General features: G+C 38.2%; 6 protein-coding genes across 8 annotated transcripts; 2 read left to right on the top strand and 4 right to left on the bottom strand.

The window, feature by feature from the left end:
• Positions 1–2204: 2204 nt before the first annotated feature.
• cers1 (ceramide synthase 1) lies at positions 2205–22502 on the bottom strand. Its single transcript, XM_073844355.1, has 7 exons — positions 21476–22502; positions 11672–11831; positions 10985–11165; positions 10661–10822; positions 9732–9879; positions 4464–4588; positions 2205–3917 (listed from the first exon to the last, which is right to left on the bottom strand). Exons 1-7 carry the CDS (start codon positions 21734–21736, stop codon positions 3875–3877), a joined length of 1080 nt encoding a protein of 359 aa, XP_073700456.1. The 5' UTR covers positions 21737–22502; the 3' UTR covers positions 2205–3874.
• Positions 22503–25264: 2762 nt separating this feature from the next.
• Positions 25265–34177, top strand: tnfaip8l1 (tumor necrosis factor, alpha-induced protein 8-like 1). Its single transcript, XM_073844229.1, has 2 exons — positions 25265–25501; positions 32027–34177. The coding sequence occupies exon 2, from the start codon at positions 32032–32034 to the stop codon at positions 32590–32592; it is 561 nt and encodes a 186-aa protein (XP_073700330.1). The 5' UTR covers positions 25265–25501; positions 32027–32031; the 3' UTR covers positions 32593–34177.
• Positions 34178–38672: 4495 nt separating this feature from the next.
• On the top strand, positions 38673–44357 carry LOC141338491 (uncharacterized). 2 transcript variants are annotated; one of them, XM_073844060.1, is made up of 4 exons: positions 38673–41199; positions 41764–42217; positions 43592–43671; positions 44223–44357. In XM_073844060.1, the coding sequence occupies exons 1-2, from the start codon at positions 40297–40299 to the stop codon at positions 42139–42141; spliced, it is 1281 nt and encodes a 426-aa protein (XP_073700161.1). In that variant the 5' UTR covers positions 38673–40296; the 3' UTR covers positions 42142–42217; positions 43592–43671; positions 44223–44357. The 2 variants fall into 2 exon arrangements, with proteins under 2 accessions (XP_073700161.1, XP_073700160.1); XM_073844059.1 differs by lacking the exon at positions 44223–44357 and having other exon boundaries at positions 43592–43693.
• Positions 42997–48112, bottom strand: mydgf (myeloid-derived growth factor). Its single transcript, XM_073844061.1, has 6 exons — positions 47881–48112; positions 46921–46971; positions 45130–45191; positions 44866–44947; positions 44264–44336; positions 42997–44145 (listed from the first exon to the last, which is right to left on the bottom strand). Exons 1-6 carry the CDS (start codon positions 48028–48030, stop codon positions 44066–44068), a joined length of 498 nt encoding a protein of 165 aa, XP_073700162.1. The 5' UTR covers positions 48031–48112; the 3' UTR covers positions 42997–44065.
• Positions 48113–49957: 1845 nt separating this feature from the next.
• Positions 49958–54219, bottom strand: loxl5a (lysyl oxidase-like 5a). Its single transcript, XM_073844765.1, has 6 exons — positions 53406–54219; positions 52524–52632; positions 52293–52430; positions 50341–50497; positions 50162–50257; positions 49958–50077 (listed from the first exon to the last, which is right to left on the bottom strand). The coding sequence occupies exons 1-6, from the start codon at positions 54217–54219 to the stop codon at positions 49958–49960; spliced, it is 1434 nt and encodes a 477-aa protein (XP_073700866.1).
• Positions 54220–55900: 1681 nt separating this feature from the next.
• mibp (muscle-specific beta 1 integrin binding protein) lies at positions 55901–58929 on the bottom strand. 2 transcript variants are annotated; one of them, XM_073844266.1, is made up of 8 exons: positions 58794–58929; positions 57947–58037; positions 57413–57461; positions 57049–57223; positions 56667–56738; positions 56481–56587; positions 56310–56395; positions 55901–56220 (listed from the first exon to the last, which is right to left on the bottom strand). In XM_073844266.1, exons 1-7 carry the CDS (start codon positions 58817–58819, stop codon positions 56310–56312), a joined length of 606 nt encoding a protein of 201 aa, XP_073700367.1. In that variant the 5' UTR covers positions 58820–58929; the 3' UTR covers positions 55901–56220. The 2 variants fall into 2 exon arrangements, with proteins under 2 accessions (XP_073700367.1, XP_073700368.1); XM_073844267.1 differs by lacking the exon at positions 57413–57461 and having other exon boundaries at positions 58794–58838.
• Positions 58930–61367: the final 2438 nt, after the last annotated feature.

The following is a 61367-nucleotide window of genomic DNA, read 5'->3' on the forward strand; positions in this document are numbered from 1 at the left end:
GAGAATTCATTCGTAGCAATTATGTGATAATTTTTTTAAGTCGAAATATTTCAAGAATAAAGTCAAAATATTTTGTGAATAAAGTCGAAAGACTATAAGAATATGTCAATGTTTTGAGAATAAAGTCGAAATGTTTCGAGAATAAAGTCGAAATTATGAGAATTAATTTGTAGCAATTATTTGATTTTAAATTGAAATATTTCGAGAATAAAGTCGAAATGTTTTGAGAAGTTGAAATGATCAGAATAAAGTTGAAATTTTTAGAGAAAAAGGTGGAAATGTTTTAAGAATAAAGTCAAAATGTTTCAAGAATGAAGTCAAAATTATGAGAATTAATTTGTAGCAATTGTGATTTGTAAGTCAAAATATTTTGAAAATAAAGTCGAAATGTTTTGAGAATGGAGTCAAAATTATGACAATCAATTCGTAGCAATTATGTGATTTTTTTTTTTTTTTTTATCTATTTTTTTTTTAGTCAAAATATTTAAAGGACAAAGTCACTATTTCAAGAATAAAGCCGAAATGCTATGATAATTAAGTCAAAATGTTACGAGGGTGAAGTCGAAATTGTAAGAATTAATTTGTAGCAATTGTGATTTTTTTTTTAAGTCGAAATATTTCAAGAATAAAGTCAGAATATTTTGAGAATAAAGTTGAAAAACTGAGAATAAAGTCGAAATGTTTCGAGGTTGAAGTCGAAATTATGAGAATTTATTCGTAGCAATTGTGTGATTTTAAGTTGAAATATTTCAAGAATAAATTCAAAATATTTCATGAATAAACTCGAAATACTATGAGAATTAATTTGTAGCAATTATATGATTAAGTCTAAATATTTTGAGAATAAAGTCCAAATTATGAGAATTAATTTGTAGCAATTATGTGATTTTTTTTTTTAGTTGAAATATTTCAAGAATAATGTAAAAATATTTTGAGAATAAAGTTGAAATACAATGAGAATGAAGTCGAAATTAAGAGAATTAATTCGTAGCAATTATGTGATAATTTTTTTAAGTCAAAATATTTTGTGAATAAAGTCGAAAGACTATAAGAATATGTCAATGTTTCGAGAATAAAGTCGAAATGTTTAGAAAAGTTGAAATTACGACAATAAAGTCGAAATGTTTTGAGAATTAAGTCGTAGCAATTGCGAGACTTTATTCTCTGAATATTTTGACTATTCTCAAGAATATTTCAACTATTTTCTTGGAATACTTTGACTTTATTCTCTGAATATTTCAACTATTTTCTTGGAATATTTTGACTTTATTCTCTGAATATTTCAACTATTTTCTTGGAATATTTTGACTTTATTCTCTGAATATTTCAACTATTTTCTTGGAATATTTTGACTTTATTCTCTGAATATTTTGACTATTCTCAAGAATATTTCAACTATTTTCTTGGAATATTTTGACTTTATTCTCCGAATATTTTGACTATTTTCTTGGAATATTTTGACTTTATTCTCTGAATATTTTGACTATTTTCTTGGAATATTTTGACTTTATTCTCTGAATATTTCAACTATTTTCTTGGAATATTTTGACTTTATTCTCTGAATATTTCAACTATTTTCTTGGAATATTTTGACTTTATTCTCTGAATATTTTGACTATTCTCAAGAATATTTCAACTATTTTCTTGGAATATTTTGACTTTATTCTCCGAATATTTTGACTATTTTCTTGGAATATTTTGACTTTATTCTCTGAATATTTCAACTATTTTCTTGGAATATTTTGACTTTATTCTCAAGAATATTTCAACTATTTTCTTGGAATATTTTGACTATTCTCTGAATATTTCGACTATTTTCTTGGAATATTTTGACTATTCTCTGAATATTTCGACTATTTTCTTGGAATATTTTGACTTTATTCTCTGAATATTTTGACTATTTTCTTGGAATATTTTGACTTTATTCTCTGAATATTTCAACTATTTTCTTGGAATATTTTGACTATTCTCTGAATATTTCGACTATTTTCTTGGAATATTTTGACTTTATTCTCTGAATATTTTGACTATTCTCAAGAATATTTCAACTATTTTCTTGGAATATTTTGACTTTATTCTCTGAATATTTCGACTATTTTCTTGGAATATTTTGACTTTATTCTCTGAATATTTCGACTATTTTCTTGGAATATTTTGACTATTCTCTGAATATTTCGACTATTTTCTTGGAATATTTTGACTTTATTCTCTGAATATTTTGACTATTCTCAAGAATATTTCAACTATTTTCTTGGAATATTTTGACTTTATTCTCTGAATATTTCGACTATTTTCTTGGAATATTTTGACTTTATTCTCTGAATATTTTGACTATTCTCAAGAATATTTCAACTATTTTCTCTGAATATTTTGACTTTATTCTCTGAATATTTTCGCTTTATTTTCCTAATTTCGACTTTATTCTCGTAACATTTCAACTTTATTTTCAAAATATTACGACTTTAGTTTCGTAATCTTAGATTTATGTTAACGTGACACTGAAACGCTGTCGTAGAACTGCGTATATACCACACAAAAATCATAAACCGCTAACTCATAGCTCAAGCTAGCATCACGAATGGAAGACGTGACCACAGCGACTTACAGACCGCATCAGCATTTGTGCGCAAAGCTTTTGATACAGTAGGCAAATCAACTATTCAAGTATTGCTATAGTTTTGGAGTGATCAATACGTCACGACAGATAAGTCTTTTGTCGCAAGATTTTCTCATACACGGCATATTCTCAAATATCATGCGTTCCTGAATACATCTGCATAAATACTTCGAGTAGGTAGCGAAAAATCTCGGACTGAATAAGCATCCACGAACTATTGTTGCTATTATAAATTCTCGATCCACATTTATGTGAAATAAACACGATATAGCGTCTGATTGAAAGGTTTTTAACCAATCAGAAGCTAGCTTAGGTTGCTAGCGCGGGGGGGGGGAAATCCACGGGAGGAATGCAAGCAGTATTTTGAACATTCAAACACGGTAATACTGTACAAATGGGTTTTGATTTGTGGTTGTAACCCTGCATAAGGTGCAAGTTAGTAGACAACTTTAACATACTAGTAGTGAACAAGCCAGCTGATGTACTAGTAGAGTGCTTCTCAACTGGTTTTGCTTCAGGATGCTGATTGTATATAGTTTTTTCTTGGTGTTCGGGAGATTTAACTAGCTATTGATAACGAACGCAAATCTTTGGCAAAGTGTGATTGGACGCACAACCAGCCCTTTAATGCCAACAACGAAAGATAAGGTAAGAATTTGCCCTAGCTATATATAGTTAATTGAATTTTACCATTCGCATTGAAATTGTACACTTCTAACATTTCCTTTTCCTGTTTTTCAGATCAGACCTTTGACCATTTGAGAGCCACTCCACTAGTACTCACTACCACAAGTTATGCATGAACCCTTTTTTAATTCAATCACTCCTGGAATGTAAAATAAATACATTAGAAGAACAAAAACAGAGGTCTAAATCTAAAACTAACTGCGGTCCCGGATGACGACCGCAAAACCTGGTTATCACGGTTTCCGCTGTTGTCCAAAATGCATGGATTTGTTTCTCACAGGCAGAGATATCATAGTCACTCCCGCCGGAAGTTCCTGATTAACAATTAATGAGTGGTCACTCATTAAAATAAAAAATTAAGCAATACACAAGACAGAAAACAAATAACATTCACAGTGCTATGATTACAATTATAATAAAAAACAATAGGGCTAAAACGCAGATGATGGTCGATATTGTTTCTTCATATGACTGTCCAAGCACCTTGGCGTTCTGAGGTTAGAATCAAACTAGGTCATAGAAGTACCTTGCAGTCATCATCAAGTGCCTGCAGGTGGCAGCACCTAGACATTATAGATGTTTCTTCTTGTTGATCCCGTTCTGCACGTGTTTCCTAAGAGGAAGGAATAGAAGTGAAAAGCACACTGTCAGGCTTGAAGGAGGTGATCGCAGGATGCATGTGCCATGGTTAGATATCTTTTCACTTTAAGGTCCGAGAGATAAGAGTCACAAATACATGAGACGGCACTTTCATCCAGTCTCCACATTGCACGGATCAGGTCGAAACGCACCATCACACTCAGTGAAACCTTAAGCTACTGCTGTCGTGTGTGGCACGATGCGCTCTTACTGTGTGGTTAAAATATCTAGAGCTAATGGGGCTCAGACTGAGCTGAAATCAAGTGTCTAATGTTTTGGTCTTAGTGTTACATTTTAGTAAAGAAATTGATAATTATGCTTCCTTCTGGTCATGTTAGAATGACTGGACATTGCAGGGAACAGGCGAAAACTTTTTGGTTCACAAGAAATCACTTAAGGTAGTTGATTCTACAGGTCTCTGTTCTGCCTGAGCTGCTAGTTGACCACACGACTTCCTCTTTGTTACGTGCACATGCTGTGAACTTGCACTAACCACCGACTGCTGCATTTCTTTGCTTACCCTTCAGTAGACATCTGATCAGTAGTGTCTTTTTTCTCCTTTTGGTCCTCATCCTCATACTCCCGGACGTCATTTACCTCTTTCATTTGGCCTGTCAAGACCTTCACCACGAATAGTACTATGAACTGTAAAAAGGAACAAAAAATGTTTGACATTTACAGAGACTTTTCAAAGCTAAACATGTGAGAACTGAAATTTGGTCCTGGAGGGCCACTGTCCTGCAGAGTTTAGCTCCAACTTGCCTCAACACACCTGTCTGAAATTTTTTTAGTATGCCTTGATTCGCTGGTTCAGGTGTGTTTAATTGGGGTTGGTGTTAAGCTCTGTGGGATAGTGGCCCTCCAGGAGGAGCATTGGACACCCCTCGGATAAATGGTCAAATGTCAGGGATGGACAACTTCGGTCCTGGAGGATCACTGTCCTGCAGAGTTTAGCTCCAACTTGCCTCAACACACCTGTCTGAATTTTTTTTTAGTATGCCTTGATTCGCTGGTTCAGGTGTGTTTAATTGGGGTTGGTGTTAAGCTCTGTGGGATAGTGGCCCTCCAGGAGGAGCATTGGACACCCCTCGGATAAATGGTCAAATGTCAGGGATGGACAACTTCGGTCCTGGAGGATCACTGTCCTGCAGAGTTTAGCTCCAACTTGCCTCAACACACCTGTCTGAATTTTTTTTTAGTATGCCTTGATTCGCTGGTTCAGGTGTGTTTAATTGGGGTTGGTGTTAAGCTCTGTGGGATAGTGGCCCTCCAGGAGGAGCATTGGACACCCCTCGGATAAATGGTCAAATGTCAGGGATGGACAACTTCGGTCCTGGAGGATCACTGTCCTGCAGAGTTTAGCTCCAACTTGCCTCAACACACCTGTCTGAATTTTTTTTAGTATGCCTTGATTCGCTGGTTCAGGTGTGTTTAATTGGGGTTGGTGTTAAGCTCTGTGGGATAGTGGCCCTCCAGGAGGAGCATTGGACACCCCTCGGATAAATGGTCAAATGTCAGGGATGGACAACTTCGGTCCTGGAGGGCCACTGTCCTGCAGAGTTTAACTCCAACTTGCCTCAACACACCTGTCTGAATTTTTTTTAGTATGCCTTGATTCGCTGGTTCAGGTGTGTTTAATTGGGGTTGGTGTTAAGCTCTGTGGGATAGTGGCCCTCCAGGAGGAGCATTGGACACCCCTCGGATAAATGGTCAAATGTCAGGGATGGACAACTTCGGTCCTGGAGGATCACTGTCCTGCAGAGTTTAGCTCCAACTTGCCTCAACACACCTGTCTGAATTTTTTTTAGTATGCCTTGATTCGCTGGTTCAGGTGTGTTTAATTGGGGTTGGTGTTAAGCTCTGTGGGATAGTGGCCCTCCAGGAGGAGCATTGGACACCCCTCGGATAAATGGTCAAATATCAGGGATGGACAACTTCGGTCCTGGAGGATCACTGTCCTGCAGAGTTTAGCTCCAACTTGCCTCAACACACCTGTCTGAATTTTTTTTTAGTATGCCTTGATTCGCTGGTTCAGGTGTGTTTAATTGGGGTTGGTGTTAAGCTCTGTGGGATAGTGGCCCTCCAGGAGGAGGATTGGACACCCCTCGGATAAATGGTCGAATGTCAGGGATGGACAACTTCGGTCCTGGAGGATCACTGTCCTGCAGAGTTTAGCTCCAACTTGCCTCAACACACCTGTCTGAATTTTTTTTAGTATGCCTTGATTCGCTGGTTCAGGTGTGTTTAATTGGGGTTGGTGTTAAGCTCTGTGGGATAGTGGCCCTCCAGGAGGAGCATTGGACACCCCTCGGATAAATGGTCAAATGTCAGGGATGGACAACTTCGGTCCTGGAGGATCACTATCCTGCAGAGTTTAGCTCCAGCTTGACGGCTTGCCTCCGGCTAGGCCTTGATTAGCTGGTTCAGGTGTGTTTGATTGAGGTTGGAGCCTAAACTCTGCAGGACAGTGGCCCTTCAGGAGCAGGGTTGGACACCCCTGGGGTAAATGGTGATATGTCAGGAATGGGCAACTTTGGTCCTGGAGCTCCAACCTGCCTCAACACAACTGCCTGATGTTTCTAGTATGCCTAGTAAGACCTTGATTAGCTGGTTCAGGTGTATTTATTTGGGGTTGGAGCTAAACTCTACAGGACAACGGCCCTCCAGGAGCAGGATAGGACACCCCTGGGGTAAACGAAGGTATCTCACGGATGGCCAACTTCAGTCCCGCAGAGTTTAGCTCCAACCCTAATCATAAACATCTAAACAAGCTAATCAGTGTTTTCCAGGTCACTAGAAAGCTACAGGCAGGCGTGTTTAATTAGCGTTAGAGCTAGTGACAGTGGCCCTCCAGGACCGAAGTTGTCCATCCCTGTGGTGTGTAGTTGGCTAAAGTTCAAAGTCAGTTATCAAAAGTCAAAATTCAAGCTACCAACCTTTCCACAGATAAACAAACAGTGTTCCAACCAATCAGTGTCAGGGGTTTGGTGTTGTGGACTTTCGCTCCGCCTCCCTCACATCCCAGCACCAGTAGGAAAGTCCACAACACCAAACCCCTGACGCTGATTGGTTGGAACACTGTTTGTTTATCTGTGGAAAGGTTGGTAGTGCCGATTGTTTTTTTGGCATATCTCGGACCCTAGGCTGACCAGAGAGACGCGTTTTTTTCACAGACAATTTATGGGGCAGGCAGCGAGCGGATCGTGAAGAAAGGTCAGCTGAAATTGACACTTTATGTTTTAGGCTAGAAATCGCTGATACAACCTTTAAAGTAATAGTAGCGTGCACTGTTCATGTTGTAAGTGTGCTGCAAGACTAGATAAAGTATCAGCTAGATATCTAGCTAACATGACCTGATATTACTGATTTCTGGCACAGGCCCTCTAGAGCATGATTTCCAAACTATGTTCCTGGACATTTTGCAGGTCTCCTTAATCAATCAGGTGTATTTAATTGGTGATAGAGTTAAACTCTGCTGGACAGTGGCCCTCCAGGAGCAAGATTTGACACCCCTGGGGTATGTGAGGGATGCGTAACTTTGGCTCCAACCCAAATCAAATACACCTGAACAAGCTAAGCAGTGTCTTCCGGGTCACTAGAAAGCTACAGGCAGGTGTGTTTGATCAGGGTTGGCGCTAAACTCTGCATTACACTGGCCCTGCAGGACCAAAGTTGCCCATCCCTGTGGTATGTAAATGGTTGAACTTCTAGATAGTTATCAGTAATTTGTAGGTTAAAATTCAAGCTACAGTTAAAGTAAGAGAAGTGTGCACTGTTCGTGTTGTAAGTGCACTGCAAGACTTTTTAGATAAAGTATCAGCTAGTTATCTAGCTAACATGACCTGATACTACTGATTTCTGGCACAGGTGCTCTAGAACAGTGATTCCCAACCACGTTCCAGTACATTTTGCTCTCCTTAATCAAACATACCTGATTCAGGTCACCAGCTAATCATCTCCCTTGGCCACCACACTAATGAGTAGGGGTGCAACGGTTCAACTTACTCACGGTTTGTATCACGGTTTTAGAGTCACGGTTTCGGTACATTTCGGTACATGTGCTATGTTTAGGGAAAAAATTTTAAAAGTGAAGAAATACGAATAATCTATCTAACTAGAAGCAACAGCACAAATAAATACAATAGAGATACAATAAAATAAACAGATTTTTCGGGGGGTTTTTTTGGTAGGTCTAACATTAGTTTTTAGGTACTGAAACTGTTCCGGGCCCACCTCCTTCTATGCCTGACATTTCCTCTAAAGGTGTTTATTTTTAACCTTTTTTATTAACCAAAACATTTGTTTTGCCTTTTTATTCTTCTAATGCATGTTATAAAAAAAAAACCTCAAACAAACAAACTTTAAATTAAAACTATACTTTTGAATTTTGAACTTTTTAACATGTATAAAGATTTAAATCTCCTGAATTCTTTAATTCAGAGATTCTTTACAACTTCAGAGTGTTTTTTAAGTAAGTGAACCTGCCAAACAGAACAACAGGGAGATGCCAAAAGACCACTCACTAAACCTGTCCTTGTGAACTGGACTGACGGAATATCTTCTGTTTGTATCCATTGTAAAATAAACACACGAATGAAAAATACAGCAAATACATTCTAAATCTGTTGATGCTGGTGCTCATATATGCATAAACACCACTGACCCTTACAAGATCCACCTCTATGGGTGAGCATTCATTATAAAACACTCACAGGACATTCATTTTGACAACTATGAAAATATTTCATGCAAAAATACTATGGATCAGACCCCCGAAAGCGTGAATAGTTTGTGAATCAATAGCGGACGTATGCGTGCCTAGACTGCGATATACAAGAGTGTCATACATTACGCGTGAGTTCGTTACTATTACTCTGATCATACCTTTACATTAGCGCGATCGAGGGTTTGTTTCGTGCAGCCAAGAGATGAAGTAGAGACCTGTTTTCCCGCGGGGGTATAGGTTACTTTTATGCAGGTTTTTGCGGGCGGGAGTGGGGCAAAACATAAACGTCGTGGGCGGGAGCAGGACGAAATAACATATTTCTGCGGGAGAAATATTTGCGCGCGTTCTGAGGCGCGGGTTTGCACTCTTCGGATGAGCGCACACACAGATCTTCTCACTTCTCACTACGCGGATTTGCGTCTTATGGCTCTTAAATGTTGAAACTGGCAAAGCTTAAATGAGTTTAGTTCAAATCCAGATAGCAATGTGTCCTGTTCAGGTCTCACCTGCACACGAGCGCTATCAGCACCCGGGACACGACGGAATAATGACTGCTCATATTACAGCATGCGGCACTCGCATTGAACAAGAATGGTTTGTCCACGTTTTTTATTTAATCGCTGTTGTAAGTATTGATAAGTCAGAATGCGCATCCATCAACAGAAACATGCATTAGCTGAACCCTGTTTGTTTTACTTGTTGTTATTTAAAACATATTACAGATGTGTTGTCAGTTTCAAGTTGAACCGTGGTCCTGGTACGTACCGAACCGTAGGAGGAGAACGGGACGGTTCCGGTTTTTACCGAGAACCGTTGCACCCCTACTAAAGAGTGGATCAGTCAAATCAGGTGTGTTTTATTAGAAGACATCCAAAATATGCACTGTTTGGTTGTGCTCCAGAATCAGGATTGGGAAACACTGCACTAGTGCAACCTGGGGCCTAATTGACTTAATGATAGCTCACGGTGGATACATTGCAAGGCCCAAACCAGCAAACTTCAGGTTACAAAACCTGAGCTACATTACACTGCCGTTGTGTTCTTAAAACTACCCATTCTTACCAGGAACCAGTAGATGTTCATGAGGAGCAGGGCAAAGAGGAGCGTGTTGAAGAAGAAGTAGAAAGGGATGTCGGGAACCGACTGGATGCTGGTGACACAGGAGGCCCACAGCACTTTGAGGGGGAACCAGTACAAACGGAACCAAAACCTGCACAAATAACAAGAACAAGCTTGCTCACATGTAAAAGCAACTCGACATTCTCTGGCCACGGGCAAAAAGCTAATGCCCGCCCAGGACAGAGTTTGGGCAACCCTGCTCTAGTGTGTGCAAAAGAAGATTAAAAATGCCTGTGGTCTTCTACAGTTTTAAAATCAGTCAAGATTTGACAAATTTCTAGTGTGTCCCAAACTCTGCAGGAAAGTGAACTTTGACTGTTAAAGTGGCCCATCTCTGCTATAGATTTTTACATAGATTATTAAACCAAGAAGGGCCTGTTGCTTAATGGACATCTGTTGTTGTTGCATAGCATTCCCATCAACCTTTCCTAACCCTACCCAATCCTGCTTCTACAGATCTACCTTATTCTAAAGCAGGGGTGCCCAAACTCTGTCCTGGAGGGCCGGTGTCCTACAGAGTTTAACTCCAACCCCAATTAGACACACCTAAACCAGCTAATCAAGCTCTTACTAGGCATTTTAGAAACTTCCCAGCAGGTGTGTTGAGGTAAGTTGGAGCTAAACTCGGACCATGTTTGGGCACCCCTGCCCTAGAGGTCCAGAAAGTACTAAAAGTTTTGCCTGCTACATGTGGAGGATTGAGCAAACCAGTCCTTAACTTTAAGGCAGTGATCAGTTGATGGAAATGTTGTTCCAGGACCAACAAAGGATGTGTGCCTCCTTATGCAAATCTCTTTTAGGCTTGTTTAGCCAAGTTTTAACGTTGTGCATCAGTAAGAAAGCTGGTTTCTTGAACAACCGGCAAACCTCACCATGTGATGCTAAAGCTAACGGCTCCCATGTTGGACAGGACATCATTGATGAGGTACTCCTTCCCTCCCCGGGTCTTGAAGTAAACGTTGAGCTTGGTGAACTCCAACTGTATGTCATTGATGTCGTGAAGAAAGAGGACGAGAATGCCAATGTTGTGGTATCTGAGGACAATAATACAAACTCTTCTTAGTGGCATATAATTTGAGTTGATTATTTGTACATTTCATAAGTTCTTACTGTTGTAACTATGCAAACTAGAACTTCAATATCCATTTCGACAGGCTGTAGCATCTGCTTTAACTAAGCCAGTAAATTTGCCTGACCTGAAGGCATAGGAGAATGTGATCAGGGCCAGAGTGATGAAGTGATGCACCACCATGACAAGCGAGTCCTTCCTCCAGGCGTCCATGTAGATGGTGGCATATATGGAATGGCCATAAAAGCTGCCCTGGATAAGGTAAGCTATTGTGATATCAATGGGAACCGACATCCCGCTCTTCCAGTCTAACCCAAGAAAGAGAGAACAAACAAGTGACATCGAGTTCTCTGCGTGAACTCCACAACCATAAAAAGAACAACACTAGATTGCAATGACCTTGACTTTGAAAAAGTCGAACGCTGGCCTCATAAAACAGATAGTTGATACTGATATAGTAAAGATTGAGTTGTTCGTATGTTGCTCTCAAGGGGCAGTCACACCATCAGTGAATTGCAACCACAAAATGCCCTTCCTTTTCAATGACAGGTGGTGGCTTCCGGCAACAACAACAATCTTGGGCGTTGTGATATTCTTTATGCAAATTAGCAATGAGATGATACAGCAACAACCAATAGGAGCGTATATTGTGATCAGTGACCAGCAAAAATAGGGCTTCATTGTGTGGATAAGGATAGCAGATAATAGCAGATAAAGCAATATGTGTACTAAACAACTGAAATTATTCAGGCCTGTCAGGGTTTATAAAATTATTACATACATAAACAGGCCACGTGTTAAGTATGAAGCTTACCGTAAAATACAGATGGAGGGTTTTGAAAGAAGGAATAGCTAGTGAAAAACAAAAGGTAGGTGCTGTATGACCACGACATTGTGTAGAAGACCAGCTTCCACGCACTCTCCGGCATCTTTGAGACATCTTTTGGTAGGATACAACACCATTGTGCAAAAGGCTGTGAAAGACAAGAGAGAGGAATGAAATTACAGTGCTAGCATTTGCATAGCAGGTGCTCAATCGTCAACAAAGACGACATCTAGCAACCAAACTGCAGAGGATAAATCATGCTACACAATGCTACCAGGTAAAATTACCAACAGAAAAGTTAATTTGCCATGCTGTATACATACTTATTACATAGTAACTGACTCATTTATGCATTTAATTTGCTTGAAAGTGAATGTTAACATCGATTGTGTATATCTCCCCAGGTGCCTCAATGTTGGTGGGATGTCATCCAAATGTTTGAAAAACTCCTAAGCATTTCCACAAATTCACACTAAACAAAACAAGAAATAGTAAAACAACTTTGTGATTTCCTAGAGTAGGTTGAGCTATAAAAATGCCACTCTGATTAGCTCATGACATTGGATGACTCACAGCATCGGATGACTAACATGGCCCACTGACGGTAAAAGCCTCAAGCTAAAGTAGTACCTCATCTTTGCTAAACTTGGGTGCTTTGTGCATATGTTCATCTGTGTACTGACACGCCTTCACCTTATCTCTCCTGCGACAGACTATCCTGCATGTGACGGTGACAAAAGCCGAATGTCACCGTAACCGAAGATGCGATTAAAAGCTTGTCTTAATCATTTATCTATTCATGATCGCCACCGTTACCCGATCTGCACTCTACCTTGCGCTCAAGACAATCAGAGAAAGTAAGCCTTTGAAATGAGCCATATACATTGACACTGTGTCCCCACTCTTGTGGACGTAGGTATCACGTTTGCCTCTGATTGGCCATGAGGAAATGTGGCTCACACTGCAGGATTCTGCTCTCCGCCTCCACCCGCTGGGGTTATTTATAGAGGCCAGCTGTCACCGAAATGCCCCACCCCCGTTCGTCTATCGCTGCTTCGAGTCGAGGCCTCGAGGTTCAGGCTGACTGCTGCTGATGCTGGTGGCTGATGACTGCAGCTCACGGTTGTGATAGACAACACACATCCTTTCTCAGCTGAGCAGCCTGACATAACTCTGCGGTCTCATGGCCACAAATGATTCAAAGATGAGTTTAGGCTGGTCCCAAAAGACAACCACAAATGAGATCTTTAATATTCTAGTTGCTTGTACTAGAAGTTCAATAAAGATGCTTCTCAGATTGATCTTTTTTTTTTCTGGTAAAATGCTCAAAAGATGTGAGAAATGTCTCAGTTACCTCTTTTCTACCAGCATGAACCAGGTGCTAATTCAGAGCCAGTGCTATTGCTGGTTCAGGGTAAGAGTATAAAAAAAGCAGAAGCCATAGAAGTTAAAAAGGAATATTAGAAAAAAAAAAATTCAAAGAAGAAAAAGTAGTAGTAGAAAAAAATAGAAGAAGCAGAAGCCATAGAAGAATATTATATTATATCATATAATATTTTGGTAACACTTTACAATAAGGTTCATTAGTTAACATTAGTTAACCACATTAGTTAACATGAACTAATAATGAACTGCACTTATACAGCATTTATTAATCTTTGTTAATGTTAATTTCAACATTTACTAATACATTATTAAAATCGTGTTAACATTAGTTAATGCAGCGTGAACTAACATGAACAAACAATGAACAACTGTATTTCCGTTAACTAACGTTAATGAAGATTAGTAAATACAGTAACTAATGTATTGCTCATGGTTAGTTCATGTTAGTTAATACATTAACTAATGTTTAACTAATGAACCTTATTGTAAAGTGTTACCAATATTTTATATATTATATATTAAAATGTATCTATTCGTATTTTTTTTATTCCAACTTTTGTATTTAATGTTACTTTTTGTATTTAATGTTAGTTGTATGCACCATGGGTCTGAGAATAACGCAATTTTAATTCTCTGTATGTCCTGTACATGTGGCAGAATTGACAAAGTTGACTTGAGAAGTCAAAGAAAAAGTAGAAGTAGAAAAAAATAGAAGCAGAAGCCATAGAAGTCAAAGAAAAAGTCAAAGAAGTAGAAGTAGAAAAAAAATAGAAGCAGAAGCCATAGAAGTCAAAGAAAAAGTCAAAGAAGTAGAAGTAGAAAAAAATAGAACAGAAACCATAGAAGTCGAAGAAGTAGTAGTCGGAAAAAAAAGTCGAAGTAGAAGTCAAGGAAGTTATTAGTCAAAGAAGCAGAAGCCAAATAAGTCAAAGAAAAAATAAATTAAGAATAATTTGAAGAAAAAGAAGAGGAAGCAGAACCCATTGAGGAAGTAGAAGAAATAGAAGTCGAAGACAAAAAATTAAAGAGGTTGAATATAATAAATCTAAGAAGCAGAAGCCAAAGAAGGGGAAGGAGAAGTCGAAGAAAATGGAGAAACCATAGAAGCAAATGTCGAAGAAAAAAAATCAAAAGAAGCTAAACCATAGAAGTCGAAAAAGTAGAAATCGAAGAAGCAGAAGTCATAGAAGTAGAAGTCAAAGAAAATGTCAAAGAAGTAGAAGTAGAAAAAAATAGAAGAACTGAAGCCATAGAAGTCAAAGAAGTAGTAGTCGGGGGAAAAAAAGTCGAAGTAGAAGTCACAGAAGTCAAGGAAGTTATTAGTCAAAGAAGCAGAAGCCAAATAAGTCAAAGAAAAAATAAATTAAGAATAATTTGAAGAAAAAGTAGAGGAAGCAGAACCCATTGAGGAAGTAGAAGAAATAGAAGTCGAAGAAAAAAAATTAAAGAGGTTTAATATAATAAATCTAAGAAGCAGAAGCCAAATAAGGGGAAGGAGAAGTCGAAGAAAAAGGAGAAACCATAGAAGCAAATATTGAAGAAAAATAAATCAGCTAAACCATAGAAGTCGAAAAAGTAGAAATCGAAGAAGCAGAAGTCATAGAAGTAGAAGTCAAAGAAAATGTCAAAGAAGCAGGAAGCTATAAGTCGAAGAAAAATGCGAAAAAGCAGAAGCCATTGAAGTCGAAGAAGCAGGAAGTCATAGCAGTCGAAGAAAAAAAAAATCTAAGCAGAAGCCATATAAGTCTTAGAAGTAGTCATAGAAACAATAAACAAATAGAAAAACAAGGCAGAGGTCATAGAAGAAGTCAAAGTAGAAGTCGAAGAAAAAAACTGAAGAAGCAATAAAGGTCAAAGTCGAAGAAAAAAACTGAAGAAGCAGAAGCTATACAAGAAGTCGAAGAAAAAGTCGAAGAAGTACAATTTGAAGAAAAAGTAGAAGCAGAAGCCATAGAAATCGAAGTTAAAGAAAAAAAATCTGAGAAGTAGAAGGGTATGAAGTATGATCAAAAAGTATGATCTTCTACCGATAACCATTTTATTTATTAAGGATTTTAGCTATGCTGTCCACATCAGTTTCATAGATCCGTCCTGTTTGTCAACCGTGTTTAATTTGAGTCTCTTGTCATTTCTCCTTAGGAATTGATGAAGAAACTTGAACGTAAATGAGTTCCCCAAAAAGTCTCCTAAGCTTTGGAGGACAACCCTGTGAGCAGTAGAAGTTTCCTCTGGGAATGCAGTCTTGTTATGGAAGACACGTTACAACCCATATTAGGCCGCCAACTACTTCTCATTCTCCCAGCACATGAACAGCAAGCAAAAGCGAGGGCTGAACCTGGTGACCGAATGCAACTGAGACACGTTTTGTTTTGGGGTCTCGTGCAAGAGCTGACCTATCGGATAAACATGCAGTTGCCATGGCAACTGTTTGAGGATGGCAGGTGCTTTCGTAAAATAAATACGAGACAAATGACAACAAACGCAGTGGAAAAGAACAAACCCATCTCCCACATATGTAAACGGCTTTCCATCACACAAAGTCATTTCCCTACTGGTTCGATGTTCTCTTTGGATTTGCATTGTGCTAGAAGATCAACTTAGAGATTAAACAAAAGCCGAATGACAACAAACACAATGAAAAAGAACAAGCCCATCTCCCACATATCTAAACAGCTTTCCATTTCTCATTGTCTTAACATTTCCTTCAGCTTGGTGTTTTCTTAGGATCTGCATTACTTTAAAAGAGCATCTTAAAAGGACAGTCCGCCAAATATTCTGTCATTGTTAAAGGGTTAGTTCACCCAAAAATCTAAATTCTGTAATTAATTACTCACCTTTATGTCGTTCCAAACCCGTAAGACCTTGTTTCATCTTTGAAACACAAATTAAGATGTTTTTGATGAAATCAGAGTGTGTTCTGACCCTGCATAGACAGCAAAGCAACTGACATGTTCAAGGCCTAGAAAGGTAGTAAGAACATTATTAAAATAGTCCATGTGATATCAGTGGTTCAACCATGATTTAACAAAGCTATGAGAAAACAAAAATAATGTCTACAATAGACACATGTTAAAGACAGTACTACGAGAGCACCACCAGTGCACGGCATCAGGGTTCAACAAGAAATTGTTAAATAAAGTTGCTATTTTTGTTTTCTTTGTGCACAAAAAGTATTCTCGTAGCTTCCTAAAATTACAGTTGAACCACTCATGTCCCTTGGACTATTGTTACGTCTTCCTACTTTTCTGGGCCTTGAACATGGTAGTTGCATTCCTGTCTATGGAGGGTAAGACAGCACTTGGATTTCATCAAAAATATTTTAAGTTGTGTTCCAAAGATGAACAAAGGTCTTACAGGTCTGGAACGACATGAGGGCGAGTAATTAATGACAGAACTGGTAAACTAACCCTTGAACTCATTTTCATGCCTTTCTTAACCAATATTTTTCCTTGAAGGTGTATCTGAATCTTCATGCAACTTGTCGTTTGGATCACTTTTGTCAAATGTTGCCACTTGTATGTAAGTCAAATGAAGATTCTTCAACTAATGTGTTCCATACAGGTTAGAAAACCACACAAGGGTGAGTAAATCATGACAATTTTCATTTTTTGGTGAAAAGGGACTCTTGCATTATGAGAGTGCTAAAACCATAGACTGTAAAAAATATGGACGTAGTATCCGTGACGTCACCCGTAGGATTCTGAAGCGCTATTTTGAAGCCTGTTGTGGGCGGGATTCGGCCGTCGCCATCTTGGAATCGCGTCACCGCGCGTCACTCCCGGATAATCAAAAATGGGCAAAAAGGCGGGACGTGGGTGGAGCTGGTTGCCAAAACCACGCCCGCCTAGCGCGACAGTGGTGACAGCAGCGGCAATCCCCCTGTCACTCAAGTGGCCACACCCTTAATTATGCTGAACTTTAAGGCTTAATATAACTTAAACGGATGAGTTATAAAACAATTCACCCCCCTCACAGTTGACATGAAGGGCAAAACTAGCTATATAGACCAAAACCATTTTTTGAACCAGGCTGTAAACATACTTTTTTCTGCTGTAAAGTTGGGCATTTTAACATGGGGAGTCAATGGGACTGACTCTCTTTTGCAGCCAGCCTCAAGCGGCCAGTCGATGAATTGCATTTTAAGACACTTCCGTGTTGGTTTCAATAGAGAGAGCGGGAGGTTGCCCCTTGGCTAAAACATAAACATTTCAGATCGTAAAGAGATCCGGTCAATAAAACCCTTTCCCCAATTCTCTGAGGGAACATGTTGTAATAAAAGAGACCAAAGTATCTCAAGAGGGCCAGATGGAGCTGCAGAGCCTCATCTCATACTCATTTACCCCTAAAAGACCCTCCACTTTCCTTCCTGTTGGGGTTAAGTTATATTTCCTTAAGCTTTGATTGTTCTTGGAATGACTAGTTTGTTTTCCGCCATCATCTTGAGTGAAAATGATGTATCTGATCAAGAGATCAGAGTAGACGTATCAGGGTGGTGCAAAGAGGAAGGAAGGATGCGGACGTTTTTAGATGCCCACTGATAATGGCATGCAGTTCACGCTCTTGAGCACCAAACATATTCACAATACATCAATACAAGCATCTGGAAATGTGCAATTTATAATTTCTCTGAAATTAACAAGTCCTTTAATTGTCTTTCAGGGCCGATATATGGGGATGCACATTTAGAAGAACCTTTAGAAGAATCTTCTATCATTGTTTCAAAATGTGGACAATCTTTTAACGTAAGTAAATATAAGGATTAATAGACCTGCTGCTGTCGCAATTATGTTTGTTCAGCACGTGATAAGAATGTAAATCGTTCAAACCCATCTACTATCTAAAAAGCTGATGACCTCTGTCTGTACGAACAACATGATGTTCCTTTGGCAGCTCTTCAGACAGCTGATGTTGTTTGCTTGAACATGATATTGTTCTGTGTTTTGCTTTGAGTGGACTGATTACTGAAAATATCCTCCGGTCCAGTGAATAGTGATCATCCCAGTCTCATCAAAGGTCAAAACAGCATGCGTTCGGCCACCCAGCACGCAGTCAACACCTTGCTTTTTTCACATACACAGTTTACAGTCCTGGCCAGATGGCCTTGTGCTAGTCATCCATCCAGTCTGGGAACGTGAAAGTGCAAGGGAACTTAAAAAATGAATGGGCCTCATTAGAACTAAGAGCTCATGCCATAAATTGTTTATTAGGCAACATGGAGATTCGTCTAAAAAGCAGGCGGAAAGATCATGTTACGTACCGCACGTATGTGTTCGAGAGTGCAGGACATAGTCCACAAAGCACTTCAAAATCTGCAGACTATGGCAGATATTATCTCACAGGACATACAAGATAATCTTGAGGCCAAAGTACAATAGGCTAAAACTGCAGAGTTCAGACAGCCAAAAAGCAGCTTCAAAAGGGCTCAATGTGACTTGTGTACTATGTTTATGGGTTCAAGCGTGTGACGCTGAAACCTTATTGTAATTGTTAGAATGGACACGGATCAGCGATCGCCATATAAAACTGATCGTGCAGATCAAACCGTAGAGTCACTGAGACTTGGAACTTGGGGGGATGGTAGTACTCACACCTCAGACAATGTCTCCAAAGCTTACCCAAAGCAGCCTGAAGGGGGCTCTACAGCGATCAAAAGTACAAAATCACTCATAACTCCTAAACTGGCAGGCTCAAGTGTTTTATGTCATTAAAATTTGGGGGTATTTTGCAAATTAGTCCTAGAGCAGTGCAGAAAGATTCTCTGGAGGACGAATATCAATAATTATATATATAAAAAAGGCAAACTTTCAACTCACCGTCGCAAAGGGATGCCAAAACGTTCAAAAGGGCCGAGGCCTCTTTAAGTAAAATGCCTATAACCCCTTAACGGAATGAGATATCTCCACCAAACACTTGTGTAAAAGCTCAATCTGAGGTTTAGGACAAAAATCGTTGAGCTTGGCCACTTAGTGGTGCTATAAGAAGAAAGAAAAATTACTATTCCTATGCAACCATTTGTCCTATCATACGTCTATAAGGACATTTGTGTATCTCAAAAAAAACATGGCCGCCATTGGCCGATGAAGTTTGAGCACCTATTAGACATGGTTAATGGAGGCCGACTCACGGTTTGACTCACGGCCCCAAAGGTCTGTGAGAAATCTGAAAGAAATCAGCCAATATCACGTTTTCCAAGGTTGTAAAAGATTGTGTATTGCCCGGTTTTTCGCATATACATGTGATATTTGTATCATGTGATAGAACTCCTCATTCCAGACAACTTTGCCTCTAGAACCTGTCAATCAAATAGTTTCTTAAATGATTGAGAAGATGTAAAAAAAAAAACACTTTAGCAAACTAGTCTTAGGTTTTTTGCTCAGTCTGGAAAAAAACACTGCAGTACAATTTTATGGACTCTCTAGGATAATAATTGACCCTTTGGGATGCTATAACAGGGTCATTTAGAAAAGGGGCCTGTCCAAATTTACCCAAAACCCTATAAAGCCTAAAGGAAAACTCAAAACTTCACGAAACCTGGTAAACATATGCCACGGGGGATTCTACACAAGCATGCAAAGTTTTAAGGAGATCTGACCACAGCTGGCGCTACAACAGTTATAAATGTTACAAAACATAATATTTCTATGGTAAATTGCCTGTATTTGCAAAAAAAAGGCTTTAAAACGCTTTAACCCTGGTAATCACTGCTTGCAGCTATATTCTATTATGTCTTCTGAAGACGTGCCATAGCTTTGAGTTAAGAACAGACCCATATTCAAATCATTCATCACTAGAAACCATAACATCTTCCCCAGCAATCTTTGACACATTAAATGAATTAAAAGGATTTGGAGCCAGATTTACTAAACAGGGCAAATTAGCGCTTCCATAAAAGCGCTGATGAGAAAATTCTGCGTGTGATTTATTGACAGTGCGCACATTAAAGAACACAGACGCAGCCAAAACATTTCCATAATGACCAGCGCAATCTACCAAGAGCCGCGCAAATTACTGGCTGTTTTAACGGCTCCACGTATTTTAGGTCAGATCTTTTCAGTGAATCAGTTCATCCAGTTCGTTTACAAAGTTATTTGGTTTTTAGGTTTAACTCGCTGACTCAATCATTCCGGGGTGGAATAATGTGTTCCTCATTTAAACCTAACCTATGACTCCAAGAAGGTTCTACTTTGGTAAACTATTTCCTAAAGAGGCCTTTTGCCACAAGTTTACCAGAATTCCTTCTGGTTCCCTCTGATTGTGAGCAATGGTTTGATCATCTGGCTAAATGTTGACTTTGAAGCCAGGGGACACCCTGCTTCACGGACAGGGATATTATTAGCCAAGAAGCACAAGTTATTCAGGCCTGACACACTGATAAGTGACTAACGGTCTGTAAGCGACCAATGCTTATCTCTTTAGTTTCAAAGCCATGCCTGTTTTTAATCACAAACTACAGTGCTGCAACTCTTTGCCAAGACCTCAGTGTCTCTTACACAAGGGTTACAAACCAGACAAGGTCTTGACACGTCACATATTTCCGCATAAACATCGCGCCAGCTGCCCTGCGCCATCCGTCAGGGTTTCTCAACATGCTGAGAGAAAAGAATTTACAGAAGGGGAACTAAACCGCAGCCCAGAGCAAACATGATCACAGGGGGCCTGTGAATCATGGCGGCATTGATCCCGCTAATTGCAGTACATGTGCTGAGCCAGCGAGAGTCGTAAACGCACTTGAATGTCATGTTTCCGCCCCACACGTTTCAGGGCAGGAAGTGAAACTAGTTGCTACCCCAGCTAGGCCAAAAATAAGCATCGAATGCAAAATGTGGGGATATTATAATCCCAGAAGCGAGGCAATTTGGTAAAGTTCGTGGCTAGGAAACTTGATAGTAATATGACTTGTTTGCATAGCCGTCTTTGCATGTAAAAGTAGTTAAAAGGTAAAATGCAAAGTTAAAAAGTATGCAAAAATAGCTTGTGTGCACATTGCAACTTCATGTGGAGAGTTTCAAATGAATTACGTTGGCCTGCGAACAGCGAGCAAACCCTCTGAGGACTACAGTACACCACAAACACGTTTTACACTCACGTTTTACACTCACAGTGGAAATAACGACTTGTCAACTTCTGCATCAAGTGTCAAGACTCCTGCAGTCCATGAACAACAAGACTTTTGAGTCTACATGAGTGGTATTCTCATGCACAACCAAGTATGGGTAAAAGTACTAGTGGTACTTGACTTAAAAAACACACTTTACTACATCTAGATGCACAAGTGGTGATGCAACGTCTAATGTTTCGAAACCACTTCAAATATTCATTGAGGCGCCAGTGATGCAATATAAATAATCAATATCAGTCTGTCACTTGTTGCATTTGCATTGATAGTGACTCCTTCAGTATATTTACCTCAAAGATGTACACGGTCAGTCCCTTGCGCACCTTGGTCCACATGACCACGCACATGAAGAACATGAAGATCTCCGTCCAGGTTATGTATGCATGATCCAGCAAGGTTCTTCTGGACCGCTCCAGTCCACAGTCTTTACAGTCTCTGAAGGCACTGAACATGACTGAATAAGCTCTGGTGATGAGCTCCATATAGCTAGGCATGATCTCCAGCTCCATGCCAGTGCTGGAGGAACCATCATCCATGTGATTGGTGGCCATTATATTAGAAATACTATAGTTGCTGCTATAAGAGCAATGGAGACGCACAATGCTAAAGCTGCTGTAAACCTTAAGCTGATTAGTGTCTCTGAAGTTCTCCTGTCTTCTAAATTAAGACCAATGCTAATTAACAAATTATGCCAAACAAACAGATTCCGACATGAACCCCTAATTCCAAGAGAAAAGAGATATTATTATTTGATATCCTATACTGCATATATGCCAATGTCAGCCATTGGGGTTTAATGTCTTTAGTGTGTCACCATCATCTGCTTAAATGGCCCGTCTATAATATTCACTATAGCGCTATGGTGACAAAATCCATTGCACAATATATGAATCAGCATGCCTGCATTAGAGTTCCTATATTGTAAATTCAAGCTGATGGCTTACAATTGAAGCATTCTGAGCAATCCTGAAATGAAAGGTTCATAAAACCATTCCGCGCATGTGATGTATGTCCACACGCAAAATTCATGTGCCAAAATAGCGCGTCCTCTTTCCGTCATTCAGTATATATAACATGTCCTCTGGGTTTCATCTCATGTGGAGAGGTTTAAAGCAGAAATTATCCTTCGGTATGTCCATATGTGGGTCGAATATAGAAAACAGGTTAAAAAATAAAAATCGCCAGATGAATTCTAGACTCAAATGAACCTGCGCAGAAAATCGCGCAGCGATATGTGATATATTCACAGACGCAGAAAGACAAAAAACAAAAAAAAACACAGATGTCTATGAAAATGTGTCTACAATCAACCTATAGCCTCCCGTGAGAAACGGCAGACGCGCCGCGCTGTGAAGAAGTTGAGCTTAGTGAACAAAAAAGCAGACGATGTCCCTGTGATCATGTTGGACGGTTCTTTTGAACGACTCGGAGGAGTCGATTCGCAAAGCGAATCACTTGATGAATCACTTCTGTAGCCGTCGCAAGAGGTATGTTTGGGTGTAGAAAATGTACGATTTCTGCCAGAAAAAAATAAAAAAGATTAAGTATCGCAATATATTAGGTTACAATAGTTTAATCGCGCATGGCGATTAAAATGGTGGCATTTGGAAATACCGTCAGCATCTCAAAGCAACAAACTGGGCATCGCAACTAAGTATAGGCTAAAAAAACAAAGATATTAGGCTAGTTTATATAAACTAATCAATTACGTTGATAAAAGTTTAATTTAACTTAATATATCTTTATAGACAACGTAATACTGTTCGAACGAACCGTTCGAACAAACCGAATCGCTAAAATGACTCGGACTTAATAACTCAAGCGGCGGCCCGTTATCTTCAGACAGATTACACGCGCGCGCATGCATGCACACACGCACACACACAAGAACGGGGACTGGTTTAAAGCGACAGTAGCATAATTATCAGGTAGACCAGAGCATCTATTAATATGTGTCTCCGAAAGGGGAAGGAAATTCAGAGGCTTTGTTTATTATCAAGAGGCTAGGTTTCAGAACTGACGTTAATTCAAGTAAACTTCATGATGACTAACAGGACATCTGCTTGATGTTACTTGTAAAATTCACTTTCTGTAATGAATATATGACCACAAAACCTTGTAAGTAGCACTATTTGTAGCAATAGCCAAAAATACGTTGTATTCAAAATGATGGATTTTTCTTTTATAAATGCCAAAAATCATTTGGATTTTAAGATCGTGTTCAATAAAGACAAAAATCACACTGTATATATATATTCAAACTTAATTTTTGTTTGGTAATGTGCATTGCTAAGAACTTCAGTTGGGCAATTTAAAGGCAATTTTCTCAATATTTACTTTTTTTGTTGTTGTTGTTGTTGTTGTTGTTGTTGCGCCCACAGATTCGAGATTTTCAAATAGTTGTATCTCAGCCAAATATTGTCCTATCCTAACAAACCATATATCAATGGAAAGCTTATTTATTCAAAACTCACCCTTATTGACCCTCTGGACTGCCAAAAAGGACCCTTGTGATGGGTTTTGTGGTCCAGGGCCACAAATAATAATCTATACTAATGTCATTATGAATATATCACATTAGTATAGATTGTTTAAAACATTATAGGCCCTCTAGTTAAATTACCAATAATCTAATGAAGATGTTAAGACTATATCGCTGGAGGCTTAGTTTAGTCTTATTATTGTATTTGGCTATTTTAGTCATTTATTATTTGATGACAAACCAAAATGGTTCAACATGACATTCAAATGGGAATTGTGTGCCCTGTGAAATACCCATCCTTGAATGTACTTCTTTTTTTTGTAAATGACCCATAAATGTATTTGTGACCCTGGACCACAAAACCAGTCATAAGGGTCTTTTTTTTTTTTATTGAGATTTATACATAATTTGAAAGCTGAGTAAATAAATAAAGATTTCCAATGATGTATGGTATGTTAGAATAGGACAATATTTGGCTGAGATACAATTATTTGAAAATCTAGAATCTGAGGGTGCAAAAATATCTAAATATTGAGAAAATCGCTTTTAATGTTGTCCGAATGAAGTTCTTAGAATATCAAAAATTAAGTGTTGATATATTTACGGTAGGAAATGTATCTTCATGGAACATGATCTTAATATGCGTATGATTTTTAGCATAAAAGAAAAATAATTTTGACCCATACAATGTATTGTTAGCTATTGCTACAAATACACCCATGCTACTTCTTCTTATGACTGGTTTTGTGGTCCAGGGTCACATTAAGTTGATTCATTAAAAAGCATTTAATAAAAAAAGTATATTAAAATGATATTTTAGAGAATTTGTCCTAAACACAGCAATACAACGTAATAACACTAGGCGGCGCCATCGGGCTGTGTAACATCCCATAATGACGCACTGCTTTTCTTCCATATAAAAACCATTTAGTGAAAGGTCTGATTAGTAATTTTAAAAGTAGTATTCATTTTTCAAATATCATTCCTGTCGATTTTTTATCGTGCTATAGATTATCACCATCTGTGGTCGCAGGTGTTTGGGCTGTTTGTGTTATCAGCCACTGAAGAGGATGTCATATGGTTTAAGACTTTCTGGTGTTTATTTACAGCCACCGGATGTTTCTGAATGTGTTCCATTTATAAACGGAAAAAACAGGTCAAAGACATCCGCTGAGGATTGACTGGATGTTCAAACTGCGTCGTACCTTTCACGGAAAGTTAACAAAGTACAAAAACATATACACATAATAAAACTCTCAGCCACGTTAGCGTCCAAATATTTCTCACGGAAACAACTGGCCTGAATGAAACGTCCACAAGCTCGACGGCCATGTTGTTTACACTAAACAAATCGCTAGTTACGCGAGTCCCCCCTTCATTGTTCAGCAGAATTTCCTCTGGGAAATTTTCAGCCTTGGATTTTCGCAAGGATAATGACGGGAAACCATATGGAAGGCCGTCCGCGCGGGGTTTTCTAGCTTCTGATTGGCCCGTCGGCCTTCCATACTCGAGCGCGATTGGTCAATCAGAACGTCACTCACAGAGCGCCTTGGACCCTCAAGTTTGAAACTTTTCGAAAAGGTGGAGTCAGGTTACAAACTCTGGTGGTAACCAAACGCGAAAAGAGGGAGAAGAAAACGATTGAATTATTTACACCAGCGGCGCAGACCCAACGCGTACCTGTTGGGAGACTTCTTACCGTCTTTGTAAGATATAACAAGCCTTATTTATGTGGCTGTAGGTTGTTTGTTGGCTGTCAGGGGTGTTTAGATGGAGGTTTGAAGAACGAAAGTTGCTCTTTAGACGCCCAGTATCCGGTTCAAATAGGAGAGAGGTGAGTGAGTTTATAACTGCCTTCGATAACACATATTCTGCACATATTAAGACATATTGTCCGTCTGTTTTTGTATGAAATTTTTTTTTTTTTCACAGAACACGTGCTTTTTTATTATTGACTGAGGTGATTTTGTATATTGTTTATTTAGTGATGTAAATTCATAAAGTTATTCTGCACTGAACAAAACAGAAATTGTGCTTCTAACGCCAATTATAACCTTTACATTGTATAAATAACAGAATATTATGAATGTTATGTCAACACTGCATGTAAAGCATATTTGAGATGAAGGCTAATACAATGGAAAGTCTGTAAGAGTAACAGGCCGGTAACTCATTGACAGAGATGGGGGGGGGGACTGCAAAGTTCACGTACATGGAGGCTTTGGTTGTAACCTAGGAAACATTAACCGTCAGTGTGCTTTCAGTTGTCTGGGATGTGTCTTCAGGTAGTCTGAAGCCTCACTGCACTAGTTCTGCACCAGTTTGTGCTTATTATGGGCTTTAGGGCTCTTGCTAACTGGAGTTAATTGCATGCAAATACATTTCCAAACAAAGACCTATCAAGGCTTTGTTGACATGCATACTCTGGAGATGAGAGTCAGGTCGTTGGATAGACAGTGAAGAACATGCAGTTTTTGTTCTTGGAGGCACGTCGATGCTGACTACGCGTTTTTTGTGTCTGGAGACAGTGGATGCAGAAAAAAAAACATCCGTCTTAGGCGGTTTAACTTGTCAAGGTTGCAAGGCAATGCCATGGAGGCCACATTTGACCTTTTTTTTTTGGGAAAAACCTGGAAAACTTTTTTTAAAATGTCATTTGAACAATTTAGTTACTTAATATTTACACAGAAATTGTTTATGTAATAGTTGAATATAATATGTGACCCTGGACCACAAAACCAGTCATAAGGTTAAATTTGACAAAACTGAGATTTATACATCATATGAAAGCTCAATAAATAAGCTTTCTATTGATAAATGGTTTGTTAGGATCTGACAATATTTGACTGAGATACATCTATTTGAAATCAGAAATCTGAGGATGCAAAAAAAATCAAAAAGACAGAGAAAATCACCTTTAAAGTTGTCCAAATTAGGTTCTTAACAATGCATATTACAAATCAAAAATTACATTTTGATATGTTTACAGTAGGAATTTTACAAAAAATCTTCATGGAACATGAACTTTACTGAATTTCTTAATGATTTTTGGCATAAAAGAAAAATCAAAAATTTTGACCCATGCAATGTATTTTTGGCTCTTGCTACAAATATACCCCAGCGACTTAAGACTGGTTTTGTGCTCCAGGGTCACATATATACATGCATACAATGTTATAATTATTTAAATAATATTTTTGTTTTAAGTTTTTCCAAGTTCATTTGAGCAAGAGATGTACACAAAATTGCACAAGATTGACTAAATATTTATTAAAAAAAATAACAGAAATTATTAATTATATAATGATTAAATAAATAAACATGGCATGCAGAATGTAAAATATTATAATAATTTTAATATTTATTATTTAATAAACAATTTACAGCCAAAATGTGTACAAAAGTTGCACAATATTTACTCAAAAATCACAAAAATAGTTTATATATTTATATTATGTATTTATGTGTGTGTTTATATATATATATATATATATATATATATATATATATATATATATATATATAATTTAGTTATTTAATTATTTAAATACAAAATATTTAATAATTTAATGACAGCAAAAAAGTTATTTATTTTTGTTATTTAAGTATCTTAATTGCAAATTATTTATATTTAACAAATAAAAATAATAGTTATTATTATTATTATTATTATTAATTTATTAATGCTAAATTAATAATTATTTAAATATTAAATAAATAAATAAATATAACATAAATATGTACAATATTATAATAATTTAAATGTTTCTATCCACAACATATGTAATTATTTGATAATAATATGTAATCTTAATTGCAAATATTTATTTATTAATTAATTGATTAATAATAATGTCTTAATTGCAAAACATTTTATTTAACAAATAAAAATAATAATAGTTTTTATTAAGTATTATTATTAATAGTAAGTTAATAATTGTTTTTATTATTAAATAAATAAATATAACGTGTATATATATGTATACTATTATAATAATTAAAATTGTGTTTATATTTTGTATTATACGTTTTTCCATTTCATTTGAGCAAAAGAAATGTACACGAAAACATTTACTCAGAAATCACAAAAAATTAATAATTATTTAATAAATAAATATAACGTGTAACATGCATATGTGCAATATTACAATAATTTAAATATTATTTATATCACAGCATAAGTAATTATTGAATAAACAATTTAATTAAAACAAAAAATGCACAATATTTACTAAATTGCTTATTAAAATTATATATGACATTTAGTTATTAAATATTGTTACTTAATTATTTAAGTCGCAAAAATATTGATATTTTTATACAAAAATATTTAATCATTGCAAAAAGTGTATTTTTTTACATTTTTAAAGTTACTTATTTTTGAATACAATATTGCTTAATTGTCTTAATTTCAAAGTATTTTTATTTAACAAATCAAAAATATAAATGGTAGTTATTATTATTTAAATTATGAAGTCATGTAGACTCGTATATGGAGTTTACACGGCTGTCTCTTCAATGCATTTATTTAAACAAACAACAGTTTGGTTTGCTTATCTTGTCGACATCTCGTATCCCCCGATCGCTAATTCTGTCGAAGAGACTCGCTCTCGTAATGAACGTCGCAGGCTTTGATCACCTTTGTGCAAAAACACATTTAGTCGACCCAAACCTTTATTCCTAAATTGGTTCATGCATTATTAAAACGCAGGACTATTTTGTGAAACCGCTGAATAATTCATGCCACCGCAGGCTTCTCTAGATCTGTGTGGCCAGGAAAAAAAAAAAAAAAAGAGAGAGTGCATTTTTCACAACAGTTTGACTATACCCCTAGCACAGCAGATGATCGATAAGAGACCAAACGCAGCAAGCAAGAGCAAAACCACATGCTGCTATTACATGCTGTGCTTCTGTTACCTGAAAACCGAGTTAGATGTTAGTTGGCGTTTGGACAGAGGCCCTTTTGTTGCTTTACCAGCTTCAGGAAGCTTGTTCCTTGGTTCCTCAAGGCCTTGGAGCGAAATGATCCAATAGGTGCAGTTCCAGCATCTACCAGCAGGGAGCTAACAGCCAAACCTACAGGTGAAATCACTCACACCCTTAACACACCTGAAACAATCAGTTCAGACAGACAGGCATGGCTCAGTGATCTCCAATGTTCTCCAGCGTCCTCCACAATCTCTTGGTTTCCAACTCCTCAATCATGGAGAGCGCAACCTTATACCTTCATGAAGGTGAGTGTTGGCTTCTGGTTGATGCTGAGCAACTGAAACCCCCAGTTTCTTGTTACAGCGCCTTTGTCCAGCGCTGAATCAAACACCGCGAGCGTTGCTGGGATATCTGTGGTCCGAAGTTGTTCGTTTCGCACTAGTCTCTGTTGTTACATGAGCTTTTATGTCTTGTTTTGTTTCCACCCATGTTAAACTCGCCACTAATGATAATGTTGCGAAGCCCAATGTTGCTTGGCCAGCGTTCAGCTATTTTATACTTCTGCAGTTGGCAGAGAAGAACATACTCCTCACGTTTTCAGAGTTGTATCGGTGGCCTGGAAACCCATTTTCCTTCCGAGACTAGATTAGCTCAGGATTTTTTATTGATTTCAGTGTCATCTGTTTTGTGGGAGTACGTTTACAGCAGTTATTAGAGTCCAAACGCTTTTCGATTTGGTTGTAAACATGCGAAATGATTTGGCGTTTTTCTGTCGGGAGTCCAGTCTCACCAAAACAATTTGCCTTTGATCTAGACTTTTCTCGCCGTTCTCGACTTTCCCAGGGACTCGAGTCACATCAAACGTGCCTTTTCAAAGCAATGCAAATGGAGTGTGTGCAAAAAGACAAGCCGCCGCTCTCAGACCACGCACAGTATCACTTCCTAATGACTTCTGCGGTTTAATTAGCAATGGTTCAGACTTGAAGGGATTCGGTTGTGAGCGACACGTCTCCAGGGAGCGGTCATTTCGAGAGGGGGAAATTGTCCTGTCAGGCCTTTGCGAGACTTAGGAAGTCCATTGTTTTGTTAAAGCTACACTTTAGAGGCATTTGCCTTGTGAGAACGGAAATGCATGGATGTTTTGTTTGTATTGTTTAGTTGCATACAAAGTTTGTGAATTGGCCATCACCTATGTATGAGCTAGCAGGAAATATACAGTTGAAGTCAAAAGTTTACATACACCTTGCAGAATCTGCAAAATAAGAGGGATCTTAAATGCATGTTATTTTTTTAATATAGTACTGACCTGAATAAGATATTTCACATTAAATGTTTACATGTAGTCCACAAGAGAAAATAATAGACCCCCAAAAGTTTACATACACTTGATTCTTAATACAGTTGTTACCTGAATGATCCACAGCTGTTTTGTTTTGTTTGTTTAGTGATTAGAGTTCATGAGTCTCTTGTTTGTGTCTGCTGTTCTTCAGAAAAGTCCTTCAGATCCCATACATTCTTTGGTTTTTAAGCTTTTTTTGTGTAGTTGAACGCTTTCCAACAATGACTACACATGTTTTTGAGATCCATCTTTTCACACTGAGGACAACTGAGAGACTTCAAATGGTTCAAATGGTCACTGATGCTCCAGAAAGAAACACCATGCATTAAGAACCTGGGTGTGAGAACTTTGACAGAATGTTCTTTGCCTAAATGTCATATTTATTTCATTTATTACTGCCCTTCAGAAGCTACAAAAGCTACTTATGTTTCCCAGAAGACAAGAGTTGCATTTACCCTCATCTTCAAATTCAAAAGGTTTTCTCCCCTGCAGAGTTCTTCCTTCTGGAGCATCAGTGAGCGTTTGAACCTTCTGTAATCGTTGCATATGAGTCCCTCAGTTGTCCTCAGTGTCTAAAGATGGATCTCAAAATCATTCAGTCATTGTTGGAAAGGGTTAAAATACACAAAAATGCTGGAAAACTAAAGAATTTGTGGGACCTAAAGGACTTTTCTGAAGAACAGCGGGCAGCTGTTCAGGACAAACAAGGGACTCGTGAACAACTATCACTAAACAAATCCAGCTGTGGATCATTCAGGTAACAACACAGTATTACGCATCAAGTGTAAACTGTTGAATAGGGTCGTTTTTATAAATTCAGCTGTTATTTTCTCTTGTGGACTATATGTAAACAACTTATGTGAAATATCTTATTCAGGTCAGTACTGAATGAAAAAAGTAAAATAATTAACATTTTGCAGATTTTGTATGTACACAGGGAGTTGTTTCAGAAACCGTTTAATGTCTTGCCTCTTTGAAGTAAAACCTTTTGAAGTCTTCATGTTGCATGAATGTCTGTTTCATACACTCATAAAAATAAAGGTTCCACTTTTTTTTTTTTTTTGCAGAGATGCCATAGAAGGTCCATTTTGGGTTCTCCAAAGAACCTTTTAACAATCTGATGAACCTTTTCTCCAATGGAAACATTCCATGGATGTTGAAGGTTCTTCATTGAACTGTGTAGAGTGTTTTCACAATGCGTCATCAGTCGGCCATATTGGCATCACAGAATGTAACCAATGCCACTGAACCAAACAAAACTTGCATGTTTTGCTAATTATAGCTACTAAAAATGGTCAATTATTGTCTATTTTGGGCTGTACTAATCGGTCAGACAAGGAAAAACATTTGCAGTTAAAGACTGCCAAAAGTTCTAACAAATTAAGGAGAAGAGTGTTTGGCCAAACTGAATCAGGATTTCCAGGGCATGAATCTTGACAATTTATGTTTGTTCTTATCATTTCCAGTCAAGTAGGTAAAATCTTAGGCTAATATCTTAATAAATATTGCGTGTACATATCTTTACCACCTATTAACTTTAGTTTGTCAAAATATTGCAACCTTTCATGCTTACTTAGTCTTTCTCGATATGATTTAGCAGCTTCCACATGTTTTTTTTCCGTGGTTTAGACCACATAAATTAGCAGAACATTTCAGTAGAACATTAACTGTGCAATCCATGCTGTTGTTCACATCTGAGCATCAATATGCCTGCGCATCTGGGTAACTGACCAAACCCTGATGTAAGTGCAAAACTTCTATAGAAGATTCATTTTAGGTTCTCCAAAGGAAACATTCCATGGAGGTTCTTCATTGAACTGTATAAGAGTGTTTAAGCCTGGTTTGTGTTCCTCTCATTAGCTTGTGTATGGTTTCAAGAGTCAACGTTTAGTATGTTTTGACTTCAACGTGGGAGCCATCCACGCTTTCCATATACTCTTCCAGACGAGACACTCAAGATAAACATCTGTTGCCCCAATTTGGATGCGCGAAAGTTGTTTGCAAGAATGCTGAGCCGCAGCTCCGTTTTAAGTTTTTCATGTTTGGAAAGCTCGTTTTGAAAGGCTGTCTTTGTTTGTGTCTCATCCGTAGACATCATGGACTCGTTCAGCACGAAGAACCTGGCCCTACAGGCCCAGAAGAAGCTCATGAGCAAGATGGCGACCAAGACGGTGGCCAACCTCTTCATAGACGACACCAGCAGCGAAGTCCTGGACGAGCTGTACCGGGTGACCAAGGAGTACACTCGCAACCGCAAGGAGGCCCAGAAGATCATTAAGAACCTCATTAAGATGGTGGTCAAGTTGGGCGTCCTCTACCGCAACGGACAGTTCAACAACGAGGAGCTTGCTCTAGTCGAGCGCTTCCGGAAGAAGGTTCACACGCTCGCGATGACAGCCGTCAGCTTCTACCAGATCGACTTCACCTTTGACCGCCGCGTCATGAGCAACCTCCTCAACGATTGTCGGGAACTTCTGCACCAAGCCATCAACCGCCACCTGACGGCGAAATCTCACGGGCGTATCAACCACGTCTTCAATCACTTCTCCGACTGCGAGTTCCTCGCAACCTTGTACGGACCTTCGGAAGTGTACCGCGGCCACTTGCAGAAGATCTGCGAAGGAGTCAACAAGATGCTGGACGACGGCAATCTTTGACCACTACCTTTTTTGAACATTTGGAGGAAGATCCCGTGCCTTATTTGTGCGCCTTGAATGTACGTTTGTCCTTCCAGCGGAACGTCTTTCCCCTTGACTCCTGTATTTTTAGAAACGAGGGGTTAGAGGTGGTTTACAGCGCAAACCCAATGCAAATCTTGCTCCCGTTTGTCCAAAGCTAATTTGATTGTTTAAGATCCACCATCAGAGGAAATGAAGGACCATTTGCGAACCTTTTTGATGCTGAGAGGGATATATCAAGCACTGCGAACACGAAATGCACTGGGGGATAGGTATGAAACGTTTCATCTCTAATTTTAGGAAATAAGCCTGCAGCATCACCCTCTCGCTTCCCGAAAATAGACACGTTAAATCCACAACCCGAAAGGACTGTTTTTGGACATGTCTGTCGTGATTCATCTGGAGGTTGATACTAAACTCTTCGTAAACGATCGCCCCTGTGATTTCTAAACTTGGTCATGTAGTGGTTTACACTCGTCTTGTGTTTGTTTTTCCACTCCATAACGCCCCCTGCTGACGGGAGGTCTTTTCCATGATGCAGTTCCGTATCGAGGAACAAAGAATGTCTTAGAATGTCACTGTACTACCTTTCGGCGTCTTTATTTACTGTTTTAATGAAGGTTTTACATGTGTAAACACACAACTGAGCCGGTATTTCCCTGATACGTCACTTCTATTGTCTTTAACTTATGTGAACAAAGAATCCAACGACTTAAAATCTCAATGTCCCATTTCTGCTATCAGCTTGTTTTAGAGCCAGCCGTTTTGGCAGGTTTTTTGTTTATTTTACTGGGTGTATACAAGTTCAGATCTTTCGACATCACCTCTAGGATGTCGGTTACCACAAAAACATTGTAAAAGCTACCAAAAAATGTGCATGCAGAAAGGCTATGAGGCAACTGTTTACTTGTCTCATAGACTTCAGTTGTAATTGCAAATCTGCCCACATGTTTTATGTTTGTATGTGTACTTGATTTTATCCTAGAATATTACAAACGTCTATCTTTTTACAAAATGACTTACTGAAAGAATCACAAAGTGTCTTTCTGGGATACTTAAAGGCCTAAATATGTCCTCTTGGCCTCTCAAACACTTTTTTTTTCTATATCTATGCACTTATTATTGTTTTGTTTTCTTTTTAAGTTTGAATTAGTCATCTTGTCACTAGATTTTTAAGTAAACCTCCAGATTACAAATAAAATAGGAAATTTTAAGGGAAAAAGTGAAACTTTTAAGTCATGGTGAAAGCCATACCTCCTGATTTTCCAAAAACCTCTCAGGGTTTAGTCTCGAATGCCTCTTACAAGTGGTGTTTTGGGCCAATTTCAACAGGACCGCTTACCTTTTTTTTTCTGCTTTCATCTGCTTTTTGCAGATGCCACCTGAGCATTAAACCTATCTTTCACATGTTTTTAAACTAGAATGTTAAAGCTTATTTTTGTTAGTCACAAACAAGTTCTGTTAATGTACATTTGTTTTACTTTTATTTTCTAGAAGTTATGTATATAAATACAGTATTTGTGTGTGTGTGTGTGTGTATTATATATAAATGTGTCATTCCTAAGAGGCATGTGTTTTGTTTTTATTTAATGAGAAGTGCAGAACAATCTAGTGAAGCAGTCCAAGTGGTATTAGCATGTTTGCTTTGGATTACAGTATGCTAATCTCTTTAGGCATCCTAGATTGTTTTTCCAGAAAAACAAATCAGAACTTTTTCGGTCCCCTTACATGAGTCTGCTGGATGCAGGTTCAGCATTAACATTATATAACATCTACAACCTACTTTTTTTTTTTAGAATATGATTTTTTTTTTTTTTTTTATTGATTGGATTATGACACAGCTTTATGACAGGTGGTTGGATGAATGTTTAAGTGATGTAGGCCAAAAAAGACAGTCATTGCAAAAGAAGAGTTATTACATTTAGATTAAAGATTACAAAGGCTAGTATTTTTACAATGTTAGAATGTTCATGGATCAGCAATCTCCACTTAAAACTGCTTGTGCAGATCAAGTTGTAGAGACGTGAAACTTGGCGGGATGGTAGTACTCACACCGCCAACAATGTGACCAAGGCTCACCCCAGTTGGCCTGGCAGGGGCGCTTCCGCGATTAAAAAATCGCTAATAACTCTTAAACCGTCAATCACACGCCTCAGATTTGATTCGAGCGAGAAAGTTTCGGGTATTTCAGACTTTTTTTGAAAGACTTACTTTTGCGAACTAATCCGAACCAAACCAGTCCAGAAAGGTTCTCTGGAGAGTGAATATCAATACATATTTTTTTTTTTTTTAAAGTCGACTCACCGTCGCAAAGGGATGCCAAAACGTTAGAAAGAGGCAGGACCACTTTAAGTAAGATGCCTATAACTCCTAAACGGAATGAGATATCTTCAGCAGAGTCAGAACATTTATGTAAGAGCCCAATCTGAGGTCACAGGAACAAAATTACAGAGCTTGGCCACGTGGTGGCGCTATAAGATGAAATAAAAAAAAACATAAAAATGGCTATAACTGCTCAACCGTTTGTCCTATAACCATGAAAATCTGTGTGCATGGTCTTGGTCCGAAGCGTCACAAGTGTCTACAAGGACATTTGCGTATCTCAAAAAACATGGCTGCCATTGGCCGACAAATTTAAGCACCTGTCAGACAAGGTTAACTGAGGCTGAAGGGAATGAAACTCGGTGGGCCTGTTTAATAGAAGTTTGAAAGAAATTCGCCACTGGGGGGGCGACATTGAAATTGTCAAGAGCATAATCAATTGTTCATCGCATGGTTTTTTGCATGTATGCAAGATATTCATATCATACGATAGAACTACGCATTCTGGACAACTTTGCCACTAGAACCACTGCTGTCAATCAAAGTGTTAAATGATTGAGATGTAAAAACCTGCTTTTGCGCACTAGTCCTAGGTTTGCAGAACAATTCTCTGAAGAGTTTATATCAATAATTATCCAAAAAAAGTTGAACTTTCGACTCACCGTCGCAAAGGGGCGCCAAACAGTTTGAAAGGGGCAGGGCCACTTTTACTAGAATGCCTATAACTCCTGAAAGGAATAAGGTATCTCAGCCAAACTCAGAACACTTAAGAGCTCAATCTGAGGTCACAGGACAAAAATCGCGGCGCTTGGCCACTTGGTGGCACTATTAGATGGGAAAAAAATACATAAAATGGCTATAACTGTGCAACCATTTGTCCAATCACCATGAAAATTGGTATGCATGGTCTAGGTCCGAAGTGTAAAAAGTGTCTACAATGACATTTGCATATCTCAAAAAACATAGACGCCATTGGCCAATGAATTTTGAGCACCTGTCAGACAAGGTTAACGGAGGCTGAAGGGAATGAAACTCGGTGGGCCTGTTTAATAGAAATTTGAAAGAAATAGAACTCTTCATTCTTGACAACTTTGCCTCTAGAACCACTGCTGTCAATCAAATTGTTACATGAGTGAGAAGATGTAAAAACCTACTTTTGCGAACTAGTCCTAGGTTTTTAGTCCGATCGGAACCAAGAGTGCAGAAAGATTCTCTAGAGAGTCAATATCAATAATTATCTAAAAGAAATCTAAAAGTAACTTTTGACTCGCCATCGCAAAGGGATGCCAAAACGTTAGAAAGAGGCAGGGCCACTTTTAGTAAAATGCCTATAACTCCTGAGTGCAATGAGGTATCTTAGCCAAACTCGGAACCCTTATGTAAGAGCTCAATGTGAGGTCACAAGAACAAAACCACTTGGTGGCGCTATAAGATGAAAAAACACAAAAATGGCTATAACTGCTCAACCATTTGTCCTATCACCATGAAAATCGGTATGCATGGTCTTGGTCCGAAGTGCCATCACATTTTTCAAGTGCGTAAACGATTGTACGCCCCACAGTTTTTTGCACATGCGCATGATAGAGCTTCTCATTCTGGACAACTTTGCCTCTAGAGCCACTGCTGTCGATCAAATCATTTGTTAAATTATTGACCAGATGTAAAAAACCTTTTTCGAATTAGTTCTAGGTTTTTCACTCAATCTGTAAAAAAAAACAAAAAAACACGGTAGTACAATTTTCTGGACTCTCTCTGTCAATAATTATCAGAAGAAATGTTGATTTACCATTTGGGAAGCTATAACAGGGTTGTTTAGGAAAGGGGCCTTTCTGAAGTTACCCAAAATCCTATAAAGCCTAAAGGAAAACTCAAAACTTCACAAACGCTGGTGAGCACATAAACAAGCACGCAAGGTTTTAAAGAGATCGGACCCTGATGGCACTCTGACAGTCATAAACGTTAAAAAAACAAATTACCTGTATTTGCCAAAATTTTTATTTGACTTAAATACCTTGCAGGTATATTGTTCTTTTGGAATAACAAACACAGATGAATCTTTCACAATAAGACCAGGAAAAAATTGGAATAGATTGAAAGTTTTATGCTAAGAAATATATGTGTGTGTGTGTGTGTGTGTGTGTGTGTGTGTGTGTGTGTGTGTGTGTGTGTGGTATCAGTATAAAAATATAATCCTAACTCTCCCTGAGGTAGCCTGAAACCAATCGCAGGGATGTTCACAGGCCTGATGAGAAGAGCGAGACGATATAAAAACGTGTGAAAATGACACGCTGGTTTCATTTGCTATTCTTCTCACGGCTGTTTCGGTGTGTCGTTCTGACACAGCTTCCATTCTCTATGCTGATGCTCGATCCCCCTCCGGCTGATACCTGAGACGTGACAGTTAACAGGGACTTAAGTTCTTAAACCTGGCAAGTTCTTTTGTTTTTTCCCCCCTCCTCCTTCGCTTTTCTCTCCTCTGGAGTGTCCTCTGGGGATCTAAAACCTGCTGTGTTTGTTTTCAGTTAAAAGCAAATGTGAATGTAAAGCAATTATTTATATAATAACAAACACGTAGGCTACATCAAGAATTCATTGATATTCTGCACGCCTCTCAAGGTTAGACTATCAGCGACATTACATTACGCATCACCTTGTGTGTCCTCATTTTTATTTATTAGAAGTGGAGTTTCGGAGTTATTAATAGCTGGCGGTGACGTCACGCATTGACCCGATCACCGCAATGTCCCTTCACACCTAACTGGCAAAAACGCACCGCTGCCTACTCGTCTGGCCGTCAGTTGTCTTGGTAACCGCCACCAGAGGTGTAGAAATGACCATCTGACCACAAGACAAAGACGAGAATCACATTTATAGCTCGTATTGCAATCATCTAGCTTAGCCTTGTAAAATCTGTTTTGTCTAATCAAAATTCAGCACAGAAATCAGAAAACGAGCAAAACGTTGGTGCTTCATGGTATAAGTGTCTGAGTTTAAACACAGCTCAGCTGTTGAATAGCATCTGCAGGCCATTAGTGTTATATAGTGTCGTCAGTCTTGACAGGTAACAGCACTTATGCATCCAAACTGAATTTCAAATGAACAGCCGCGTTCAAGCGCTTAGATGCGCTATTTATGGCTCGCACTCAGCATGAGAGTGACGTCTCAAAGCACTGCTTTCGCTGCTGCAGTGATGTGTCTGGTGTCAAACAGAAGGCCCTCTGACCGGCGCTCTGGGAACGTTAGCCTACAGAAGTTACGTAGACGATAACATCTTTGTGGCTGCTTTTCAAGTTGTTTATCAGTAACACTGAATAGTGGCCTTTCAGTAATGTTGCTGCTGGCTGCAAGACACAAGATTTTTATTGCTTTATTTTTGCACCATTAGCGTCACCAAACCACAGTTTTCAAATCAGTTTCCTGTTCAGAATAGCATACTAACATGCAACCAATGTGTATATAAAATACACACATGATATATACTTATCAGTTTGCAATATTGCATTTGCTGTGACATCCATGCTGTATCCCACAATGCAATGTCCTCAACTTGAGCTTCCCATTTCCAGTGTGATGAATTAACTCAAAACGATTTGATTTGTTTGTTATATGTTATATATAATTGGTTATCTAGCAACATCAAAATCATGAGTAGTACTTAGTAGCCTAGGAATAATAAGTAAGTAAATACAGTCCAAATGTAAGATCCTTTTTCCTGGATGTAGTTTAGTTTGGGTTGATATGAATCAGAGACTGTGTCAGGGGTGAAATTCCTGACCTTTCTCAGAGTGATCGTTCAGTTTATGTGGAAATGAGAAAAGAACTGAAACCTTAAGTAGCTTGGAATAACAATGGTAAACATTTGCATTTGTGACCTTTCAATCTTGGGTATGGAGAATATAAATGCCATGGCAGAACTTCAATCACACAACAAAGAAACACTTGAAAATGTGCGTGAAATATACACTGGCTTTCCAGTTGATCACATTTTCTTTTAATCTATAGGTCATCATATACAGTTGAAGTTTACATACACCATGCAGAATTTGCAAATTGTTAATTATTTGAGCAAAATAACAGGGATCATACAAAATGCATGTTATTTTTAATTTAGTAATGACCTGAATAAGAATATTTCACATAAAAGACATTTACATATAGTCCACAAGAGAAAACAGTTAAACTGCCCACTGCTCTCTTCAGAAAAAGACCTTCAGGTCCCACAAATCAAATTGTGTATTTGAACCCTTTCACACTGAGGACAACTGAGTCATTGTTGGAAAGGATTAAAATTAACAAAAATATTGAAAAACCAAAGTATTTGTGGGACCTAAAGGAGTTTTTGAAGAAGAGCAGGCAGTTTAACAGTTTTGGATAAACAAGGGAATCATGAACAACTATCACTAAACACACACAAAAAATAATTTTTATAAATTAAACTATTATTTTCTTTTGTGGACTATATGTAAATGTCTTTTATGTGAAATATCTTATTCACATCAGTGATAAAAAAAAATAACATGCATTTTGTATGATCCCTCTTATTTTGGTCAAATAATCAACATTTTGCAGATTCTGTAACTCAAAAACTGTTGTGGTTACTAAAACGTGTAAAAAATGCAATTGAAATGCTCCTAATGTAGAATTAACTTGAATGTATGCACTTTTTTGAAAACCCGTCCAAACTAGATAATCCTGAAATAAACCAAAGGCATGAAGAAGTATTTTCATGCTGCAGTGTGCCAGGTTATTAATTTTAAAAGTCACATCCTCATGCGTTTTTTTAGGGACTAGCCCTGCCTGTGCTGCCCCATAAAGCACTAGAGGGGGAGTGTGCCTCCCCTGGCATCCTGCTATAAAATCCTGGGTGTAATTGTAGCGTACTGAGGCAGAACAGGAGTAATCAGATCACATGAAGACAGCATCGGCACTGGATTAAAACAACCCCCCTTGCTGATCGAGGTACGACGGGTTCTGGCGAGTAGGTGAACGAGAGAGGGAGAGAGGAAAAGCCGCGAAAGGGAGTGGGAGGAAGAATGAACCAGAAAGGGAGGCAGCGCAGTGCGAGTGAGCGAGAGAGAGGGGATGGGGAGGGAGTCAAAGGCAGGAAGCGAGCAACAGCCAGTGGAACAGAAATGCAGGGAGTTTGAGGGAGAGGGTGGAAAACGGAGGCCCGCCGCCAACGAGAGGACGACGGGAGCGAAGTGAGGTAAGAGAGAAAGAAGGGCAAGGGTCCAGAGGAAGAAAACACACCGGGATAACATCTGCGGGAGGAAACAACACACCAGAAGGTGGGGGTCAGAGTGAAGAAACATCCAAGAGAAAGTTTGAAGGCAGGACAGATGAGAAAAACATCTCCCGGTAATGACAAGGCCGGGACACCTAAAGAAGGGACGCGTCCTCTCGAGAGTCCCCTTCTTGGGCCGCAGAATGTTCTCCGAGACAAAAGGGGTCGGGGAGCCACGCGTTCAACCCACCACTTCAAACCAACTACAAAATGGAATACAAAGACCTCAAGCAGACATCCTTGCCTATTTTGGGACTGGGGACCACGTAACGAACACCTGTGGACCAAAGCAGCAGAATTCCCCCCTCAATGGATACACTGCCAAGCAGAGACTAACCATTCAGGGGGGTCATGCACAGCTAGACGTGACTGGCCAGATTTGTCAGACGGAGTTACCCAGCATGCGGTGGAACCAGCCTCTAGGGAAGGGGCTGCAACATAACAGCGTCTCTGTGAACTACAGCTTGACAGAATGCAGCTTTGTGGTCCACCGGCACCAGACCGAGCCACACCCCTTCTTGAGGAAGTGTGCTCTGGACGCGCCAACACAGTTCAGAGGTCATGGAAACTGTGGAGCGCCTGTTTGTGCAGCCGAGCAACAATCAGGCTCTGTGCAAGGGGCCCTGCTTGCATCGGACTGGATGGACGCAAGTGGTGCTCACAATTCAACCTTTAATAAGGATGCAGAACTTTGCACTTCGAACGGACAGGGAACTTTAAGTAGATGCCTGGGACGTGTAATGCAAGACTTCAGTGGACCTAGTATGCTGACTACCAAAGATGTCGACAAGACCAATCCTAACCACATTAAGTGTCAAGCAAAGGTCTCCCAAGGAGACCTTAGTGGACCTGGAAGAGGGTCTTGCACGTTTAGCTCTAAGCACTCGGAGAGAGCTATTCGGGACCAGATCCAAAGAGTTGTTGTGAATCTCGAGGATGTTCTACATGGCCTGAAAGAGATACATCTGGAAATGAAGGAGGTAAAGGTTTATTTATTATTTGGGGATGATAACAGATGTTGTTCGTAATGAGTTCCACGAAGGGTGGCATTTAAATGTTATGTTTAGTTAAATCCCGAACTCTTGACTATCCATCAAATGCCGGATACTTTTAATAGTCGTGCTTTAGATAAGACACGGGCCATGAATTTTGTGTTTTAATATTAATCTTCATATCAATAATGAATACTGTTTATAGAGACCCCTGAATTTATTGGGTATTGGGCAATTTCTCTTCTGTGAGGGGATAGTGAAACTTTAATGTGGAGAGGATTGGTCTGATCCGCTCCATTTAGCAAATGTATTCAGCATTGAAGAGGAACGCTGGACAGGGGTTTATAGTCCCCTCAGACTGGCAAGAAGAAAGGGCCGCTGTCGGCTCTCAGCCTTCTGCCGCAGTTTCATAATCTTGTAAACTTGCTTGTTTGCACTCTTGCATGAAATGTGCCCCAAAAGAAACTTAAGACATGTGTATTACCCTACATTTCCAAAAACTACTTGCATTAAATGCTAAATAAACTATGCTTTGTCTTCTCTGGAACACAGGTGGTCCAGAAGATAGACCTTCTGACGGCTGACATTGATGTGGGGGACACTTTCAAAGGATGCCACTCAGGAAGGAAAGACATCGAAGTGGCATCCTCTCAAGGAGTCTGCTCTGACAAATCACCAACTTCATCTGTGGCACCACCAGCATATCCCATAAAAGATCAAGGGCTGCATGATGCGGGTCAAAAACGGGAATCAACTCAGGAGTTGGACATTTCTCAAAGAAATACATCAGGGACCGCTTCAAGGCGCAAGAGCAAGAAGCCTCCTCCTTACCCCTACTCCAGCACAATGGGAAGAGTGAATCCTAAAGACAAAGGTCAGAAGACACCACCCTACCCCTTTAGACGGAGACTGCTCTCGACAATTGTTTGAGCAGACCATGGCTTCGGGGTACAAAGCGGAGCATCACTCACTCTACGTGGTTTACCGAGTTACAGGCACCTTTGTGGTAAGTTTGGTCATTACCGGACCCGTTACCCCCGGAGTGCAGAAGCAATTTGTTGTATGGGAAGTTTCTTAGACCTCAGGTGAACCGTGTAATACCTTTTCTCTTTAGGTCTATAAAAAAGGACATGACAGAAACATCATGTACTAATAAATCTAGAGAGCGACATGGGTGACTGGGGACCACTTCTTAGAAATAATGTACGTCAGAGGCAAGCCGAAGGTAGCGGGAGATTATTTCTAGCCTTAGATGACATCTGGAGTGGGACGCAATCACAATTCCAATCTCCCAGCAACCCCCATCTGTTAAAGGATTATTTTTTATTGCTTTCCTAACTCTAGTCTAGTGTTTGAAGTCTTGCCTTTGCAATATGATGTCCTCAGATACATGTCCTGAGGATATTTAAACAAAAACACAATGTGACAGTACTTAGTTTTCAAATGTAGGCATTCCTCAACAAGTACTAAAAAGAAAACGCTACTTTCACAGCATTTTGTCTCCCTCATGTGTACCGCAATGCTCATTTCAAGCTGTAGGACCGCATAAAGCATTTTCTGGCATTAATTTATTTTTGAAAGTCTAAACGGCACAGAATCCGCTGTAGGAAAAATGTCACACGTTCGGTTCAAGACATTAATTTCCCGAATTGCTGATGATGAGAATTATGACACGGTGCAGATGCTCATATGTACATTTTTGTGGTACCGACAGTCCTTTTGCAGAGCTGAGTGGACAAATCTCACAGTATGACCAGAATCTGCTCATTGAAAGATTTCTGCAGATTTTTAAAAAATGTTTTAATGTATTTAAGCAGAATTATACAGGTTTTGCCCACTTATAAGTGCAAAAACATCCAGTAGACCCTCACTGCAGTACACAAGATCCAGGGGGCAAGGTTACATCCACATCCAGGGGGTGGAGATATGTAGGTTTAGGGATCAGGGGGTGGAGATGAGTAGGTTTAGAGGTGGAGATGGGTAGATTTAGGGATCAGGGGGTGGAGACAAGTAGAGTTGGAGATGGGTGGGTTTAAGGGTTCAGGGGGTAGAGATGAGTAGGTTTAAGGATCAGGAGGTGGAGACGGGTAGTTTTAGGGATATGGATATCTGGATCCAACCTTGCCCCCTAGACCTTGTGTTCTGCAGGGAGGACCATCTCCAACATCTGCAGATTCTCAGATGCTTGGAAAGAGATACTGCACATGCTTTAGGCAAGAATATGTTTACACAAAGAGATTTCAATTAGCAAAGTGAAAAATCAAAAATGTTCTGATAACAGATTTATTAAAATTTCGGTACATTAGCTATCAGAATAAAGCACGATTGGGAAACAAAAGAAACTCAAGTAACTGTTTTTCTGTCTTTTCCTCCACCACAGAAATTATCAAAGGATTCTGGCATACCCCAAAGACTTAGTGCGAATTCTCTAAGAGCGCACCATTACACCAGCTTAAGAAAGTAAGTATAAGCATGAATGCACTCGTAATAATCAGATTTGCAGGTATGAAGTCAGGCTGAAACCCATAGATGCTAAACCCATAAATGCTGCCAAGAATAGAAATCAATCTCGATTTGAAGAAGCCTTCATTTCACCTCACAGATATGAATAAATGTGCATGTACATTTTATTTTCCTTTGTTTCCGATAACAGACATTTTGGCTACCTCCCTTGGCCATTGGCATAATGCTGCCTCTATAGGAAATCTCTGTAGTATTTTCTATCACAGGAAGTTCTTTCTTTCATAACTTCCTGTTATTGATTTCCTTCACTTGACTAATGACAGTGAGCAGTTAAGTGGCAGAGTGTCCGCAGCTGTCAAATAAATGTCCAATGCTCTGTCGGATCGGCCAATCAGAGTTCATCGTGGCGCGTCCGACCAATGACGGTGAGCTTGGAAAGCTCGGAATTGAATTTCCCTTCTCTGTGGGTCACTGAATGAGAGAATAGAGATGTGCTTGATTAGAAGAAACATTTGTATTAAACATTTAAAATTCTCTGATATTTCTAGGTTTCCCATAGCTTGCTGGAAGTAGGAATATGCAGACTCACCTGAAGACTCTGACACAATGTACTCTTCTTCTTTCAAAGCGACATCCCTCTGTCCACCCACGGCCGTCTGGGACTAAGAAGAAGAGAAAGAGAGAGGATGAGTGGCACAACAGATTAACGGAGAAGCCTAGAGGAGTGGGCTGAATAACAAAGAGATCTTGACTAAGAAAACTAAAAGAGACATGGGGTTTTTGAACTTTTCTTATTTACACAGGGGACAAGGCCACCAGGACGTCACCGTCATCCCTCTACTGAGAATTTCAATTCAATCTCAAGATAAAGATGCTTTTGCGAAGTCTTGATATGCAACACCTGTACAAAAAGGGCTGACTGCTTTTGATCTGAGAGCGACGAGCGCTAGGAATCTGAATTAAGGTTTGATCTGCGGCAAATGTCAATGTCACGACTAAGGATAAATTGTGAAGAAGATCTTCAAAAACCTGTGCCGATTCTTTGTATGTGCAAAGCACAAAAATAAAACGTTATCATCTGTATATTCTTGGCATTAAAGGTACATTTCTTCATATTGAATCATATATTCTACGGATTGCTGGATGTTTCACTCAGTTGACGTGGCGTCAGGAAGTTAATATGATACTTACATATGCGGTGGCGTACTCAATCTTGGCTCCTTTTATCTCGGCTTTGAACTGGGTAAAAAACAAGTAGGACTTCCCTTGGGGCCTATCATGAAAAAATGACAGAAAAATCAATACCGTCCCCTCTTTCATCTCAAATTACAGACAATGTTTGAAAACACAAAAACTCAAATTAGATTTGCTTGTACATCCGAGTAAACCTCATTTTTGGTATTGCGCGTTAAGTAGAACCACCAAAAACCAATATTACAGTGTTCTGAGAGTTACCTCCATACTGAACAGGAAAACATCTGGTCATCGTCACTCAATCCAACACTCATTTGCCATTGCTAGAGGAAATTAAAGCACAAAGCATTCACGTTTAAGTCTGAAACTGCGCACTGCTGTGAAATCAAGATGTTTTACAACTGCACATAATTGCTACAATTTCCAGGTCATTAGTGCCAGAGTGACAAATGTCTTAACATATAAGCAGATACAAAGCCACAATGTTCAGGGTCACTTATGTCACGATTTGGTCAGTTGCCCGGATACTCGGCCACATTGGCGATACTCGGATGTAAACGCCAGCATTAATTGCACTGTTAATATACTACTCAATACATTGTTCTGCTAATTTACGCTGTCTTAGCTACGAAAAAAACAAGTGGAAGCTGCTAGACTATATAGAGAATAACTTAGTAAACAGGAAAGGGCACTATATTTAACAGGTGGTAGATACATAAGAGAAGTATTAATTAAGATATTAGCTTAATATTTCACCTACTTGATCGTAAAATGATAAGAACAAACATGAACGTTGTCGAATTTCTTGCCCTGGAAATCTTGGTTCAGTTTGGCCAACCACAAATGCCTTTTGTACCTCATACAGTTTATTGCACCCTTCTCCTTGATTTGTTAGAACTTTTGGAAGTCTGTAGTAACGTTACTCCAAATGTTTTTTCCCGGTCTGACTGATTAGTTCAGCCCAAAACATGACAATAATTGACCCTTTTCAGCAGCAGTAATCAGCAAAATATTTGAGTTTCTTTCGGTTCAGTGGCATTGTTATATTCAGTGCCACCACTATTACACGTTGTGTAAAAAACAACCTATTAACTTTGAAAATACAATGACATGTTTCAGCACATAAGATTGGAAGTAATGATGCTATGAAATAAAATCGTAAGTTTTGTTGGTGCACTGACTTTATATGTGACCCTGGACCACAAAACCAGCACGGGTATATTAGTAGCAAAAGCCAAAAATACATTGTATGGGTCAAAATTACAGATTTTTCTTTTAATGCCAAAATTCATTAGGATATTAAGTTAAGTCCATGTTCCATGAAGATATTTTGTAAATGTCCTGGTGTAAATATATCAAAACTTAATTTTTCATTAGTAATATGCATTGCTAAAGACCTAATTTTGACAACTTTAAAGGTGATTTTCTCAATATTTAGATTTTTTTTTTTTTTGCACCATCGTATTCTATATTTTTAAATAGTTGCATCTCGGCCAAATATTGTCCTATCCTAACAAACCATATATGTGACCCTGGACCACAAAACCAGTCTTAAGTCGCTGGGGTATGTTTGTAGCAATTGCCAAAAATACATTGTATGGGTCAAAATTATTGATTTTTCTTTTATGCCAAAAATCATTAGGAAATTAAGTAAAGATCATGTTCCATGAAGATTTTTTGTAAAATTCCTACTGTAAATATTTCAAAATGTAATTTTTGATTAGTAATATGCATTGTTAAGAACTTAATTTGGACAACTTTAAAGGTGATTTTCTCAGTATTTTGATTTTTTTGCACCCTCAGATTCCAGATTTCAAATAGATGTATCTCGGCCAAATATTGTCCTATCCCAACAAACCATACATGTATACATCTCAGTTTTGTAAAATTTTACCTTATGACTGGTTTTGTGGTCCAGGGTCACATATCAATCTTTTTCAGATGATATATAAATGATTTTTAAAAACCCTTAACTAGTTTTGTCGTTCAGGGTCTAATATTTTGTGAACTGTGCATTACATATTTTATAAACAGAAAAAAAAAATTTCTTACCTCGTTGGTTCCTCCTTGACACGCATATGTGAAGGTGCATTTATACTTTTTCTAAAACAAAAACCAAGAAACAGACCACTGTAAATAGCTAAACAGGTTGACAATATCAAGTTTCTAGCTACATAATATTCAATTTTCCCAGACTAAACCTAACTTTGGAAGATGCCTCTAGATTGAAAGATGCCGACCCTTACAAAATTAATAATGGTTATACTAACAGTTCCTGTCAAAAGACCTACAGTTATTAATAGCACAATAATACTAAAAACGTTTCTGAAAAAAACCCAATGAAGACTGCGTCACACCTGACGCTACTTAACGTCTAAAAATGGGATTTGATATGAGAGCTTTGACAGAAAGCAATATGTTGGTCTATTCCTCACATAAAGATATCGAAAAGCTTCGTAAGACTTAGTGTATATGCCACGGGTGATATTGACTACTTTATTAGGACTTTCTTAGCATTTTCGACGGTTGACAGCTACAGTTCAATTCATTAGAAAAGAGCAGCGAGGAGATTTGGGGTTTAACAGAAGAAATCCAATTTTGGAATCACATCCAGGTGAGTAAATAGTGTAATAAGCTTACGTTTTTGACTAAACTATACCTTTAAAACGTAAAGCTGTGTCGCTAGGGGGCGCAGTGAATGTCAGCGATCCCCAACAGTCCAATGAGAAGCTGACGGGTGGATTTCCTTACAACACGTCGCGGTTTTTCAAACACAGCGTTCATTCATTACTATACGAGTTCAACATAAACGCATTTTACCAGATTGAAGTAAAACAGTGCGTTAATACATCTTCAAATATAGCAATGAGTAAAAACGAGAAAGAAACTGAAGAGGCAACACGAAACCGAGTCTACGCAAATCACTCAGTGGAAAGAACACGCGATAATTTAAACTTTTATAAAAACGTGTTATCAAATTTCGTTGCTAAAATAGCAAGGAGCTTTACTCACAAGTTTAGCAGAGAAAGTCTGCACAACTCCTCCAGGTTTGACATCGAAGTCGAGTGTTTTAGTCTTGTCAGCAAAAGCGCGGGCTGCACACAACACGACCAGTAACAGCAGGAGCTTTACACACGAGTTTATGTGACCATCACATGCCATGATGCTTTACGGAGAAGAGATTTCTGTTGATGTTGTGAATGAAAAGATGCCAGCACTGTTCCTGTATGTTCTTCATAGGAAGGTAAAGTTCCGTAGCTCGAGATTTTGAGCATCTAGTGGACTGGAGTAGAATAACAACTAATTTCCTCACCCCTCACCTTACAGTGGTCCCCAAAAAAGTATTTGGACTCTAAAGGTCCTGCACATTCAAATGTATGGAAATTTATGAATGACATTTTAATGACGTGGCTTTTTGAATATACAGAAATAGCGTTCTTACTGTACGTTCAAATAGAAATGTCGCTGTCAAGATGTAAATGTAATATTTGAATGTTACATGAACATGACAATGAAGCATTATATAAAAAAAATGAACCTTTGAACACAAATTTAGATATCTTTGATGGAATCTGAGAGACTCTTCATATACACCAGCGCAACCTTGTTTAAAGCTTAGAAAGGTAGTAAGGATATTGTTCCCTGATAGCATACATACATCTCGGAGACGTCTATTTGACGTCTGCATTTACATCTGAAAGACATCTGAAATACGTAGTTTGCTCATCTGCAATACATCTATTAGACGTTTCCCATCAGATGTCTTCAAGATGTTCTTGAATCACAATGTAGATAAAACTGACATCTTACAGACATCTGCCAGACGTTTGTACACAGCAGATGCTTTCCAGATCAAGAGATCTTTAACAGACATCTTGCAGATGTACGTGTGCTATCTGGGTTAAATAGCCCATGTGACATCAGTGGTTCAACCATAATGTTACGAAGCTACAAGAATAATTTTTGTGCGCAACGAAAACAAAAATAACAGCTTTATTCAACACTTCTCAATGAGTACCTTGTCCTTGCTTTACAGTAGCCACCTTGTGGCTTTTTCATTTTAATTAACGCACATTAATCAAATTTCCTAGCTGCTCAGGTGACAGTTTCCTCTTGTATGAATGCTTCTCTGTCCACGACGGCTCTGGAATTTCTCTTTCTCATGTTATGTTAAATGTTCAAGCAGAAGGGAACGTTGATGAATGTAGATGAACCAGTGGTAAAAAGAACATAAACTAGTAGTAAAACCTTCATACAAAATGCATGTTATTTTTTACTGACCTGAATAAGATATTTCACGTAAAAGACATTTACATATACTCAAGAAGAGAAAATAATAGTTGCATTTATAAAAATGACCCTGTTCAGACGTTTACAAACACTTGATTCTTTTTTGTAGTTTATTTTATGAGTCCCTTGTTTGTCCTGAACAGTTAACCTGCTGTTCTTGAGAAAACTCCCTCAGATCTTTGTTTTTTTTCTCAGCGTTTTTGTGTATTTGAACACTTTCCAACAATCACTGTATGATTTTGAGATCCATCTTTTCACACTGTGGACAACCGAGGGACTCATATGCAGCTATTACAGAAGGATAAAACGCTCACTGATGCTCCAGAAGGAAACAAGATGCATTAAGAGCAGCTGCGTGAATAAATCAATGGACCATAAACATCTGGGCGAGCTCTCAACTTTATTTCTACATGTTTTGATGCTGCCTTTGTGAAACACTAGTAGATATTTTATTAATCAGTTTTACTAAAACGTCAACACCAAAGCTTACACCAAATTACAGTAATAAAACAAATTAAATATAAATAGAAGATGCAACTGAATACTTTTTTTAAATTAAAGGTTAATAAATAATCATTTATTCATCATACAGTCGCTTTGCTAGAAGAGTGTCTGCTGAGAACATAAATTAAGTAAAAGCAAGTCAAGTTGATGCTTAATCTGTCCATAACAAAGACGTCTTTGGATGGTTTCACCTCTAGACGTTTGGATGAGGTAAATCAGTATCTGTGAAATAAATAAACATCATTAAAGTGTTCACAGTGGTAAAGAGACTTCTGTTTCAACGGCTTTATAAAACTCACCCTGTGATTCTACAGTTATGTGCTTGAACGTACGACCCAGTGTATCTGATATCACATCTAACAATGTTATTGGAGAAATCAGACTCCTGCACCTGGAAACCTGGGTTCACGGTTACCTGTGATTGATTCACATTATTTCAAAATGCGTTTCTAACTTTCTTGGTCTAACTAAATAATAGAATGACTAACTGATAACTCGCCTTTAGGATATAATCTCCAGGAGAAACATCTGTAATATCAATCCACTGGCAGTCGATGTTGGCATGGTAGGTGTCATAGCAGCCCGGGCCCAATCCCTGCCCCCAAAAAGAAAATAGTTCTAAACCAGCTAATAAAATGACTTAATTGTTGGAACGACACGTCACTGTATTCTCTTGACCTGTGTGTGAGCTGTGCAGGCGTATCTTCTCCTCACACCTGGATCGCAGCTGGTGTCCTCCAAGCAGAAACTGGCTTTATGTCCCTCAGCCACCTTTCGGCCCGTGGAGGCATCCAGAAGGTCGTAATTGCTAAAGGCATCCATGCTGTGATAATGTCTTTTTTTTTGGATAAAAACAAAGTTATATAATAAAACAATGACTTTGTTATCAATACATTAATAGAAACTGTATTATCCACCTTATTCCTCAACGCGCAAGTAAATATGGGCATGACTAACAGCTAATAAGCTGCTATATTCCCTTAACTTTAGTTTTTGGTTCCCGTTTAGTTTTTTTGTTTGTTTGTTTTTTGGTAACCAAATGTCTGCCTTAAGGGAATGTTCTTTTTAGGTTATATTTCCAACAACGTTGCATGGTGGTTATTTTTTAAATAACCTATGGAGAACGTTCCCTGATGGCTATTTTTAGTTTTTTTTTTTTTTTTTGCAACCATAAAATAACATTCCCTGAATTTTGCAAGTTTCTTTTTCACTTTTTCCTCCTGGAAGTTTCACACATACACCAACGTTAAAATAACGTTATACAAACCAAAACTAACGTTCTATTTGTGACCCTGGACCACAAAAGTCACTGGGGAATACTTGTAGCAATAGCCAAAAATACATTGTATGGGTCAAAATTATTGATTTTTCTTTTATGCCAAAAATCATTAGGAAATTAAGTAAAGATCATGTTCCATGAAGATTTTTTGTAAAATTCCTACTATAAATATATCAAAATGTAATTTTTGATTAGTAATATGCATTGTTAAAAACTTAATTTGGACAACTTTAAAGGTGATTTTCTCAGTATTTTGATTTTTTTGCACCCTCAGATTCCAGATCTTCAAATAGATGTATCTTGGCCAAATATTGTCCTATCCTAACAAGCCATACATCAATAGCTTATTAATAAATTACAAAAAGCTTATTTATTGAACTTTCATATGATGCATACATCTCAGTTTTGTAAAATTTAACCTTATGACTGGTTTTGTGGTCCAGGGTCACATTTCTGTTAAGAAAACTTTCCTGGCTAGCCAAAAACAACCCTTGACAAAAATGCTCTGGGAACGATTTAATAACAGTAGGGAAGCATTAGAATAACGTTCTAAAAACAAGTAAGTAACTTTTTGGGAACCAAAAAATAACATTCTAGGAACATTAGATTAACGTTCTGGGAACGTTCTACAAACCAAAAACTAGCATTCTAGGAATGTTAAGAAAACTTTCCTGGCTAACCAAAAACCATAAAAAAATAATGTTCTAGGAACCAAAAACTAATATTCTATGGAATCAAAAATTGTTAGCTGGGAACCCATTCACACCAAGTACGATAAATATAATTATAACGCTTTTAAAAAGCCTCCTAATTCTATTGCAGTACCATATTCTAAGTTCTAAGTTCACACCACAACTAAAGCGATACATATGAACAATCTTTTCCAGCTGATGAACTATTAAACATTAACAGCCAATCAGACTTGACTTTAAAGACCGCTGGGCATTTAAAGCGGCAAATCACAAAACTTCAGAGCGTGTTTATAATAAACAGACAGATCTTGCGTTGTTGTCAACGCTAATACAGTTACTGTGGTAGCTGTCTTCATAATTATCATTCTTGGTGTCAGCGGGCCTTAAAACTAACCCTGATAGCACCACAGAGACATCTATTTGACGTCTGCATTCGTATCTGCAAGACATTTTTTTTAGTGTTTGCTCATCTGCAATGTCTATAGGACGCTTCCTATCAGATGTTAATGATTTAGAATATATGTACTGAAAATCTGACATAAGATTTGTACACAGCAGATTCTTTCCAGATGTAGCGAAAGCACGTGTGCTATCTGGGAAAGAATAGTCTTTCTATAGAATTAAGGTGAATGATTTAGAACATGTTGACAGAAACTTACTGATGGCAGCTGTGCCATTCCCACTGATGATGAGGTTTCACAGGGAGAAAATCTGCTGTGCCTTGATTTTTCACCCTCTGAGGAAATCTGAGCAGCACTCTGTAATCAAGGTCGCCCACTCTCGAGTTGTACGCTGAACTTGAGAAAAAAGGCAAATATTTTAAATAGTTAGACGGTTTTAATTCTTTACTGATTTTGTTGTTTGGTTCCCAAATAGAGTCAGTAGCCTACCTGGAGAGGCAGTTTTCTTCTGCAGCACATCGTAATGCGTACATCTGAACTCTCTGGATAAAAGATGCTGCTTGGATATAGTATGGATCAGGAATAAGATCCGGCAGACCTGGAAATATTTTTTAGAACTTCATAATTAACATTTAAATGGACAGAATACAAATTAAATGTCGAATAGTCGAAAATACATTGTAAGGGTCAAAATGATCGATTTCATGCCAAAAAATCATTAAGATATTAAGATTATGTTTCATGAAGATATTTTGTAAATTTCCTACCATGACTATATCAAAACTTAATTTTTGATTAGTAATATGCATTGCTTAGAACTTAGTTTGGACCAATTTAAAGGCGATTTTCTCACTATTTAGATTTTTTGCACCCTCAGATTCCAGATTTTCAAATAGTGGTATCTCGGGCCAAATATTGTAATATCCTAACAAACCATATCAATGAAAAGCTTATTTCGCTTTCAGATGATTGTATATTTTCCATGCAATGGCAAACTAATTCAGAGTGAAATATAATTTTCTGTGTATTTAAAAGTTTCAGCAAGGAGTCTGAACAACGTTCATTGTTTTTTTTTTCCACTTGGCTCTGAAAAAACGGTCGCGAAGCGAAGTTCGCCTGAGGTAAACAGTACGGGGATTTTCGTCGGGATTTGACACTAAACCATGACGGTAATGTCACTTCTACATCACAAATATAGTACACAAAGCGTTTATGCGTTATAAATGTAATCTTATGTTTGTCCAACAGTAGGCGCCAAAATACAATATGCGTTGCGCTAGATTAAGGTGTTCGCGCCACAATCCTATGATATTTACTTTAAAGACGCGCTCTATAATTTTCACTATGAACAAGCTTTAAAAGTTGTCTTACCGTTATGAAAATACCTTGTACCATGACCCGTTTCTCTCTGAAGAGATCTATCGACACTTCCATACGGTAGTAGATTAAAGTTGAAAGAGTTTCTGTTGTTTACTTGGGGATTTGTTGGTTCATCACCAATCATACTGTTGGCTCCTCTTTCATCAACTTGAAAAGGAGGATGTACTGTATTTCTGTTGTTAACAGCTGCTGAAGGTGCAGGTGAATTGGTTGTTGTTGAAAGTTTAGATTTATTAGCAGTTTTACTCCCAGTCAAAGTAGAAAGAGGTTGAGGAAGCAGATTCTCCTCAGAATTGATAGTGGGTGGTTTTCCAGTAGCTGCAGTGGGTGATGTGCTGGTAGCTAAATTATGGCGTCCTGATGCTCTTGAGCTTTTTGAAGCTTCCAATGTAGATGTGCCAGTTGGAATTGTCCCATATTGCTGGGGACGCAGAGCTTCATTTGAAGAAAGTGCAGTTCTTTTTACATGGTTATTATTCCTCATGTGAGATGCGTAACCAGACATTATGTAGGGTCCAAGACTGTGCGCCACATGCCCAACTGTGTGTATCTTAGCATTGGCAAAACGTCCCATGAAAATCCTGCTTGGGATTGCTGGCATAAGCCTCGTCAATAAAAACCTTGCGTTCAGTTTTCCAGAAACAGGTGCGTGATATTGAGAACCACTGCTCAGTAAACTATAAACCTGCCCATTAGTTTCCCACTTAACCTTGTGTCTCCAGGGTCCGTGGTGCTGTGCGGTGCTCAAACAAACCAGGATACACAGGTGTACGGAGATAACTAAAATAAATGAATATTTTGTCATTTTAAAATTATTTGTGAGCAGAATGCAAGAGAAAGTGCAGCACTTTGTGCTCCCAAAAGCTATTAAATAAGCCTAGGTGCAGATGAAGGCGGTACATTGTGAGGCGTTTCTCTCTTTCTTTTTTCACTTTTTCCTCCTTGAAGTTTTACATACAGTATTTGACCCTGGACCACAAAACCAGTCTTAAGTAGCACAGGTATATTTGCAGAAATAGCCAAAAATACACTGTATGGGTTAAAATGATCAATTTTTTTTTATGACCATTAGGATAATAAGTAAAGATCATGTTCCATTAAAATATTTTGTAAATGCCCTACAGTAAATATATCAAAACTTATTTTTTGATTAATAATATGCATGGCTAAGAACTTAATTTGGACAGCTTTAAAGGTGATTTTCTCAATATTTAGATTATTTTGCACCCTCATATTCCGTTTACAAAAATTAACTGTGGTGCCACCTTAATACCAAAGGCATAACCTATTTGTTTTCTGGTTTCTTTATTCCAGATCATTGCATATGATTGGTTTCACCACTAGAGGGAGTGAGATATAATGTTTGAGTTCTTTTATTTAATTGCATAAGGGTTTATTACTGGCATACCGTGAACAATCTAGTCATTTCTTTAGCAATAAAATCCATTTAATAATGTGAACATCTCAGTCACGCCATTGTCACAAAAAAATCTGCCCTATGACGACAATTGCTCCTAATAGCGACGAATGTCTTCACTTTCCCCTTCCACTTATTTCATTGCACAAATATTTGAAGTGAATGTGTAGGCATTTGTCATATGAGAAAGGGACACTATTTAAAAGCACATAGGCACATTCAACACTGAGTTTAAAACATGAGCTCAAGGTTTATTCAGGAAAATGTCTAGACAATGTTTGTTTTCATGCAGGTTCATGAGGCCTTATTGCACTCAGCAATAAATAGTAGAGCTGAACTGGGAGCTGGAACTTGTGTTGGAGCGGAAAGGGTGATTATTTGATCACAGAGATTACTGTGTCCGTTTAAAGGTTATGTTTTTGTAAAAAATAATCCATGAGTTAATGCAAGCTAATTTGGGAGAAAATAAAAATATACCCAGGAACGTCATTTGTCAGATTATTTTTCATCTTAAAACCATTTGATAACTTTAGAAGGGGAAAACCAATGGACGTTAGTTAATGGTTATTTAATAGTCAATGAAATTTAGCATGAAATTCAGCTCTTATCTTATAGCCATTCATAGTATTTAATGGCTTTCACCTCAACTCAAAATTAAACTCAAGTAACAAAACAAATACTGTTTCAGTGAGCATCAGTGAGTGTTTGAACCTTCTGTAGTTGCATAAGAGTCCCTCAGTTGTCCTCAGTGTGAAAAGATGGATCTCAAAATCAGTCATTGTTAGAATGGGTTTAAATACACAAAATTGCTTAAACCTAAGAATTTGTGGGACTTGAAGAACTTTTCTGAAGAAAAGTGGTTAGTTTAACTTAAATATCTTATTCAGGTCAGTACTAAATACAAAAATAACACATGATCTCTCTTATTTTGGTAAAATTAACATTTTGCAGATTCTGCAAGGTGTATGTAAACTTTTGACTTCAATTATGTGTTCTACAGATTGACAAAACCTGGTCATTATTGGTGTGAAATGCAAAAACTGACAAACATAAAGTAGTCGAAGCACAATGTTTATTGGTAGAGATAAAAACTAATTTCAAAAATTCATTTTTGTGGTAAACAGACTATTTCCAGAATGAAGAAGTCACCAAGGAGTGCTTTGAAAAACAACAGCAAAAAAAAAAAAAAAAAAAAAACAACTTAAAATATGGACACGGTCCTCAAAATGGTAATGCAAAGTGTTCTTCCACAAGTATTTAAGTTACATTCCCGTCAAACTATTTACAAAAAAAAACAAAAGTAGTCACAGGTTTAAAAACAAAAGGCCACATTAAGATTCGTTTCGTATTTACAATATTCTACAGATGATTAGCAGCAGCCTCCTCCTGCTGAAAGACAAAAACACAACTTCCTTTATTATGGCACATAAACAAATATGATTAATTCTAATACCAGCTATCTGGATTGGCTTTCCTACCTATAAACGATTAAGGAGTGTATTGTGAATGTCTTCGTGAACCTGGTTGTAGATTTCGTCTTTCGTTTTCAAGCCATCCAAGTATTCTGGTAAAGTAGATGTAAGACAAAATGAGTATCCATCTAAAACATTGTGGTTTTTGTTCAAAATCAAGAGTGTGAAGAAACGTACTAATTGGCAAACCGCAGTTCTCCATGGCATTTCTGTGTTTTAGGTACATGGGCCAAACATGGCCGTCGAAGAGCCCGGGAGGGTCCGGGACGGTGTATTGCCTTGTACTGAAAGAAATAATTGAAATTAATTTCAGCTGACTATGTTTAGCACAATTCCCAAGCGTTTGATTGGAAATTAACACACCTTCTTCTTGACTTGCACTCTTCATATGGGATGGTTATGTAATACGATTTGTCAAAGAATTCCAGCAAAGGCCTGTTTGAAGAAAAAAAAAAAAATGATAAAAAGGTCATAACCTTAAAAGAACACCATCTCTGAAGTCATTTACTGATTACGGCACTTCTACATAGCCGGCTCAGAAATCAGCTCATGCAGTTCCACGTGCCCACCAATCGCGCAGCGCGCCTCCTTATCTACACCAATGCAGAGCGTCACATGACCCCCCATGTATGCTCAGATGTTCTCTTCTTACATATGCGTTGAGTACATGTTACCAAATGTTCCTAGAATCTAATCTTTGCCATTCATACAGTTCAGGCGACCTAAAGTTTAATATGCTGCTCACTTGTAGTTGTACAGCAGAAATCCTTCTACGATGAGTATGTGCACTTGGCTCTCGGGGTCATCCATTTCTGCGGCTGGCGTCACTTGGACGCCGTGAGAACGGGCGAATTTGATTGGGTTTTCCATCCAGCCCTTGACAGTGTTCACCATGGCCTCCATGTCCAAAGCTGTGATCACTACAAAAGCAGAAGACAGGCTTTTAGCACAAGATTGAAATTCGAAAATGGAAGTTGAAAATGAAAATTCAGTTATAGCAAAGCCACACAGAGAGAATGTAAATGGGTTGGGAGGGATTGTAAAGTCTGTTATGGGAGGGCGATGCGTAGAATGAGGAGTTATTACTCTCCTACAGTTTATATTCTTACCATCCCACTGTTTAAAGCCATCCTCTCCGACCGCTATCTGATCCGGAGGCTGAAATAACAGTGACCAGTAAAACACTGCAGCAAATGCCATCGTCTACATCTGCCGTCACGTATATTTGAGCCAGACTGCTGATCTAGAATCAGGTCTCGGCCATCTTAACCTGATGAATACAACTCGACAGATGGGAGGAAACTGATCTTGGATCAGCACGTCTGAGTTCTTACATGCAGAGACCCTCTTATACAAGGAGCCAAATTAAAGTTTTATCAAATAAAACAGGAAAAGCAAACGTAAAGAGTTATTACTAGATTATGTCTTAAAGTTAGTTCTTATTGAATGTGTGCATGCAGTACTACAACAAAGCTACAATTAAAATATCATGGATATTAATATATATAATCTAATGTTGAATTACTAACTTAAACATGGAAAAGGTAGGGAGAGTTTACAGGTAAAGTTACAGTTTAAAATGAAAAGGAATTGTGTAATTGGTAGAGCCAACACCAAAATAAATTACATTTAGTTGAACTCACCTTGAAAAAGTCATCCTGGTGAACCACACAGCAGTTTGGCAAGGCTTTTATCAACCTGTTCGTCAAGGTGGTTTTACCACCATTAGTCACACTAAAAAAAATATAAAAAGCAAGGTTAAGATGATAAAACAACGTTTAAACTATTTAAAAAGAAGAACGATTAAACATATTTTAAGTCTAAACTTTTGTTTAACCGAGCTGTGAAAAGCGTATTCAAATAAAAATGGCGGGAGGGTCAGTTCCTCAGCTGGCTTATGACAACAAACTGACCCAGGTTTGCATTGTTGTTAGTCATCCACGTGTTCAATACAATAACGTCCTTAATTAATAAACACGCTTTATAACAATATATATAACAAATATAACAAAAAGCTATTTCAGACGTCTTGAAATTTAGAAGTTTCTTTAATATTCGTTTATAGTCCTTTGTATTGAGCTCAATAGTGGCGAGGCACAAACACACTACAATCACAAATAACATTAAACGTGGCATCTCAACAAGAAAAATGAATGAAAAGGCTGTTATTTTACTTAATACAGAATAAAAATATAAGCTTAATAGATGAATAGGTATATCAAGGCGCGAAGGTCCGTTAAAAACATTCAGAAATTTCGGCGCGCTCGGATTTTTAAATCTCCCGCTCAAAACCTCAACAAGGTTTTAAAGCTCAAAGCACTCATTGGATCACGTCACGAATGAGAATAAAACACGGTAAGAATGTTATAATTTATTTTGGGTTTAATATATCATCCTGACTTAAAAATAATAAAAGCCACATGGCACGACTGTGACTATTACAACTAGTTGATGATGTTAATAATAATATTACTGTAAAAAGCCACTTACCCTCCTATTCCAATGATGCACTTCATTGTATCCGACCTGGTTGAGGTTTTGCAATTTAGACGCCGCAAAACGGCTAAAATTAAAAGGTGATGATTAAAAACTTCCGCTCGAAGCTAAATTTGCAGACTTATCTCCGTAGACACCAGTGAGTTGTGAGAACACAGTTTCACGTGGGCATATAACCAAAGTTAAACGTCATAGGAAAGGCGTGGCTTACGCGCTAGGGAGCCAATCGCGGTTCACGAAGGAGAGAACATGCTGTAGCTCTGAGTCAGGCTGCCCACGAATTCCATGGAAGGCAAATTAGTACATTAATCAGAACAAATAAACATAAAGAGATAATAAATACTTGTGTAATGAGTTGGTTATATAACTATAAAGCCATTCTATAACATTAAAATGAGCAAACCTATCTATCTATCTATCTAATATTGTTTGCTGTCCTTGACAAGGACAATTAGGAACAATTAGACGGATTTAGAAAATGCGGAGTGTTTTTATGGGTATCCTCAATAGACCCACAAATATTTAGGTGAGGGGTCAGAACAATCCTTTGGGAGACTTGCAGGGCACCATGTTCCTCACAGGGGCAAAATCACATGCATTGTGGGTTGGTACGGTTAATACATCACAGATGTGCACTTGTACAATGTGGGAAGGAAGGATGTCTTGTACACTTTTACAGTCTGACATATTTAATTCATAATGTCTTTCAAGCATGTTGACTGCCTTTCAATCTAATTTAATTTTGGTGACTAGCTGAAAAAAAACAAACAAACAAACAAACAAACAAACAAACAAACAGCTAAAACCAGCCCAGGCTGGTTGGCTGGTTTTAGCTGGTTATAGCTGGTCAGCAGGCTGGTTTTAGAGGGGTTTTGGCCACAAGCTAAAACCAGCTGCTTCCAGCTTAAACCAGCTAAGACCAGCCAACCAGCCTAGGCTGGTTTTAGCTGTTTTTCAATAGAGCTACCAAATCCAGGTGTACGTGCTTATGGTCAAAGCGCACGGTTAATAAATATGGATTTTATGACTGGAGAATGGTTTCCCACTCCCAAATGTCCATGACAGTGAGGGTCATTCTTTATTTAGGTCAAAGAGAGTGTGACTGGTCACTCCGTTGTAAAGACTGGTGCTATAATAGTCACATACATACATACAGGAATAGTCTGTCACATCATGGAAATACAAATATAACTCTTTCTTGTGACATGATGAAAGACGCCTACGTCACTCTATCTTGAACTCTTATGGTTGATTTGTTTGGCAGGATATATTGAGAGGTAAAATCCCACCTTTGTTTTGAATTTAGGAAATGAATGTTCTTACTCGGTTTTTCGTTGTTTTTCGTTTGTAAAATCACTTACAGGACACAATATTATTAGCAAATCAGATATTAATAGTGATGGGTAGATTACGTAATCGTAGAATGTAGTTATTACATTACACATTTCAGTTAATATAATCAGACTACTTTTTGATTACTTTTAGATTACTTTTGAGAAATACAAAGAGAAAGAAAATATAGCATTCATTGTAATGAATAATATTAAATGCATTAAACATTACATTACGTAAGGTTTCCCAAACTGAAGTTCATGAAGGAACTCCAGGGGGTTTATGAGTTCAGTGAAAAAGCTAATAATTAATTAAATCATAAAAATTTAAATAAAAGACATTTTTGGTAAATAACCATAGAAGTACTTTGCCTTTGAGACCTTTTTAACTATTATAGTGCCAGCTGTGGTTGAATTTCCTCAATACTTTGCATGCTTGTTTAGAATCACCTGTCTCGTGCTCACCAGGTTTTCGTGAAGTTTTGAGTTTTCCTTTAGGAAATGTATTGGATTTATTGGATTTTGGGTAAATTCGGACAGGCCCTTTCCTAAACGACCCTGTTTCACACATAACATTTTTTGGTAATGGTTGACCAACAGAGTCCAGAGAATTGTACTTCAGTGTTTTTTTCTAGATTGAGCAAAAAACCTAGGATTAGTTTACAAAAGTAGGTTTTTGAAATCTCCTTAATCATTTAACAAACAATTTGCTTGACAGCAAGTTGTCCAGAATGAGGAGTTCTGTTGTATAATAAGAATATTGCCCGACATACAATCATTTACGCCCTTGAAAATGCAATATCGCCCCTAGTGGCCAAATTTCTCTCAGACCTTTAGGGCCGTGAGTCAAACAGGCCCACCGAGTTTCATTCCGATTTGCCTCCGTTAACCTTGTCTAACAGGTGCTCAAACTTCGTTGACCCATGGCGGCCATGTTTTTTGAGATATGCAAATGTTCTTATAGACACTTATGGCACTTTGGACCAAGACCATGCACACCAATTTTTACGCTCAAAGGACAAATGATTACACAGTTATTGCCATTTTTATGTATTTTTTCCCCCCTTAAAAAGCGCAACCAAGTGGCCATGCTCCACATTTTTTGTCCTGTGACCTCAGATTAAGCTCTTACATAAGTGTTCTGAGTTTGGCAAAGATATCCCACTCCGTTTAAGAGTTATAGGCATTTTTGTTATGGGCAAGTGGCCCTGCCCTTTCGGACGTTTTGGCATCCCTT

Source organism: Garra rufa, chromosome 7, assembly GCF_049309525.1.
Source record: "Garra rufa chromosome 7, GarRuf1.0, whole genome shotgun sequence".
Lineage (NCBI taxonomy): Eukaryota > Metazoa > Chordata > Actinopteri > Cypriniformes > Cyprinidae > Garra > Garra rufa.

Bases quoted from the DNA above. Each gene is read 5' to 3' on its own strand.
- cers1 (XM_073844355.1), bottom strand. From the start codon at position 21,736: ATGGCCACCAATCACATGGATGATGGTTCCTCCAGCACTGGCATGGAG. The intron at 10,823-10,984 runs GTCAGGCAAATT...TATTGTCCTCAG, and splicing joins ACATTCTCCTATGCCTTCAG to ATACCACAACATTGGCATTC. The intron at 4,589-9,731 runs GTAAGAATGGGT...TCCTTTTTACAG, and splicing joins TGAACATCTACTGGTTCCTG to TTCATAGTACTATTCGTGGT.
- tnfaip8l1 (XM_073844229.1), top strand. From the start codon at position 32,032: ATGGACTCGTTCAGCACGAAGAACCTGGCCCTACAGGCCCAGAAGAAG.
- LOC141338491 (XM_073844060.1), top strand. From the start codon at position 40,297: ATGACAAGGCCGGGACACCTAAAGAAGGGACGCGTCCTCTCGAGAGTC. The intron at 41,200-41,763 runs GTAAAGGTTTAT...TCTGGAACACAG, and splicing joins TACATCTGGAAATGAAGGAG to GTGGTCCAGAAGATAGACCT.
- mydgf (XM_073844061.1), bottom strand. From the start codon at position 48,030: ATGGCATGTGATGGTCACATAAACTCGTGTGTAAAGCTCCTGCTGTTA. The intron at 45,192-46,920 runs GTAAGAAATTTT...AATTTCCTCTAG, and splicing joins GTCAAGGAGGAACCAACGAG to CAATGGCAAATGAGTGTTGG. The intron at 44,948-45,129 runs GTAACTCTCAGA...TTTTCATGATAG, and splicing joins TTTTCCTGTTCAGTATGGAG to GCCCCAAGGGAAGTCCTACT.
- loxl5a (XM_073844765.1), bottom strand. From the start codon at position 54,219: ATGACAAAATATTCATTTATTTTAGTTATCTCCGTACACCTGTGTATC. The intron at 52,431-52,523 runs GTAGGCTACTGA...TTTTTTCTCAAG, and splicing joins GAAGAAAACTGCCTCTCCAG to TTCAGCGTACAACTCGAGAG. The intron at 50,258-50,340 runs GTCAAGAGAATA...TTTTGGGGGCAG, and splicing joins CCTGCACAGCTCACACACAG to GGATTGGGCCCGGGCTGCTA.
- mibp (XM_073844266.1), bottom strand. From the start codon at position 58,819: ATGAAGTGCATCATTGGAATAGGAGG. The intron at 56,588-56,666 runs GTGTGTTAATTT...TATTTCTTTCAG, and splicing joins GAGTGCAAGTCAAGAAGAAG to TACAAGGCAATACACCGTCC. The intron at 56,396-56,480 runs GTACGTTTCTTC...CTACTTTACCAG, and splicing joins GAACTGCGGTTTGCCAATTA to AATACTTGGATGGCTTGAAA.